At 40.1% G+C, this 72,089-nt stretch overlaps 2 protein-coding genes, 1 long non-coding RNA gene and 1 pseudogene across 3 annotated transcripts in view; all 4 read left to right on the top strand.

The window, feature by feature from the left end:
• LOC121316322 (forkhead box protein N2-like) overlaps nucleotides 1–20,451 on the top strand; it is a 29,484-nt gene extending 9,033 nt beyond the window's left edge. Inside the window, exons 2-6 of the mRNA XM_041251375.1 lie at nucleotides 8,512–9,065; nucleotides 12,108–12,232; nucleotides 13,573–13,628; nucleotides 14,580–14,648; nucleotides 16,229–20,451. Coding sequence (XP_041107309.1) covers nucleotides 8,526–9,065; nucleotides 12,108–12,232; nucleotides 13,573–13,628; nucleotides 14,580–14,648; nucleotides 16,229–16,779 — 1,341 coding nt within the window. The 5' untranslated portion in view covers nucleotides 8,512–8,525 and the 3' untranslated portion in view covers nucleotides 16,780–20,451. The remainder of the gene's footprint in view (nucleotides 1–8,511; nucleotides 9,066–12,107; nucleotides 12,233–13,572; nucleotides 13,629–14,579; nucleotides 14,649–16,228) is intronic.
• A 16,498-nt stretch (nucleotides 20,452–36,949) lies between these two features.
• On the top strand, nucleotides 36,950–43,619 carry LOC121316321. Its single transcript, XR_005950377.1, has 5 exons — nucleotides 36,950–38,128; nucleotides 40,357–40,435; nucleotides 41,651–41,796; nucleotides 42,277–42,378; nucleotides 42,478–43,619. It is a non-coding gene; the product is annotated as an uncharacterized LOC121316321 (long non-coding RNA).
• A 122-nt stretch (nucleotides 43,620–43,741) lies between these two features.
• On the top strand, nucleotides 43,742–54,289 carry LOC121316455 (annotated as a pseudogene).
• Nucleotides 54,290–59,745: 5,456 nt separating this feature from the next.
• LOC121316320 (stonin-1-like) lies at nucleotides 59,746–70,548 on the top strand. Its single transcript, XM_041251374.1, has 4 exons — nucleotides 59,746–59,968; nucleotides 66,234–68,150; nucleotides 68,386–68,588; nucleotides 69,036–70,548. Exons 2-4 carry the CDS (start codon nucleotides 66,296–66,298, stop codon nucleotides 69,108–69,110), a joined length of 2,133 nt encoding a protein of 710 aa, XP_041107308.1. The 5' UTR covers nucleotides 59,746–59,968; nucleotides 66,234–66,295; the 3' UTR covers nucleotides 69,111–70,548.
• The last annotated feature ends 1,541 nt before the right edge of the window (nucleotides 70,549–72,089 follow it).

Here is a 72,089-nt window from a genome sequence, read left to right as displayed (position 1 = left end):
TTCAGGAATGACAAACTTGTGCCTATGCTACCTATATTTATAGTAATCATGGACCCTCACCTGTTAACAATAATTGGTGACAAAAGGTTAATTAGGTAACATGCTAGTTAACTCAGAGAACATCTAACAAAGACACTTTTATACTTAGGCCAGTGTTCTAACACCGTGTTATACACATTTCAGACTTTTAACTGACTTGGGCTTCAGACAGAAATCCTTGGTGACCATTTCATTGAAATTGACAAGATTTACGTTTTCATTTAAAAATTACATTTTTGAATGCAATTCACTTATGATTATCAGCTTATATAAGTACACGTATCATATAATGAAATATTAAGTGTTTATAGACAAGTTTATACAGTTAAAACCATAGATAATCATGAAAAGCCTGGTTTCAAGCATGTCTACTCAAACTTATAGATATCTATCAATAAAAACTTTTTCCCCCTTTGCAGTGTGGAGTATGGTGTGTAGAAGTGGGGGAAAAAAAATCCTCATTTAAATGCATGAAACTCTGAGGCACTGACACAACAAAATGGGGAAAAAAGTTCAAGGGGGTGTAGATGTTCTATATGCACAATATATATAATATAATATATATATATATATATATATATATATATATATATATATATAGGCGTATATATTAATTATATATCCGATTATAATAATTAATAATTAAAGTGTTACAATGTTCACATGTATAATTATTGGTGCCTAAAATAATTATAATGTAATATGTTCTCATCTATATACACACAAACCTTGGTTTTACGTATTTGCACTAGGAAAAACTCACAAATTGTATCCCACTTCCTGCAGTTTCATCGGGCAGTGTGTGATGCCCACTGTCTTGAGGTTTTTTCTGCAACGCGACTTCCTCGAGGGACATACAGCTATTGCATTGTGCAGTGTGTTCGACCCGTTACAAGGCAATTAACCTTATTATAATTGATAGTATATATATATATATATATATATATATATATATATATATATATATATATATATATATATATATATATGGTACCATGATGGTGTTAAGCTGTAACAGCCCAGGGTTACCTGCTGTTTAAATCAGAACGATGTTACATACACTAAGTGGAATATTCAGCATGACCGTTTTATAGTGACAATTTTCCACCTGCAAGAAATAATCCATGTTTATTTGCACTGCACTTGTGGGTGTAAGTGCTTTGCTAACCATCACTGAAGCATAAAACAACACACTTTTTAAATTATTCACGGGCTGTATTTGCTGTAATGTATATTTTATGATCGCACGCCCGCCCCCACCCCAAATGATTTATATACAGTAATAACAAAACTTTCTTTTGCAACATCAGCCGCCCACTTCACCCCCCCAAGCTGTGCGGTGATCAGAATGACCCTGAGGCGTCGGTCTGAGACCGAGCCGTGCCGCCAGCTCCTGTGAGGGAGTGCTGTTTGACTGTACAGTAGCCGTTGCATTGAACTTGTTAGTTTTGTGGTCTCGGAGGTACTGGACCGCAAGAAACAACGCTCATTTCAGAGCAGGGGTACAAGTAGGTGTTGGGAAATTCGTGTGTCTTTTAAAAAAAAATTGTAATGATGCCAAAAATAACAGGGGTCCCCTTGGTTTAACCATTTTTTGTAACATTCAAGCTATCTTGTAATAGAAACATATACTCAAATATATATCTTTTAACATTCATACGTGTATAAATCTATACCCGCAACCCATATGTTCAGTGATAATTATTTACTGTCGGTGAAATCAGAAATCTGACTTTTGCTCAATCCTTCTGACATTGTCAATACAAAAAAAAATCTGGCAGCAAGAACTAGGTGTTATTATATCTGATGCTTTATGGTTAAGGGCTTGGACACATTATAACACTATTGCCCAAAATGAAGTACTAAGGCTAATCCAGTACAAAATAATGAACCACGTTTATTACACTAAGTTAATCATTTCTAAATTCATACCTATCACATCCTCTGAATGTGAAAAATATAACACACTGAGAACATTTTACATTCATTTTGGGGTTGGTTAAAATGAATGCCATACAGCAACACATTCGTGAGTACATTTCTGATATTTACGTTATTGCAAATTTTACTGCACTAACATCCCTTAATGAACGACAAGGCTGCACAGGTGCGTTTAGAATCCTTGGAACATTCTAAAATGATGTAATAATGCTGCTGCCACTGCTGACTTCACTCTGGATTGAAACCCTTGCACGCTTTCTGAGTTTCTGAGTTCTGAGCTTTGCTGACTGCAGCTGGTTAGGATTCTGTTTGTAGATTCCTGAACTCTGACCACTCCAGCAAACCCACATAGTGCCCCGTATTGGTTAGAAATAGAAATTTAATTCCGTCCTAAAATAAAAAGTTAAAGGTACAACACACCAGTCACAGTTCTCTTCTATCTCTTTTATAAATAGAAAGTGACAACTTTTTTTTTTTTTTTAACACTTGTAAATGTGGACCCATTTCAGCAGTGCCCAGTTAAAAGCTACGGCTTTGTTGCAATTTCATAAAACCTGTAACATCTTCGGTAGTTAAAATGCTTCTCTGAGAAAACAGGGTTCCTGCCTTTCCATAAATATTTAAAACAACTGTGTGCTTTGCTGGGGATTAAGGTTCTTCCTTTTGTGTTTGCGCTCATTGTAATTCACCCATGCAATGGGCTCTCCAGCCGTAAAACACTTGCTCGTGAAGTGGCTAGTGCAGGTACGCTTTGTGGCCTATAACAGGTGTTCATTAAGCTCCTTGCCTGAGCCATTCTCAAAGCTGTCTGCAGAGGGGAATGGACTGGTAATGTGAGCCTCACAGCCGAGATGCGCCTTCCTGCTAAGTGGAGAATCTCTGCAAATGGACAGAAATAGGGCTGCTGGCAGCAACTGTACAGTTTAGCTCTGAATACTCAACCTGAAGCCAGATACGGCAGTGAACCTAGGAACTCTAGGATTAATAAAAAAAAAAAAAAAACTGTGGACATAATTTTGATCTTTTATTTAACATCATGTAATAAAAACAAAATGATTTTGCAAGAGTGAACTGGAAGAATAGTAATACAGTATTTCGTGTTAGATATATGGAAAACTACAAAGTGGTACAGTGTATAATTCAGCATGGTGACGTCACATTATCCAAGAGCTGTCATTCGACTTTATGAAGCAAAGTTATTTAATTCTATAGGGTGATGCAAAACATTTGGCCATAGGTGTACAGCAATGCTGTGCCAGGAAACCATGCGGTAAGTGGCGGCCAAACTGACGCGTCTGTTGGGTTTAGTCATGGTGTAGTGGAGAAGTCAGTTCAGTGTAAACCTGGTGTCTCGTTACAGGGTGTGATAAGACTGGCCCTGTAAATAAACCATTTAAGCTAACGCACTTGTTTTTTGGATAGTAAAGAGCCTCACAATCCCCACTTCCGTTGTGGTCCCAGACCAGTTTTCAGGGTGACTACTTCAAGACGTCTATGCATACATTTGTATATACAATTCTACTGTGTGGAAGTGTATGATTCACAATCCATAAAAATAAAACACATTCAAACAATTGTGTCTGCTTTTCAGGACTTTCCTGGTGTGTCGTTAATATGTTGAGAGGGAAGATGGTTTTAGAAGCATTGTTTCACTAGATTACAGTACAACCTTTCTTAAATCATCACTGGTGAGATTATTGTTTTTCTTTTTAGTCCAATTATCACAGGGGGAATTGGGTGGAAATACAGTGTGAAGGTTTCTTTAAGCATTCTTTAAGTCATTTCTTGGAACATTCTGTTCTTTCAGAAAGTTCCAACCTGAGCATTGTAGCAGACAGAGCATTGTCTCCTGGGGGTTATCTGGCCGCTTCTCAGTGGTACATTGAAGGTGGGGTTACATCGATGAACATGCTGCCTGTGGGGTCATCAGGAGATTCTACGACTTGCCATGTGCTTGTGAAAGCAACAGTGATGAATAAATTAAATAAGCGAATAAATGATAGAAAGAAAAATCTGCAGGATAATCCAGCAGGTGTGATGAATGCATTGGATATTTCAGTGAAAAGTACTTCAAAGATTGAAGTGGGTGGGATGGGGGAGCCCATGCACTCAGCATGCAAAGCACTGTTTGTGAATAAACAAGAAAAGCATTGTGTGCGTTTTCAATACAGATGCTATCAGCTTGCATATCATTTCATTAAGATGGCAGGGCTCGGTCAATTAGGACAAAGCAGGGTTAGGATTAGCGAGAGTCTACTATACTATTTATATAACTAAGAAGTTACTTTGTGTATCAAGGACAAGACAAATATCTAACAATGTGCGTGTCTGAGTCTCTTAGCAGAGCACTTCTGTATTAACTGTAAAGCCACCACTATGAAGATCAGCCATTCCTTTCTGGCTCTTCCTATTAAAATATCCATTTTAATAACAGCTATGATAAATGAAACCACCTGTGCAGCTCTGCTTCTACCTTTTAAAAAATATTCTTAAAGTTTTTGGTGGTAATTGAATACAGAGAGGGGTAAATCTCCACACCCGGATATTTGAAATGTTTAACTAGTGGTATTTAGTGAATCCAGAGGTATGGTGATTCTTCCCATCCCAGCATTGAGAGGCATCAGTGCAGATTTTGTCCAATTAATCATGAATCCAGAAAGTTTGGTAAACTAATTAAGTATATTTAACATTCGGGGAAGCAAACAAGGTACATTGTCCATGTATAACAGGACATCATCTGCATAAAGTGAGATGCCCTGATGAGTGGAGTTGACTGTTATAGGTGTAATGAGAGCATCCCGACAAACAGCCTGAGCCAGCGGCTCTAGTGACAGAGCAAACAGCACATTGGAGTGCAGGCAACCCTGATGTGTTCCTTTAGATAATGTAAATTGATGAGAGTGTAATGAGAGTATAGTGCAAGGGCTCTTAATGTTAGCTGCTGTATGAATAACATGTAGCAGGCAGTGTATTATCGGCAGCCAGACGAGTTTTTACAAAGCCAGTTTGATCAGGATGCATTAGTTTGGTCATGAGGGCTTCTAGTCTTGGAGCTAAAACTTTCAGCGTAGAGTTTTGCATCAGAATTTGTTAATGAGAGGGGGCGATAGCTTGAGCAAGCTGTTGGATGCCTTTCTTTAGCAATTATTAAATAACAGCCATGTTAACATCTCTGTGGAAAGAGCCAGACTCAACTGCAGACTGCATCATGTCTAATATGAGTCCAGAAAGTTAACAACAGTGCTGGCAGAACACCATCCATACCAGGTGATTTCCCTTTGTTCATGCACTGTAATGCCCTTTACAGCTCCTCAAGAGTCAAAGAGCCTCCTAGGGAAGTGGCTTCCCTTTCCGTGGTCATCCCCGAAAAAGGTGCAGCATTCTTAGGGTCATGGAGAGCGTCGATGAATCGTTGGGCATCAGATGTGAACCATGGATTATTTGAAGCAATGCAGGATACAAAAGACATGCTTGTAGTCCCTTACTGCGAGCAAATGTAAGAGGACCGGAGAAAGCCTTGCTTTTTTGTGTTGTAAAGTTGCTGTAGTCCGCATAAACCCTGATCTCTCTGCCACCAAGAAGAGGAGCAGGAGGACAGGAGCAGATATTCTTAATCCCTATAGTAGAGTCTAGTGGTCGGAGAAACAGGGAAGGTTGAAAATTAGAGTGCTGGGCTTGTCTGGTCCCGAAGTAAACTTGCCTGAGTAAACTATGTGCCCACATGATTTCAGTGTTTTTGCCTGCCAGGCCATGTATCCAAGAAGGGAGGGATTGGTTCAGGAAGCCGACCGGATCTAAACCCTTGGTATCTTCTTCCAGTCTCACCAGATGAAGATTGCAGCCTCTGTTTCTGTCCTCCAGATCAGCTATTTTAAGCTCCAGCTGGTCGAGCCTGTTGCTAAGCGGTCAATGGATTTTGTGTTTTTTTGGGCAGTACAGTAGATGGCTCGATCTTCAAACTTTTAAAGTGATTTGTGTGTTCGGAGAACTCTTTTTGAAGGTTGCACAACTCAGACTTAGTATCTTGGAACGATTTCCTCAAGTCGCCTGAATTTCTGGTCGATGTATTGCCACAGATTCTGTGTGCAGGCCCTAACCACTTCGTACACACAGTCCTCTGATTTAGTTGCACCCCTGTCGTACTTGCTTGGAGAGGAAACCCTGGTTGAGGATCTTTTCCTTTTCTGAGTATGAGACATCCCAGAGTCAACCAGACTTCAAGTATGAGTGAATGATATGAGTTAAGGAAGGATAGACTAAACAAACTTTGAAAAATAATTAGGGGAATGTGGAGAAAGAAAACTACGTCACCATTGCTCCTGATAGGTCACGTGATCACCTGTTCCTCTGATTACTGAAGCTGCCCAGTCTATTTATTTTTTAAATCTTCCTGGCTGTGCCATTCCTTTCTGGCTCTGTTCCTCTGAACTCTAGTTTATCTGTTCAGCTGTCTCCCTCAGTGTGGTTTGAGTGCTCTGCATGTTCTGCACTGTGCCGAGCAGTATTGCGCAGCCCTGCTGTCTTGGCATGGTGCTGTGCAGGGCGTGTTAATATTGTAGGGCTCTTATCTCTCTGTGTCCAGACTGCAGGGGAGTCGTGGGTGTGCACTGCAGTACAGTTCAACCACAGCCCCCTCCCCCTTTACTCCCCTCGCAGAGCAGCATCCAAGTCAGATAGACAAGCCATTTTCTGATCCTGGGTTCTGAATTTGATTTCCTTTTTTAAAGTGACTCCCAGTTTCCATAGTAATAATAGTAATAATAATAGGCATTAGTGGCAGTGCCCTGTGGGGAATGCACAGCTCTCACAGTGCACTGCTGTCTGAACTTCTTGAGCTGGGTCACATGTCTGAACTTCAGACGGATAAATATCAGGTTGCTAATCCGTGCCACCTGATTACATATTTACACACAGGTGCTGTGGATGTTATTAATAAATCCATTGCCCATCATTTAAAAAATGTAAATTGCCATTGTGTTTTTGCTTGGCTTTATTCTGTTCAGATTTACCGAATCAATATGTGTTAGTAGATGATAGATGTAACTATTTAGCCCTGTCCAGGGATTATTGGTAGTGTTGTCATTAGCTTTGTAAATTAATTGCATTCCTCCCCTAGTTTACGAAGTAAGACATTTTCAGTTTTTTCTGTATTTTGCAGTAAACATTTTTCTGTAAAAGTATGAGTCCCTCTTTGCTGTGACAGAGGGAGGCCGGTTTGTATACCAACTGTCTGTTTTAAACAGAGATCCTCCAGTACAGGGCAGAGGGAGGCTGGTTTGTGTACTGTCTGTTTTAAACAGAGTCCCTCCAGTATAGAGCAGAGGAGGTTCTTCTCTCCTGTGAAAAGTGGGCCTGACTGCAATCTGAGATGTTTCAAGCTCTTAATCTGCAGCACAAATAAAACATGCCTTCAGACACATTCATTGCAGTCGAATCTGTCACTTGGGTTGGCCCTTTTGGATAATTTTACCTCTCTGCTCTGCCAGGTTTATTATTAGCTGCCTGTATTACTGTAGAGGCCTCTGTTAATGGAATGTTACTGTTGGATCTGGGACACTCGCACTATTTCAAGAAGGACCTATGCAGTCGTGTGTGCAAACAGTACAGGTCATTAGAGGTGTGCATTCATACAGTGTCTGTAACTAAAATTGTTTAACACTTCTGTTGGTGCGATGCGGCAGGAAGGATACTGATACAAGATCATAAATAAATAAATACATAAATAAAAACACAATTTGCAAAAGCATGTATTTTGCATAATGTCACCACTAAATTGAAGCTGTTCCTGGACTCTTTGTAATTCTGAGTTTGAGTCATAATTTAGCTTTGACACACAGCTTGCTGTTTAACTCAGACCCTGTTTTCTCCCACTCCCTGGCAACATGCACCTTTAATTCATTATGTTGCCATTTTCAACTATCTGTTCCTAATTCTTTATCCTACTCTTTTTTTTTTTGCAGCGCTAGTGGTTAATGCTGTTCCTGTTTAGAAGCTGAATGTACACAGTGGAATTCTGTAGTTGTTTCATTTTTGGGGGTAAACTTTCAGCGTTTTTCAGTCTTCTGAATGTGCACATTACCAGATTCCATAAGCGTTCCTTTGATTAGCCTCCCTTGAAATCTTGAGAGCTGCTTCCCAAACTGAAACATCTGTCTGATCTTGCAACACAACTGCAGCTCTAAGAGCAGCCTTGAGCGACCGGCACAAATGCTGGCGGATTTACAAAAAGTATAAAGGGACTGGCTGGAAACGATTCTCTCTGTACAGTCTGTGCTGAACCCTGGGCTCTGAACTTTCTTATTGCCTCCTACTGCTAGGGCACTTAATGACTATTAACTTCTCCCAGTGGGGGCCCAGTGTTTTAGTAGTAGTTATTTTGTTTTCTTTTTTTTTTTTAATCCTCTGCCTAGATTTAGGAAATACGTCTTTGTCTCTATTTAATTAATGGGGTCCTTGGGCAACAGAGGATTAACGTTTAAGGTTCCCTGGGTTAAACCTTGTTTATTTTCTTCTTCTTTTTTGATTTAACAGAACACAAGGGTTTAATGGGTCCGGTAATTGGAATGTCGCCAGATAAGAAAGCAGAAACCCCTGGGATACAAGAGCTTGTGGGATCGCCGGCTGCCACGTGCGGAATGGGCACCCTGCCGGAAGCAGAGAGCGCGGCTAGCCCCAAAGCGACCAGTGTGGACAAGGGGCTGGGCGACGACGAGGAGCTCACCAACCTCAACTGGCTGCATGAGAACCTGTTGCAGAACTTCACGCTGGGCACTGAGACCCAGCCCAGCGTCAGCCCCCTGTACGACATCGAGGGGGGTGGCGCCGTGCCAGCCTGCTCCTCCTCTTGCTCTGAAGGCCAGGAGAAGGACTCGCTCAAGTCCAAGCCCCCCTACTCCTTCAGCCTCCTGATCTACATGGCCATCGAGCAGTCCCGCAACAAGTGCCTGCCCGTCAAGGAGATCTACAGCTGGATCCTCGACCACTTCCCTTATTTTGCCAACGCCCCCACGGGCTGGAAGAATTCCGTGAGGCACAACCTGTCCCTGAACAAATGTTTTCGGAAAGTGGAGCGGAATCTGGGCAAGGTCAGCTTTCTTCTTCTTTTTTTTTTTTTTTTTTTACAATTTATAATTTAAACACTTTTTGTATTTTGATTTAAAAAAAAAAAAAAATTATTCATTCAGGCTTTTTATAACCATGTTGTTATGATGTCGCTTCCTGCTGTGACGCAAACAGCCTACGCAGGTGAGGAGAATGGCCCTTTTCTTTTTAGAAGCTCTGGTTCGTTATTTGTTGGTATTTGAGAGAGAAAAGCAGAGAAGGTAAAGAAAGGGTTTCTTCAGGTTGTTTGCTGTTCAGATGTATTGTACTGTTAACTAAATATCTAATGTGCAATGGTACCAAGAACACGCTTACTGGAAATGTTTTTGCAGGGCAGGGGAGGGTGAAAGTAAAGCTTTCTATTCACACCAGCACACCTGGGTCTTTTGTCTTGGTGGTAGTACACATCCTGTTTAGGGAAGGCATTGCAGTTCATTATATTCGGGTTCCTTCGGTCCAAAATGCTGTTTGTGATAACCATGGGACGGGAGCCACTTTTCTGACAGGGCTGTGTTAGTCAGTTGTGTAAAATCTATGTCTGTGTGTTTTCAGTTAGTCAGCTGTACGGCTGATTTGCATCCTGTATAGCGATGTGGAGAGCTGGAACTGGGGATTTCCCCAAGCACAGCCATTCTGGAAACATGCTGCTTTATTGCAGACTCGCCTTTCACACAGACACTAAAGATTTCCAGGCGTATTATTTTGAATACAGTGTTTTTTTTTTTATTTATTTTTTTTTTTATTTTTTTTACACCGCAGGTCTTAATTTTGAATTAATAAGCTCCCAAGCAATCAGTTTGTGTCTGAGAATCGGTCTCGAATGACAGCCTGGTTTTCGTTGCCATGGTAACGTTTCCTCTGTCTTCCTGTTTGAGCTGCTGGTAATATGAGTCAAGGTTATATTCTTGTTGATCTGAAAAGCGGTTTCGGATCGCAAAAAAAAAATAAATAAAGACAATCTTCCTGTCTTTTTTTTTTTTTGGTATGTTTTTTTGTTTTCCTTTCAACTGCACATTTCAGTAGTAATACAGTTTGAGTATACAAATAGAATCTTTAATAGCAGGAGTTGTATTTATGTTTTAGGTAATTTTTCTTTTTTGAAGACCTTGAAAATGTTGGTACACAGAATGGACATCCAGATCAGGCCTCTTAGACAGACATCTTATACTGAAGTTGAGTTTAAATCTGGGGGCCGATGGTATCCCATTGATCTGAATGGCCACAGATGTAAATAAATACCAGAGCAATTCAGGCTATTAAAATAGGACACTTGGTTTACCAATGTTATGAAAACTAGCAGATGTGCTCTGTGTATTTTATTTGCCTGTTAAAGTACAGTAGTGTGCAGATGTATTAAAATACCTCAAGATGTGTCACTGATATCCTGTATGTACCAGCTTGAAAACCTGTGTGAGAATTCCGTCAGTGATATAGAAACAATAGGCACTTGTGTGAAAATGTTAGACTACGTTGTGCTTTAATTGGTTATCTTAAACAACTTCCAAAAAGTATCATGCATTTTAACATGTGTGGCTCTGTGTTCCTTTTCTCTTACTATTTAATTACTTTCATATGTGGCCTATTAAAGTAATCCATTCAATTAAAAAAAGTGACAGTGATCTTGACAGTTCTATAAAAAAACATTATTATAAAAAATGTGCCTGTCTTGACCATTCTTTTCAGTTCCAATGTTTTGATTTCGTAGGCACAACAAATCAAAACTACAGAAGTGGTGGGGTGTCCCAGTCAACGTGCACACTGCTGTAGTGAAACACATTTGTAGTGGAGTTGATTGCAGTGTTTCATACACGCGCCGAGCGAGTGATAAGTCTGCTGGATTAACATTTGGTGGCTTGATTTTTTTTGTATTTATTTTTAGTTTTGTTTATTGTACTGTAATGTGGAAGGGAGGATGGGGTCACCGTTCTTGTTTGTGTTGCACCGTTCGTTGGAGAGGATTTCCAGTCTCGCAGTACCACAGTAATGGTGTTTATTGTACAAGGTCTTTTAAGGTTGGGGTGGAAACTCCTGTGGGTTGTTTTGCTGCGCCTGGCTGGTGACATTTTCGGTTTGTTGTAGACTTAGAGTTTCGTTTCAACTCCACTGGGGAAGGTATTCAACACATGGGTTTGTTTGTTTTTTTTTTTTTTCTTTTACTTTTTTGAGATGCTGCCGTTAATGTAAAGAATTACATTAATGACCCACATGTAGCATATTTAAATGCACTTTGTACCTTTTTTATTACATAACCTGCATAAAAGCATTTAACATTTTTTTAAGTTTTTTAAAAATCTAAAAAAATGTTTTTCAGAACCTGATCTTGCTCAAAAAAAACCCACAAAGTGTAATAAACCAACTGAAAAAGGCACTTCTCTGTTGCAAAATACTTTGTAGCAGCTAGAATGCTGACAAGCACCCCGGTCCATTACAACTGGTGCACAGTAAACTCTGCTGTTTGTGACAATACAGCCTAATGGTTAAAGAGGAAGACTGACAGTGCAAGACACATTGTTTAGAAGTATTCCTATTTCCCCTGGCCAAACATACTAACCACACCATATTGTACATTTAATAAGAAAATACACAGCCTTAAATGCGTTATTCAACCCTTTTTGGACAATGCTGCTTCACAAACTAGCTATGAGGGGGTTGATGTGACCAGCCGTTACCAAGTCAGAATAAGCAACAAATAGATTTTTAGAGCATTTTGCAGCACTCCAACTTCGTTGCATCAAACACCTATCTTTGGTTATCCTGGGATTACCCCTAAAAAGTAAGTGGATTCAGTTGGATTCCCCGGTACTGTAAAATGCTCTAAAACCTCATCTTATCTGGGCTGAGGTATAGCTGGAACAGATCAACCCCCAGGTGCTGTGGAAGGAGAAATGCACCACTCCCAGTTCCTTTTTGTTTGAATGAACTGTTTTCTGTTTCTTAAAGCCATTGTCTATGAATACTGTCCTGCTCATTCCTTGACGTTTGCTTGTTTATCTATCTATTTATTCTCTTCTTGTTAATCTTTGAAGGCGAATGGGAAGGGATCCCTGTGGTGTGTGGACCCGGAGTACAGACCCAACCTGATACAAGCACTGAAGAAGCAGCACTTCCCAGCAGCACATGCATTCTGCACACCGCCTGCCTCTCCTCTAAGGTAAGTGCCATCCATCAGTCTGGAGCAATGAGTCTAACCAGCACTCGTATTCACCAAGCAGGGGGGAAAAAAAACTTGTATATTAAAAATCCAACAATTCTTATGGACAAGTGGATTAGGTCCCATGAAATGGACACAGCTTCTTAGAATTCAGGGATGTAAATAAGACTCCTATTGCATAGCAGTTTCACCTATGACAGATTTTACTGTGAGCTTGATTAGCCACAGTATGTAGATAACAAGCTCAGGCATGTGTTATTAAGCTCCTGCTACAAACAGGAATGGATCAAACTGCTATGCAGTGGGAGTCTTACTCACATCCCTGCAATTTAAGTCTTTTGAACATGGACCAACCAAGGACTCAAATAAAGGCTGGATATACTTAACTTGCTCTAGATTTTGCCGTTGTTTGCAAAGAATTTGCTCTTTTGAGGAAAAAAAAAAAAAAAAAGAGAAAAATATTGTTTTCCCGCATGGTGACCCAGTGATCATTAAAGGGTAGTCTTCCGCAGCAGTGCTTACCATAAATAGTTTTATATTAATCTGTGAAACAATCCACATAGGCTTCCTGCTGCATGAGCTTCCCAGCAATCCCTGGAATAATTAGTGCCGCAGATCCTTGGGGAGAAACTAAAAAAAGGATTGCAGAGAATAGTTCCATTCCAGGTTGGTGTGTACTACACTGAGATGCATCCAGTTGGCTTATTCATTCTGATACAGTGCCACATGCTCTGAAATTAATTACTGCTCTCTTGGTACAGTCTGTAATGAAGCAAGCATTTAAACAACCGGAGACCTGCAGGTAAATGACTAAAGGGAATAGGTTGGATGTAACTTAACAAAAGTAACGAAGGGTTATCAGTAAAAAAAAAAACAAAAAAAAAAAAGTTTTTTTTAAATGGTTCGGTTAAAATTTAACTGCAGATCTGATTCGACACACTTGTGTAGAAAAGCCGGAAAGTTTTCTCTTTGTGTCTTGAATGCAAAGTGGTGTTCTGTAGTGCTGCACAACCACAGTGTGAGGACTGGCTGCAGTCTGTACTGAACGGAGCCCCAGTTCTTCAATCTCTGAACTGTTTTGCAGACTTGTGCTGGGTAAAATCTCCACGTCAGCCATTCTGTTTAATTTATTCATGCACAAATAATACAGGGACATGGGACTGGGACCAATTCACGACTTTTCATACAGACTTGAATTGGTCATGCTGCATGTGAAACCCAATACAAACAACGCCTCTTGATCCTTGCCATTTTTTTTGTTTGCTTGTTTTTTTTAATATCAATGTGATTTTTTTTCCCCAGATCTGAACACCTCTCTTATTGTGTGTTTTTCCTTGCAGTGGTTCCTCACCCCCTCAACATTTGATTCTTCAAGATCAAGGATGTTCTCTAAAAGGTGAGATGTGACCATGGGCCTTCCTCTTCGTAAATCTACAGTACAGACGTGCAGTATGAGACTGATCTCTCTCTGCGATCAGTTAACAAGTCCTGGCAGTGCAGTGTTTAAACAATGTCTACAGGTAGGACGAGGGTCACAATAGTGTTGCAGGTAAACCAGACCTCCTACTGAAGGAGTTGACTGAGTTCAGTTTGCATATCTCTGGGTCTGTGCTTGCTCACTGTGCTTCAGGTGTTTGCTGAGATCATACTGGCCTCCAGGTTGAATCACATGGCTAGGATTGTCACTAAAGCACAGACTAACACGTGAAGGAGCTGATAAAGGCTTATCCGAAAGCCTAACCACCCAAACTCCACCCAAGCTCAAATCACAAGTGACATTAGTTTTCCGACTGTTGCAGCCTTTTCCCCTAGTGGATGTTTGTCCACATTACAAAACCAGCACCTAGTTGAACCCAGTTTTGGTTGAATTGTCAGTCTCTGCTCGAGACAAGCCCAGGACTGAACGTTGAGGAGTGTTCACCATTGTGACTCACGCTTTCAGAAGCACTAACCAACCCCAAATCAACACAGCCTCGTTATTTTATCATTATTACCTTTTTTGTTTTATTTTTTAATCAACTCTCCTGTAATCACTGCAGAGAAATTTGGTGTAGAATTTCTCTCTCTCTCTCTCTCTCTCTCTCTCTCTCTCTCTCTCTCTCTGTAACCTTGGCTACAAAAACCCCATCAGCCAATTGGTTTTGCAGTTTGTGGAAGTAGTCCTGCTTTTTGCACAGGATTAATAATGTATACCTTGGCCTCTGGAGGCTCTGTAGCTCTCAATGCTGATGGGAATTATGGTAGAACAATACATCTCCTGAGCTTGTGTTTTAAAGCAAAAGGGAAATACTGTGCGTGAGTCTTTGAGAATAATAAATAATTTATTTTCTGCTTTCTTTCCTTTCAGAGTCTGATATTGATGCTGCCACTGCCATGATGCTTTTAAATTCTTCCCCAGAGCAACACGGGATGCACTGTAAGATATTTGATATTGCTGGTGCCCCACAGTTTAATCAATTAACTCGGCAATTAACATGCTCTCTTTTCTGACTTGATTCTCTCTGTATAGGTTTGTACAGTATTGAATGTTTAAAAAACGTGTGTGTGTGTGTGTGTCTATCTATCTATCTATCTATAAAAATGTGTGTGTGTGTGTGTGTGTGTCTATCTGTCTATCTATCTATAATGTTGTGTGTGTGTGTGTGTGTGTGTCTATCTGTCTATCTATCTATAAAAATGTGTGTGTGTGTGTATGTATATGGAGAGAGAGAGAGAGAGAGAGAGATCTATCCATCTATCCTGTGCTGGATTTTTCATTTTTACCACCCTGTTGGACATTTTAATAGTGCAACTTAAACCCTTGTGAAAACTCAGCCCTATAATAATAGTTGTGGAGATGATGATGATAATCCTCACAGTGAGAATACGCTTCATTCCACTTATAATAATACAGAAATAATAGGTTATTGTAGTCGCACAGCAGTCAGGAGTCTTGAGCTCCTGTGATCTGATTTTGAGAGCCACTAGAAGTAAATTACAGGGTAATGGCAGTAATGGCTTCCTCCAAGAGCAGCGTTTGTTCAAAAAGAGGGAAAGAGTAAGAGACCAGATTCCACTGGGTAACTCTGCAGTTCCCTCCCACTTGAGTTTTTGATCAGTTAATAATGTTTTAGTCTGTTCTTGCCTTAAGATTTCACTCTATCCTATAATCTCTCTCCCATCCAACAGTACAGTTTTGTATGACTAGTAAATGTTACATCATGGTGGCCAAAATCACAGAGACTGTATTATAGATCGTTAGTTAATCAATTTTTTAATCCAAAGGTTGTGTAGCACAGTGTACTACACATTAAGTTGGATAGTCCGCATGGTGTACTTTGGATCTCTTGGTGTTTTTTCTACTACAGCTGTGGCCAAAAGTTTTGCATCACCCTATAGAATTAACAGATTTTACTTCATAAAGTCGTGACATTTGTGTTTGCTACTTTTTCCAGTGTACTACTACTGTTGTCTCCCAATTTAGAATGTCCAATTATTATTCAACCTGGCTCACCACTGCAACTCCCAAACTAACTTGTCCACTTTTTTTTCACTCTGCAAGCCTGCCGTGCAGCCATATGCAGAACTTGCCGCGTCGGAGGATCACGCAGTTGTGAATTGCGTACAGGCTGGCTGATCTAAGATAAAGGGCACATCCCTGCGATCTGGGCGGAGTGCCTTTACCAGATCCGCCACTTATTTGTAGTTTCTTTGATTTACATGATGTTAAATAAAATATCTTAATTATGTTCATATAGTTTTTATTTTTTTATAATGTCTCAATCCTAAAATTCTAGGTGATGTAAAACTTTTGGCCAGAGCTGTATCCTACTAATATTACAGCTGCTACTATTGCAACAACGACTAAAATATAAAAAGTGTGTGTTTTTTTTATTTTTTATAATTGAACAGAATTTGACATTTATTTATTTGTTTTGGTTTCACAGCTTGCAACAGAAGGTAAAGGGTAATGACCAGCAGTGGAATTGACCGATTTTAATTTCTTTCTTGTTGCAGGTGGCAAGCCTGGGCAGTCCAGAGTGCTGCCTCGAAAGAGGAGCTACAGCCACCACCACCACCATCACAGCAGCAGCAGCAGCAGGGTGCCAGGGGTGCAGGATAACCCTATCGATCTCTCCCGGCCAGAAACTGCCGTCGTCAACAATGACCCCAAGGAGGATCACAACTACAGCGCCACGTTGCAGCACTGCGTGTCTCGCTCCAGCGTGTCTCGCTCCAGCGTGTCGTCCCTGTCCTCTGTCGATGAGGCCTTCGAGTACGCCCCCCAAGCACGGCGGGCGGGCAGTGAGGGTTTCCATAGCGACGAGGACTCGGACCTGGCGGAGGAGCTGGAGCAGGCAAAGGATCGGCTGGGAGACAGCGGCTACGGGTCCCAGCAGCGTGCAGCCAAGGGCCCGGCCGGCAAGAAGCCGCGCAAGGAAGTGAAGCAGGAGATCGATGAGGAGCTGAAGGAGGCAGCTGGGTCCTTACTGCACCTCGCAGGCATTCGCACGTGCTTAGATGCCTCGAGACGCACAGCCAAGAGCAAGAGGCAAAGCAAAAAATAAGGAAGCCAGCGATTTGTTGTTGTGTTTTTTATTTTTTTTAATTTTTATTTTTTTTAAAGAAAATGTTTTAAAAAATTAAAAAAAAAGAATCCCACATGGCAATATTATAGTTCACAAAGGAGATCAAAGCCATATTGAGACTTTTTCTAAGGGAAATGACATAAATAACAAGAACTGCCATGAACACTTTCATCATTTTTTCTTTTTTACCTGTAAACAAACCAAGCAAAAAAAAAAAAAGTTTCCTAACTAGTATAATTGCATGCTTCCTTCCCATCAGTTTCTCAGTATACAATTAAACTATTTAAACAAGGATGAATGCATGGATATAAAAAACAAATCCAAACACCTACCCATCATCTTAGTAGTTGTAGTTTGTTTTCTCCTGCCAAGATGTAAAAAAAAAAAAAAAAGGAAAAAAACATGTTGCCATTCTTTTTTTGTCAGAAGACTTTGTTAGAGAATTAAGATACAAAGCAAAATGCAATAATTATTCCAAAACAAACTTTTCAGTTTATTTTTGTATTATTCTTTTTTTGTTTTGTTTTTCTTTGCAAAGATACTACAGTGTGGGCTGCAGATACAGTTTGATGAAGAGACATGGATGAAGAATTCATAAAAGCAGCGTGATGCAGCAGAGTGTGTTTCGGACTTTGGCTTCCTTAGAAAACAGATTGCAGCAGTTCCATATCTTGCTTTTGACTGAAAAGGAGAGAAATTGAAAGTGGCACTAGAAGATATATCAGGGGATGGGGACAGGGCGACTTCAAATGTTGGACAGTGCAGCAGAAGTATGAATTTCTAACCATAGCCCAAATCTGCTCCTTCTAAATAAGTCCTTTAGAATTGTGTAGGAAAGGAACACAGAGAAACCTGTCTTTAACTGTCAAATATACGACCAGGGAAAACCAATGCAGACATGTTTTATGTTAACATTTGCAGTGAAATGGGGCATCAGTCCCATGTGGAAAGAGAACATTGTACTCTATTACATTTACAAAATGGCATATGCATTCCCAAAGGTGTTCCATATATTTTACAATACAGTTTTCAATAAACCATATATTTAAAATACGTGAAACTTCTACAATATAAAATGAAATGGGAGCTTTTTTTTTTTTTTGAGGAAACGTCTTTACTTTTGAAAGAGTAGACCTGCAATTCTGAAATGGTGGTACCCTGTCCATTGTCAGATTGGGGACTCTTGCGGTCGTCCCTGTGTTGTCTGCATGACAGTCAAAGCAAGTGCTCTCTCAATATTTCTCCTTTTTTTCTTGTTCCGTTTTGGCTTACTGAAAGATGTTCTATTATTAACACTGGTCTTTATTCTTCTTATTATTTGGATGATGTTGTTGTTGGTTTATTGTTTGAGTGGAAGACGTTTACACCTACTGGGTGAGTTCGGGCACTAGTTTATTGCTGTTGCCCAGACCCTACCAAGGTGCCCCCCTCTGAGCCTGTTGCAGAAGGCTTCTCGTTTCTTCCACCACTGTCACTGCCCCGGCAATTGTGCAATGAGACCCTTTTATTACAGAGCCTCATGTAAACGGATCGTTAAACTAGCTTGTTATCTTGGCTTTTATCTGCATTTCTTTTTTTCCTTGAGCTTGTTCAGAGTCCAAGGCAATTCTTTACTGTTTGTTCGACTCCTGTGCTAAATGTTTGAATGCTGGAAGATAACAACAGATTGTAATGTTGAGTAAAAGCTGCCTAACTACCCATTTCAGTACTTTTCTATAGAGATTACTCCCAGGTACAGCTGATTCCCCAAGGTCCAACTGGGCTTTTGCGAGTCATGGTAATCGGCATTAAACATTCAGTGCTGCCTATTTAATACATGTTTTGTCAATTTATTAAATTCTCTGAATTTGAAAATATATAGTTTGTTTTGCCTTTTACGGTCCGTCTGTACACACTTACATATTTACATGTACATAAGTTAATGAAGGTCAGTACTTATTACTGTGATTTACAGCCATTAAAATAGTCGGTTTAGTATTTTAAAATATTACAAGTCGCATTCGAAAAATAATTTGAATAGTCATTTAGTGCCTTGCACTAAGCAAATAATGCCACTGCCCAGAATTGTTCAATTGTGACGTATTGTATATTGTGTGATAGCAGCTCTTCCTTCTAAGAAGCATGACTGTGAAGAGAGATAACATTTGAGTTGCTTTACCCTTCCTAATGTGATCTAATGGACAGTAAAGATGCGGTTTAGACGTGCTGTTCTCTGTATATATTTGAAATTGGGTTAACTGCCAAGAAAGGGGTTGAATTTGTGCACTAAAAGCTAGAAAATTAAGTTAGGTAATGTTGCCTAAAGCTGCTCTGTTCACTGTGCTTGTCTCTGAAAAATCATGGTTTTGTAACAGGACATTCTTAAATCAATGACATCACCTTGTGCTTTCCATTTCCTGCTGGAATCTTGGGAGAATCTCAAATAGAGTCATAGGAGAAGCAGGGATTGGCTGAATTCTCAGGAACTCTATCTCCCACCAGCCCTTGTAAGACAAACTTGCTGTGTCTCCTTTGAGTCACGTGATCAAGGTGAAAACCATTTCCACTTCCGATGCAGTGTTAGAAAAAAAAATCTATCTAATTTACATGAAGTCTGTTTCAATACCAAAAGACAAGCATGGTGAAAAGAACTGCATTTATGGTAAGATTAGACAAAAATATAACCATGGGAGTGGAAAAGTGAGTGACATTTAAATCCCAGCGACTCCCTGAAAGCTCTGTTAAAAAATACCTCTAGAAACCAGGGGAGTGGAGAAAAACAATACGACTTACCAGGTTTTCTTAGTAGGCCAGGTTGTGGTAAATTAGCAGAACTGACGGATTTGGCACTTAAAACTGTAAAACATTTGCCATGTTAGTCCCATGGACTACTAAAAACTAGTTCAATCTGTGCTAGCCAGTTGCATTACTTTGATGTTCTTTGATGTAGTTTGGGGGTTGGGTTTTTATTTTTTATTATTTTTTTGTCTTGATTATGTTTTAGTTAGCTAGTTAAAACCATTCGCAATTATTTTAAAAAAGAAACAACAACAACAACAAAAAAAATTAAACCCAAAGTGAGCTGACTTGTAAAGTGTAAGTGTCGGATGTCTTGGATTTGTTACTGTTCCTAAGGAATGATTCGGCAGCCAGCGTGTGACAGTGCCATTACCAGATCCCGACACATTTCTCAAGGGTGTTGTATTTTTAGATTTTATTTTGTATTTATTATAAAGATCAGTGAAGTCACGAGCTATCACAAACAAGGGGGTGTATAGAACGGCAGTAGATACAGGGGTTCAAGATACAATAGTGTAATTTACAAGTATTTCTTTTCTTAAGCCAACTTGCCAGAATGACCAGGTTGTGTATTGTTATATATTTGCCATATAATATTAGCATTACCTGATTTAAGTGATATAGGGTTGGCGAAATAAATCTTGCAGATAATCAAAGTTTGATTACAGGCCTTTTTCTTTTTTTTTAAAGCTGCCAACACAATATCTGTTTGTGTAACTGTGAGTTAAGCTGTCTGCACTGTCTGTTAGACAGACACACTTTGTGTTTTGTATGCTAACCTCTGTTAATAAAATGTTTTATAAAGTTTATTTTCACCAAAGATATGCAATTGCATTATATATGGTATTGCTGAATAAAATGTTCTTGTTTTAACAATGCTGTGTGGTGTTCTGGATGCATGTGATATTAAAGATCTGTAGTAAATGTTTTAAAGCCGTGTATAAGACCAGTACAGTAGTACTGGCACTAATGTAGTAGACTACGTTTCACTTCCATTGGCGGAAAGCTGATCAGGTGACCAGCGTGGATCTGGTGGTTCACCAGTCATATGGCTGGTTTCCTTACTGTCCGTGCTGTTGGCTTGTTTTACTTCCTCCAGTGCTGAAACACTTGTGTTTATTTCTGACAGGGTTTTGCTGTTCCCACTTCTGTTGCTCAGACTGTACACACTGTACCAATGAGGCCCCCCACAGTATTGTTCTCTTTAGACGTGGCTGTGTCGCTTTACCGAGACTCCCTCTTGTATAAGAAAGGGATTTGGCTGTCCAGAGGATTAGTTTATGTTTGGGTTGCTACCAACCTCTTGTACCTCATTTTGCTCTGCTAGGAAGGATGTGACATCACTTGGAGCCTACACTTCAAGCCTTGAATTTAACTTAACAAGACAGATCACAAGTTATTTAAAAAAAAAAAAAAATTTTAGGGGGGGTGGGGTGGTGATGGTTATAAAAGTTATCGTGTAAGTAAGTGTTTTGAATTAATCGCTATCAAAATATACTTTAGTACAACGCCTTCTCGTTGGGTGCTGCTATTATTTAACTGAATAGTTTTCACTTAACAAGCACTACACAACTATAATGCCAGCTAATGTTTGTCATTGGAAAATGTGCCTCACAGAGCGATCGTTTGCAGGTTAGGGGTTTTATTTGCCGCAGGAGGATGTCCTGGTAAACCACAAACCCTGACGGAAGTGCATTTATGGAAGGACATCCACCTAAGGGTTATATCAGGAGTATATTTTTTTAAATAAATAGAAATAAAATTGGTCTCATTTAAAACAATAAATAAATAAAATTCATATGAAATTAATTAATTCGGGGGTTATTTTATGTGGCGGATCTTTAATTTTTAACAGACTGTGTTTCGACACGGATTCATTTCGAACCCTGTTTATGCTGGCAACCATCTTTAGAAAGAACCTTGAGCTTAGCCTGTCAATATCTGCAGCACCCCGCTGGATTGGAATGCAAGCAAGAAGCATTGAAACATGTCCTGGCAAGCATGTGATTGCACTGGAATAGTGGAATAACAATGTAACCTGAGCTAGATACACCCGTGCTTGTGGTGTAAACAGAATTATGAGAGACCTCTTTAACTGAAACGCCAACTTAGAGGTGCTTGATCAGGAAGCATAGCACAGGTGCATTTGAGAAAGCAACTTATTTGAATTGTATACAAATAAACAGCATTGAAATTTAGCAACAGAAGAGGCATAGAAGCATAATCTTCAGTTTAGGCTGCTCGTTTCTTAAGAGCAGCACACAAAATCAGCACTCAACCACCAGGTAGCCAGCATAGTCATGCTCTGTGTAACAGAATATGTTGACAATCATGACTGCTTATAAAGGTGCCCACTGCTGCTAACATTCGGTGGGGGTGAGGGGTGAGATGCAAGCCCTTTAACGACTTGTTCAAGCTGATCTGACTCATCAATACAGTGGTTAAGAGCCGAGGTTTTCAGAGGCAAGAGAGAACTGCTGACCCCTGCTGGCGTGATGAGGTAATGGGATCTATTACTAGGAATGAACGAGTGGAAGGATGTAGTAAACATACTAGCCTTGAATATAGTGCCTTCTGACAGTCTGGAACACACTGCCTCTGTCTGTTTTAACCCAACTTATCTCGTATGTTGTTTCTATCATAAAATGAAACACTTTTTTGCTGTTTTCTGACAGGTGGAATGGGTGCAATTTACATAAAGGTGGTGGAAAAATAATTTAGTATTTAAATGAGAAACCTATATGTTAATGACGCAAATGACTCAGGATTTCAGGATTGCAATCAATGGACAGGTGGGATTGAAAGGTGGAGAAAAACAAATGGGGTGTGTTTCAGGAGATACGGAGAAAGAAGAGAAGATACATTTAATAGAACACAATAATAGGGCAAGTACATCAGGTCAAAGAGAACAATAGTAAAGTTTAGAGAGCTCCTATTTTAATGTAGCCTAATTTTGTATTATTATTATGTATGTCTTAGCAGACAGATGCCCTTATCCAGGGTGACTAATATCACATTTCAGATAAGAGCAGTTATAAAATATAATAATAAAGGCAGCAGTAAGCAAGAGCAAAATCACATGAGAAAATAAATACAGTAACATATGAGAGCGATTTTGACGAAGAGCAGTTAAACTTATAGTAAAAATATTTGCTCATACGAGCAAATTCCATTAAGAGCATGTGGTAAAAATGTATACTGCATGTAATTATAGTTCCAGTTATGGAGGATATTTTATGCCAAAATGAAAAGGAAAAAAATAAGAAATAAATACATAGACATGTATTTATTTATATATGTATGTATTTATTTATTTTTCATTTTGGATAGCAGCTACATTATCCGTTTCATCATCTCTAAAATTACAGCAATCTTTAGCAGCACATTGGGCTCCATCGGCAAAGTACTCAGAGTCACTACGCCCACGTCAGTCTTTTTTAGACAAAGCCTGTTTTGAATAGGGTCCCATCTCCATTAAGACTTTTTGAAACAATCAGAACCATTTTAGACTTAAAATACTCAATCCGACCACATCAGCCCCTTTGATTTGTGAGGTTACACCCTCAAGGACCCTTGTGCCTAATGTGGTACAACCTGGAGAAAGTATGCGGTGATGCCTAGCTAGCCGCAGTACAGATATCAGACAGCGATGCCCCTCTGAAGATGGCCCATGATGTAGCTAACCCTCTAGTGGAATGTGCGGCTACCCTCCCAGGCTGAGGCAAGCCAGCACCATCATACGCAGTCGGGGCTGTGTCCGCAATCCAGTGCGACAGCCGCTGCTTTGAGAGGGGCTGTCCTAGGGTCCTTATCCCATAACAGACAAAGAGCTGGTCAGAATGACGTAGAGCTCTTGTCCTATCCACGTGGCATCTCAATGCCGGCACTGACCAAAGGAAAGTCAATCTCTTACGCTCCTCTGAAGAAAACAGGGGTGGATGACAGGACTCCAGTTCCACCGACTGCTTCATGTGGGAGGCTGTGATCACTTTGGGGAGGAAGGCAGGGTTTGTACGTAGTGACACCCTGCTGCCATTGTCCCAAATACACATAGAGGAGCTGGGCACTAACAACGCCTATAGCTTCACTGACCCGCTTAGCTGAGGTGATAGCTAAGAAGACGGATGTCTTCAAAGACAGATACTTCAACTCTGTGGAGTGTACTGTCTCAAATGGGGCCTTCGTCAGAGTACAATATCCAATTCTGGAAATACTTCCACTTGTAGGCATACAACGACCTAACGGAAACTGCTCTAGCCTACAATGTACCCACAACTGTGTCTGATGTTAACCATCGGTTCCTTTCAGGGGCCAGACCCATAGCTGGAACCTGCTTGGTTCCGGGTGCCAAAGAGTGCCTCTCGCCCGAATGAGGCGATCCAGACGAAGCGGGATCTCCTAGGGCTGGTCTTGTAAGAGCTGGCACAGGGTCGAGAACCAGATTCTCCTGGGCCATCTGGGGGCCATGAGGAGAACAGATGCCTTCTTTAACTGGACCTTTTCGAGAAAGGGCGGGAGTAATGGTATCGGCGGGAATGCGTAGAGCAGCGTTCTGGGCCACTCTACCTAAGCGGTGGAGGGAGTACCACAGGGGGCAGTGTGCCGTCTCTGCTGAGGCGAAGAGAACCACCTGCGCCTTCCCAAATCGTTTCCAAATGCACTCCACCGTCTGAGGGTGAAGTCACCACTATGACGGATGCAGATTTTTCATCGAGAGAAGGCCCGTTGCCCAATTCGGAAGCATTCGGAAGAATTCGGAAGCATTTAAACTAGAAAGGAAGGGGGGAGAAATCAACAAAAAAACAGAAGGGAGACCGCATCAAAACAAGAACAACAACTCAGGTAAGACAACCATTAAATGTATTTATCTAAATGCTAGAAGTATCAGAAACAAAATTCTAGAACTTGAAGCTACTGCACTAACAGGTAACTATGATGTGATAGGTGTTACAGAAACGTGGTTGTCTGAGAGTGATGGGGACGAATTTAATATTTGTGGGTATACACTGTATAGGAAAGACAGGCAGGACAGAAGAGGAGGAGGGGTAGCGCTATACATAAGAAACAGTCTTGAAGCCCAGGTGTTAAACCTGGACAAAGAAAATAAAACTGAATCAATATGGGTCAGAATAACGGACAAAAATTCAAAAGGCATAATAATAGGAGCATGCTATAGACCGCCAGATTCAGACGGTGAGCACAATAATCTGTTATACAATGACATTAGAAATGTGTGTAGCAAAGGAGAAGCCATACTAATGGGGGATTTCAACTTCCCCCAAATAAAATGGGAAAACCCGGTGGGTAGCGCGAAGGATGAAATAGAAATGGTGGAAATGACAAATGACTGCTTCCTAACACAATTTGTGAAGGCACCCACTAGAGGGGAGGCATGCCTTGATTTAGTCTTTTCAAATAACGAAGATAGAATAACTAAAACAGAGGTCAGAGAACCACTGGCAAACTCAGACCACAACATGGTCTCATTTGAAGTGTTTTTTAAATCCCCAAAAGAAATGACTAAAGCTAAGGTTTACAATTTTAGAAAAGCAAACTATGAAGGTATGAAACAGAGACTAACAGAAGTAGATTGGAGTAAAATAGAGAAAACACCCACAGAAGAAGGATGGTTGTTCTTCAAAAATGTAGTACTAGAGGCACAAAACAATTATATCCCTAAAGTAGACAAATCTAAATGTAAAACTAAATTGCCAAAATGGTTTAATAGATCAATTAAAAAAAAATATTCAGCGAAAAAAGGCACTTTACAGAGCATTAAAAAAGGACCAAAAAGAAAGTACGCAGAAAGAGTACACAGAACTGCAAACGCAAGTCAAAAAGGAAGTTAGAAAGGCCAAGAGAGAAATAGAAATAAACATTGCTAAGGGAGCTAAAACCAATTCCAAAATGTTTTTCCAATATTACAACAGCAAGAGAACATTCAAAGAGGAGATTAAATGTTTAAGAGATACAAATGGCAAAATCGTAGAGGAAGAAAAAAAAATAGCAAATATGTTAAATGATTACTTTTCACAAGTTTTTACAAAGGAAGATACTGACAACATGCCCCACATGTCATCCAGTTCCTGTCCAGTTTTAAATAACTTTAGCATAACTGAGGCAGAAGTGTTAAAGGGACTAGGAGCTCTTAAAATAAACAAATCCCCTGGGCCGGATGAGATCCTCCCAGTAGTACTCAAAGAAATGAAAGAAGTAATTTACAAACCGCTAACCAAGATCATGCAGCAGTCTCTTGACACAGGGGTGGTACCGACAGACTGGAAAATTGCAAACGTAATACCGATCCACAAAAAGGGAAACAAAACTGAACCAGGTAACTACAGACCAGTAAGCCTGACTTCTATTATATGCAAACTTATGGAAACTATAATAAGATCCAAAATGGAAAATTACCTATATGGTAACAGGGTACTGGGAGACAGTCAACATGGTTTTAGGAAAGGGAGATCGTGCCTAACTAACTTGCTTGAGGATGCAACATCCATAATGGATAATTGCAAAGCATATGACATGGTTTATTTAGATTTCCAGAAAGCTTTTGACAAAGTCCCGCACAAAAGATTAATTCTCAAACTGAACGCAGTTGGGATTCAAGGAAACACATGTACATGGATTAGGGAGTGGTTAACATGTAGAAAACAGAAAGTACTGATTAGAGGAAAAACCTCAGAATGGAGTGTGGTAACCAGCGGTGTACCACAGGGATCAGTATTAGGTCCTCTGCTATTCCTAATCTACATTAATGATTTAGATTCTGGTATAGTAAGCAAACTTGTTAAATTTGCAGACGACACAAAAGTAGGAGGAGTGGCAAACACTGTTGCAGCAGCAAAGGTCATTCAAAATGATCTAGACAAGATTCAGAACTGGGCAGACACATGGCAAATGACATTTAATAGAGAAAAGTGTAAGGTACTGCACGCAGGAAATAAAAATGTACATTATAAATATCATATGGGAGATATTGAAATTGGAGAAGGAATCTATGAAAAAGACCTAGGAGTTTTTGTTGACTCAGAAATGTCTTCATCTAGACAATGTGGGGAAGCTATAAAAAAGGCTAACAAGATGCTCGGATACATTGTGAAAAGTGTTGAATTTAAATCAAGGGAAGTAATGTTAAAACTGTACAATGCACTAGTAAGACCTCATCTTGAATATTGTGTTCAGTTCTGGTCACCTCGCTATAAAAAAGATATTGCTGCTATAGAAAGAGTGCAAAGAAGAGCGACCAGAATTATTCCGGGCTTAAAAGGCATGTCATATGCAGACAGGCTAAAAGAATTGAATCTGTTCAGTCTTGAACAAAGAAGACTACGTGGCGACCTAATTCAAGCATTCAAAATTCTAAAAGGTATTGACAGTGTCGACCCAAGGGACTTTTTCAGCCTGAAAAAAGAAACAAGGACCAGGGGTCACAAATGGAGTTTAGAAAAAGGGGCATTCAGAACAGAAAATAGGAGACACTTTTTTACACAGAGAATTGTGAGGGTCTGGAATCAACTCCCCAGTAATGTTGTTGAAGCTGACACCCTGGGATCCTTCAAGAAGCTGCTTGATGAGATTTTGGGATCAATAAGCTACTAACAACCAAACGAGCAAGATGGGCCGAATGGCCTCCTCTCGTTTGTAAACTTTCTTATGTTCTTATGTTCTAATTCGTCACTCCAGGAATGTGTGTCGCCTGTAGGGACACCTTTGAGCCGATGTCAAAAGCCTGAAGGCAATTTGATGTAACCCTGGGAACAACTGTTGTGTTGTCCCTCCGGAGCAGAACATGTGCTCCCTGATGCACCGGGAGGAAGTGGTGGAGAACAAAACCAGCCATCTTTTTTGGGCACCAGAAAATATCTTGAGTAGTACCCCACTCCGTGGGGGTGGGGGTGGGGGATAACACAGCCACCTGCCGAGACACCTCGCATTCTCGGTGGGATTGCTGCAGGATCGCCTCCACGACTGGCCCAAAAGTATGTCCTGGGGATATGGGCGCGTCTAGCAGCACAGTCTTATCCCTGTTGGGAACCCTTGCTTGTGACAGCCTTAGCTGTCTGCGAGCTACAACCAGACTAGCCAGGCTCTGGCCTAGCGCTTGCCCTTGAAGACTGGAGATCTGGAGCAACTTGCCTGAGAGGAGGTGCAATTCAGTGGCCACCGGCCCTTGGCTGGGAGTGGGGTCTCACACAGTACACCGTCCATATATGATGTCAGCTTACCCATCGTGTTTGCCAGGCGGGTTACTTGTGCCTCCACTTCATACGCCCTCCTGAGGTATGTCTCCGTAACCCTACATTGTGGGTTTGGGCACACAGGGTCTTTGGCCAATCCACCCACCAGCGGACCAGGGCTACAATGATGGAGTATACTGGGGTAAAACCTGCAAGGCCCAGTTTCTCTGCGTCTTCCAAGGAGGCAAGCTGCATGGCTTGCTTCAGCATGCTTGGGTCTAAGGCCAGATGATCCCAGGATAAGCGTACCTCCTCCATGAAGTCAGGGAAGGCCGGGAATTTTTGTGAACGAGAAGCCATCACCTGTGTCCGAAACATGGACCAGCATGGTTCTGCCACTGGCATCCAAGGGACTTGCAAAAAAGTTGCAGCATGTTCCATCAGTGCTGACGTCGAGCTTGATAGCGGTGGCACTGGCTATCGAGGCCACATCGGAGCCAGGTTCCGCCTTGGCAGAGGTCGGGCTCTCCTCCTACCTCCATCACAGAGGAGAAGGAGGCCTCGACCCAGGAGGCCGCTATAGAGAGCATGTCCTCCCCTGCCAGCTGTGACGCCTCTTCCCGTTCACCCTGATCTCCCCCAAGAGAGAGAGAGTATGGTACATGAGGCAGCAGCAGAGCTAGAAACTGCGGTTGGGGCTGCAGGTACCTGTCTGGACAGGAGTTCCTGGACTTGGGCCATCTGAGCCTTAAGGTCCATGATGTCCCTTGCCTATTTCGAGCGCTTCACCCATGTCGCTTGTGGAGATGGGGAGCAGCTACGGGGGACCTGCAATTGGGGAATGTCCAGCAAGGGGTCCTGGGACAGTCCATGAAGGAGGGGCTCTGGAGCTCCGAGAGCCGCCGATGGTCCGGCCACAGGGGACACAGAACCCACCCTTTTGGCCCTTTCCAGCCAGTTCTCTAGCACCAAGGGCTGAAAAGCAGCGCAGATGCTACAAGCCACCTCACTCTCAAGGGCCAAGGCGGCATGCTGGACTCCCAAGCATTGAGCACACAGGGTATGCCTGTCTTCCTGAGGGATTTTAGCCCTACAGGACGTGCAAGCATGAAACTCTGCCTTTGCTCGTCATCACGGTGGAGTGTTCAACATCGATTGCACCATGTGTTTTGTGCAGAGTTCACTGAACAATAAGTGCACTGTGTGCACCAAGCACTAGGTTGACTGAGCACCACGTGCACTGGTTATACTGAGCACAGTGCTCCGTCTATATGCAGATGGGGGTCGCACAGAGACTGCCAAACAAACAAGGCCTAATCCAGCTGCCAGACGGCGGCTTGTGGAATCACTCGACAGCGGGGATGCGGCAAGGCCTAGCCCCGTGGAGGAACTGTATTCTCCCAAGTGTGTAGTTTTTAGAGAGAAAAAACACACACTTATTATAATATTGCACAGGCAGTTGCTCACATACGACCTACAGTAACAAAAAAGGCAGCCTGCAACGCAAGTGAGCAGGCTGCTGGAACTGAGGAGACAGAAAAATAAACTTCAGTTAGTGTCACTGATTTGGGGAAAGCGACAAGAAGGCTTTCAGCATGAATGAAGAGGAACTGCAGTCGATTCAGGAAGCTCTTTTCTATCAACAGTTCTCAGTTTAACACAGAGGTCTTACCTACCATCTTGAGAAGCAAAAAGAGCAATGGCGTCCTTAGGATGACGGTTTTAATCCCTCGGTGGGCGGGACTAAGTGCGTCATCCCAGAAAGGGGCCTATCGGCAGCTCTGATATAAAGAGCTCAGTAATACCTACCCAATAGGCAGGCATATCCCATACAGTAAGTAATGTTGGTGGTCGTCTTCGAATTGAAAGGAAACCCTTCTTTACTCATCCAATATCTAGAATGCAATGCCAGATAAATAAATAAAAGGATCCTGGTAGAAAAAGAAAGATTCATTTTTATTAAATCAAACATTTTAAAGTAAAAATAAATGTTTATAAATGCTTTTTCATGCACATTTCAAAATGGCGGATCATACTGTACTGGCATATAAGTTGCCGACGCTGCTGCATAGGAACAGAAAAGTTTAATTGCATGATAATGGACCATTAGTTGTTTATAGTTAAAGCATGTTAACTGAAAAGAGTATGAAAGTGTATTTAAAATGTAGGGACTATATTATGCAAGACTTTTCTCACAGATCTGACTGACATAAGAAATGTACAGAATAAAGTTTTCAGATGTGCTTGCCATTTTAGCAGAAAAATGCAGCTGTCTCTGCAAAACATTTTAAGCAGTAAATGCTTAGGACAAGTAAGTGTACTACGTTAGTCTTATCCTTCACAGTACTAAGTTAATCCACTTGAACAACATCATCATGAATCTGATTTGGTACGCTGCTGAAATCAGGATCTTGTTTATTATGATTTAGCAGATGATCTACCTGTCATGATTAGCTTCTGGTACGCTGAAATTGGACCCACCACATGGACCAAAATGGACCCACCACATTCCAACAACTGATGGGGGAGGTCTTTCAAGGTATGATGTATAATTTATGTTTAGCACATCTTGATGACATAATAATTTTTCGAAGACAATGTTGAGCATCTCGGAAAGGTTTTACAGAGGCTACAAAAGCATGGTTTGACCTGCAAATGGGAAGTGAATTTGCCAAAAGAAAAATGTAGGATCCAGCTACTACTTGATCCATTGTGGAATATCCACGGCCAAGGAAGATAAAACATGTGCAAAGGTTCCTGGGTGATGAAGTCTTACAGAATTTAGCTGAAATTATGGAGCCACTGAACCAATTGAGGAGGAAGGGGAAGCAATGGTACTGGTCTTCTCAAGCATGCCGTGGCTTCAGCTGACACCCTTAACCACTTCGATATGACACGTCCCTTTTGTCTGCAGACTGACGCCAGTGATGTGTGCTTGGGGGCAGTGCTCTACCAGCTCCAGGATGGGACCAAGAGGAATATAGAGTATGTCAGCCATATACTCACAGCTACAGAGAGGTGCTATTACACTGTGGAATGTGAGTGCCTTGCCATTGTGTCGGCAGTAAAAAAGTTCAGAGCTTACCTGGAAGAGAAGGGCTTTTAAACCTCACTGACCACAGTGCTCTCAAATTGCTCCACTCTCTTAAAGACAGTGTAGGTAAGCTAGGTAGGTGGAAACTTGTTTTGCAAGAGTTTGAATTTGAAGTTCATCACAACAGAGGTAAAGATAACCTAGGTTAAAATGCTTTGTCTCGTGCCCCAGTTCCAGAGATGGCACCCCCGGAGGACGAGGACGAGGAGGAGATGGAATGCCTGGTTCCACCAAAATTCATGGATGTTACTGCTGTAGTGGCAACACCTCCCAGCTCGATAGAGGAGGAACTAATTCCCTTCATTAGGGAGGAGAGTTTGAAAGAACAACAAAATTATGTCCAGTCAAGAGAAATCTTTTGAATCTTACGTGGGGGAAATTTGTCCACGAGCAAGAAGGACCAGCAGCTCGCAAGTCAGATAATCAGTTACTTTTTTATTGTTGATTCTCTAGTATTTCAAAAACACACAGAGAGCCAAACAGCTGAAGACAACTGGTGGGTCTATGTACCTGAGCCACTGAGAAATAAAGTCCATGATTCTAGGATGGTGTGACACATGGGCAGCAGGAACACTCATAAAAATGTGATAACAAGCTTACACCAGGTCCAGTGGTGGTAAACAAGGTTGATGAACCATGCCATGAACTTCACTGGTTGTGGATTTAATGGGGCCACTCCCATCTACAAGAAAAAAATAGCAAGTACCTCTTTGTCGTAGCAGACCACTTCACAAAATGGGTTGAGTTATTCCAACTGAGATGGGCATGTTAATGCATGGAGGATAAAAATGCAGCATACCATCCATTTTCATCCACAAACCAACTGGGTGGAAAGGATAAACCTAAACAGGCAGATCATGCCAAATGGGATGAACATTTACCATGTCTTGGGCTGGCAATAAGATTTTCTCCTGCAAGGCTCAATCTAGGTCATGAACTTTGTTGGCCACTTCACAGGAGCCAAAGAGGATGAAGTGGAGCCTTCTAGGTATGAACAGTTTCTGCATACATAACTGGAGGATTTGTATGACTTAGCCATGCAGAACACAAAATATTCTCAACTGAGTCAGGAGAAGAGCTACAAGGGCTACATGTGGGAACAATGGCCCTGCTGAAGGCTCATCCAATATCATCCAAGCTCGGCAGGTTTGCTGCCAAGCTGGCAGTAGAATGGCAAGGCCCTTTCAGAGAAGTGAAACAGACCTCCTCGGTGAATGTTCATGATGATCCACAGACTGGCTGGTGTCGAGGGTCTCCTTATATTGCCAACCTGCACCCTTATTTCAAAAGAGGTGATGACAGATTGGAGTAAGGGTGTGGAAAGCTTCTCTGCCAGCTGTGAGACAACATATATTAACCACAGTGCACATGACAGTGATGGCTGTGAAACAGAATTGTTTGAAACAGTTCCAGAGTAAAACCATACTCTTGAAGCTTTGGTGCCACCAGACAATGTAAGGGTAGCCCCATCACCAGAACGTAGACCAAGAACCCAAAGAATTGACTATGCCAGGTTCCATAGAATAGGCTGTAAGCAGCTATAAGGTTACATACAGTTGCAGACGAGTACTGAAAAAAAGTTTAAAAATGCTTGTTTTTTATGTTACTGTTATATCTCCACAAGTTCTAACTTTTGCCTCCCAAGGTCGGCGCTAAGGGAGGGAGGATGTAGTGGTGATTGTTTACAGACCACTCCTTAAGCACACGGTGCCTTTAACTGTGATAATGGTTTAATCCAATCCGTTCCAGGAGATGACACTGGAACCGTGCGCTCACTCTCTTGCTAAACAGACACTCACCAGAGCAGAGCAGACACAGTATTTCTATAGAAAAAAGTCATAAATAATAGCAGTAGCTTTCAGCCTTTCGTTAAGTGGTTTCCTCATTGTGGATACGGACTGAGTTTCTTCACCTCAGGACCAAACATCACTTTCACTCAGTACTTTCACCACGCGTCAGACTGCATTCATTGCCATGAGGCACTGGGGATTAATTGGGACTGATCGATTAACATAGCGCTTCCCTCTGGCAGCAGCAGTGAAAACTTTGCTTTCAACTCCTGCAATTAATCAGAATTGAACAAAACAATATAATCTTGTGACAAATGTTGAAACTGTGTGTTACTATTAATGACCACGTAGTGTCTTTTAATTAAGTTTATATAAATAAATGTGAGGAACACAGAGCAGCAGCATACTCAAGTATGAAAACTTGGGTAAAATACTAATTTTGATAGTTTCCACCCTACCATAAAAAGATAAACGCAATTTACTTCAGAGTTTTAGTTTTTCCTTGATATTTTGTAGAAGAGCTGTAAATTTTAAAGGGACTATTTTATCTGCAAATTTTGAAATGATTATTCCAAGATATTTAAGCCCAATTTTTGGCCACAAGTGTAGAGCAGTTAATGTGTTAAATAAACAGAGATCTAGTGGAGAAAACAAGCCGTGGTTTCTTATGGCCAGACACAACTGCATTATTCGACAACAGTAGCAACATTAAGAGGTGGAGCTGTCATGGCTGGTAAGTATTATGGTAGGGCTGGTCAGCTGGTCAGTACCTCACGTAGTGTTACAGCCATACTTGAAGGTTTAAATAGAAAGGGATAGCAGATTGTAACATCATGAAACTATGTAGTAAATGACATCTCAAACACTTATTAGAGATATATAGAAATATAAGTGTAGTTACCATGGCATCAAAAGCCTATATAAGTACCTCTACTTTTTTTTTTTAGACACTCTTTCCCTTGACAAATATATCATAAACATACCAAAATATTGGGAAGTTGGTTCTTTGCATTTTGTATGATCTTAACATTTGTATTTTGTTTTTTGTGTAAAAAACATACTGCAGAATGTTGACCCATTTTTTAAATTCTGAAATATAGATTTATGACTGAGGCTCGCGGCTTCCAGCTGAGATGTGAAAGAATTCCTGTGAAAAAAAATAAAATAATAAACAGGTTTTCCAGGAATCTGGAGCAGAAGGTGAACAGAATGTGTTTATTGTACTTAGTAACATTTATTACACATGCATTAATCATACCACCAATCACGTCACAAGCTCTCCTCGGTGGTGTGGTCTTCACTGTGGAACTGGCCAGTGCAGCTGCACAGCATGCCGGCACAGTCTTTTGTCTTTGCTTTACAGATCTTGTGAGGGGGGGGGGGGGGGTTGTTATGGCAACTCAAGGTAAAAAATATCTGGATTGCAAAATATGCAAATGACCTTCAATGTATTAATGATTGCTTTTTATCAATAGCCTTACAGCTGCAATACAAAATATCGCATCACATTTCATAATGCAAACAGATCTTTTTTTTTTCTTTGGCTAAATAAATGCTTCTTGAAAAATATTTACATCATCAATGCAAATGTAGGAGTCATAGCTGGAGGACTAAGTTGAGAATATCAAAGTGTTTTTTTCACAAGCAGGATAACGGATACCTACTGCACCAACTAGCGCTGGAAGAATTTTTACTTCAAGGGGTGTCAGGCTTGAACGCATAACAACACGCACTTTGTATCGGATCTTTGCGTAAAGATAAGCAGCCGTGTAATTATCTATTGAACTGCTGTGGTGAGCAAAAATTTCCAGCACCCACACCAGGGCCCCCGAGTGGCTGCTAGTTCTCAGCCTGCAGTTAAATTAAGATCAATTTTTACAATGCAAAGAATCAAGGAGTCCCTGTCATGAGTAAATCAATACAAACAGCCATTCTAACAAGGTCCAGCTCTTAATTCACAGATGCCCTTCTTTGCGTAATACGTTGTTAACATGGTTGAATATGCACTTTAGAGTGATAAGGTCATACTTTCACTAGCAGGAAGTGCATCAGGTGAAAGTGGGTTATGTATTATTCAGAAGCTTCTTTTCCCACAAATTGCTAACTAGCACAAGCAAAGAAATAATTGAGACTGCATTAATTGACGCAGTATACTGTTCATCAGGGATTGTTTCAATAAGAAGTGTCCCGGCTTGAACAATGGCTGTGAACCAGTTTCCTTGTGATCATTTGTTTAGGCTTGTTGTGATGAATCGCGTATTAGCGGTGTATTGCTAGGATTGGATATGCAGTTGCTAGGGCCTTAGGCTGTATAATAATACCACAAAGTGGTGGAGCCGAGCAGTAGAATCTGACACTATCTATTCACTTTTCAACTGCAGGGAAATGATGTAAATTCTTGCAATTAACAGAACGAACGTGGAACAGTGTTTATGTAAATTCAATTCAACACACTGTTGATGTTAATTGCACCAACTACCCTTGCAATTTCCTGCCTGAAAAAAAAAGAAAGATTATAAACCTAAACTAAACACTAGGGGTCACTCTTAATCAGAAAACAATATGTTTCTAGATAAGTGCGTTAGTCCAAGGGTAGCCAGTTAGCCTTTCCACTCCTACTCTTTGTTCCAGCCGTGTTCTACATTGCTTGATTGAACCAAATAAACCTCTATTCAGACCCTGAAGTAGTTAATTATATCATTGTACCTGTTATTATTATTATTATTATTATTATTATTATTATTATTATTATTATTTCTAGCAAATGGAAATGTGTTTTGAAATGATTTTATGCTTATATTTGCACTAGAATATTTCACTACATATTTTGTATTTTTTCACAATTTAATGAAACAGTAATTAGACAGAAGAACAAATATACCCAGTCACTAAATACTAAATATTAATATGATGATTCTATGAAATGATCAGGGAAGCAAAGACAAATGCCCACACTAACACCTCACTCTCAACTTGACCATGTAAACCAATGTTTTCAAACCAATTTAAAAACTCATAGGCCAATCTTTTCACTGAGATGAGAAGCACTTCCTCTTTTCACAGCACAGAAACACACAGCCCCCATATTTAAAAAAGAGCCTTTTAGAGGGGCCTTGTACTCGTCTAAGTGTCTCTGTTTACACAACAGAAATCATCGTGTTAGTTGTCAGTTGCTCTGTTACATGGTTGAAAGATGTTTACACAACAGAAATTATCGTGTTAGTTGTCAGTTGCTCTGTTACACGGCTGAAAGATGTTTACACAACAGAAATCATCGTGTTAGTTGTCAGTTGCTCTGTTACACGGCTGAAAGATGTTTACACAAAGCAGCATTGAAACACGGAATGGCCAGACGTGCTCCAGATTCAATAATGTAACCTTAATTGTGCTCGTTAGCATACTTGTTGGCAGAAATCCAGAACTGTTACTAAACTGACATGAAGGTTCATGCATATGCATATGAGATCTCCCTCCATCCCCCACCCAAATCAAATGGGCCCCACGCACAGTCACCAGGCAACAAGACTGACAGCCAGCAGCCGGGCTGGGTTTTATGTGGAAGGACAGTGTGACTGCGGGAAGGGAACGCTTTTTATCTGGGTTTCATAACAAAATAAGATGGCCTAGACCCAAAGTATTTTTTATTCTACCGGATATATATATGGATATAATATATATATATATATATATATATATATATATATATATATATGTATAAAAGAAAATAAGATTTTTAAATCTTTTTGTGTACATTTTTTAAAAACCTTTTCTTTCTTATGCCTTCAATTTTGTACACTGCATATATATATATATATATATATATATATATATATATATATATATATACACACACACACACACACACAGGTATATATCAGTATAATCGTAAATCTCGAAAAACTACTCGCTTCTAAATCTTTTGTAGTCATTTTTGTATTACTTTAGTATAAATACATGTTAATTTGGATTCATATGTTCTTTTTTCTGACTTTATGTGAACGAAAAGACACACATTTGCCCGTTTTCCCATTGGAAATAGTGATATTTTGACATATCACTGTCCTGGAGACAAAAGCAAAATTTGTGGGGAATAATAGCCATTTTCTATACTTTTGAGGCATAAGAAATTAGGAAATAACACTTACTACCCAGGAACAAAAAAATTGTTACACGTGTAATCTATACATGTTTCTAAATTGTAATACGCACCTCCTTCCACAAGAGGGAAACAACCTTGCTAGAGCCGCCCCTTCCCCTCTAGTGTGTCGCTTTGCCATCAGACTTCAGTGTGTTGAACCCAATAACCGGAATTCCTCCCCAAGGGTCGCACATGTTTCAGCTGATCTGCGGTGTATAGTGAATGTTGGTGCTAATTTCAATGTCTTTAAATTTGCGCCCATGAGTGAGTTACGATAACACATTGTAACTGTCATTGATACACAGCTCAGATATGCTTGCTGCAGTGCTGAGAATAGACAGACTTTATCGAGAGGGTGGCAGACCATCACCGATTAATCAAAATAAATCGCAGTGCAACCAGTGTAATATTAAACGGTTTTCTTTTTCTTTTTCTTGTGATCATCGGTCATAGTGTGATCGCATTATAAACCTGTATGTAATGGCTTTCTTAAGCAGACATTATTAGCTTTGTTTTGTGATCCAACGTAACGATGTCAGCGCGAACCTGTGAGTGAACGACAGGGTTAATGTAAAACGCTTCCTGTTTGTTCTCGTTTTATATTTCTCCGAGAATACTAGGTGTTGTGTTAAGAAACACGCAGTGGCTGCAGATTTGCAAGGGAAGTATTAGAAACTTGCTCAGGAGTATTCAAAGGTGGGCTTCTCGTTCAGTCTGATTTAAAAAAAAAAAATGTTTGAAAGAGTCATTCAATTAAATGTGTTTGTGTGTGTTGAATTATTTTTATGTAGAATTGTGCAGTTGTCTACAGATGAAAGGGACGTACTTTAATGCAATCGCTACGTGTTAAATATTGGGGTACAGATTTGTTTTCCCACACTTCTGTTGGCGTTTTGTTGCTATTGTTATGATATTGGAATTCTGTATTGGTAAAATTCTGATCCTGATATACACGATCAATACACACATTAAAACAACACTGAGTAAACGTGTTGCTAACGTACGCCACGACTGACTTTGACATGACAGCAGCAAATGCAAGAAGTTCTGGACGACAGGACATTGTATTGGATTTTGCTTTTAAAAATGTGAAAACTAAGCAACATACCCCATAAGCCCCTGTAAACAACGAATTGTTACAGAATGCATGAGATTGTCAGCCTATCCTTTATGAGCAGCAGGCATTTTCAAGTTCATAGTTTGGAGGATACATGAGTTGCCTGAATCCAGATTAATTGCCCAGTGTGCAAAAGAAAAGTATCAGATCAACCCCTGGATGAGCAAATATATAATGATGCACTGATAGGAAGAGTGAAGGCTTAGCAGCCAAGCCTCGTTGTATGTAAGTATAGCCTTTATAATGCATCATTAACTGAGTTTTAGTTTGTTGTGTGTCTTTTTGATACACAGTTCTTGTTAAGCAGTCATATTTTGTCTTGTGCTTGAAACACATGATCTCCATCACTCTCAGACAACCAAGTTTCTGTAACACCTATCACATCATGGTTACTTGTTAGTGCAGTAGCTTCAAGTTCTAAAATTTTTTTTCTGATACTTCAAGCATTTAGATAAATACATTTAATGGTTGTCTTACCTGAGTTGTTGTCCTTGTTTTTATGCGGTCTCCCTTCGGTTTTTTTGTTGATTTCTACCCTCTTCCTAGCTTAAATGCTTCTGAACCTGCTCGAGGATCTTTTCTCCAAGTAGATTGGTTCCCTTTTTATTTAAGTACAGTCCGTCCCATCTATACAGATAGTCCTCGTTGTAGAATGTGGTCCAATGATCAAGATAAGTGAAGCCTTCCCGTGTGCAACACGTCTTCAGCCATGCGTTTAGATTAATTATTTCCAGCTGTCCATATGGTCCTTTGCAAGGTGCCGGCAGTATCTCAGAAAATACCATAGTTTTGCTGTTGTCTTTTAATTTCCTTCCTAGCTCTCTGAATTTGTTTTGCAAGGATTTTGTTCTGTCTCTTCCAATGTTGTCTGTACCGATGTGGACGACCTACCGGGTAATCTCCTGTTCGTTCTAGGAGCCTGTCCACGTTCTCAGTGATGTGCGTGATGGAGGCTCCTGGAAGGCAGCACACTGTAGTAGTAAAGGGGTCCAAACTGCAAACTGAACTTGCTGTGTTTCTCAATATGGAGTCCCCAACAATCATGACCTCCCTTCTTTATGCTGTCTGGTCACCACTGTTAAGAGGGTCCTGGATGTTGTTCCTTTCGTTCTCTTGATGTTGATTGGATATACGTATACTATAGCACAACACTATCAAAAAAAAAAAAATTATTTTAGACTCTTTTTACCACCTATTCTGCATTGTCTGAACCAGATTTAAGCCCTTCATTCTGTGCATTGAGAAGCTGCAGAACGACAAGACCAGACTGGAGGCGAGACACCCCCTATCCATGTATTAGTATTTAGAGAAACTGCGTAACTTGCCGGATCAGAATCTGCAGATCAGAATGTTCATCATCTTAGCAGTAGCTGTTGAAGTTTTACCTGTAGAATGTGTGTTTAGAGTGTTTATGAGATTTGGAACATCCCACTGCCATGGTCTACACGTGCTGGACCCTAACCGTGTCGCGATCTGGTATCATGCGGGTCGGCTATGCGATTTCACACTGCTTTTGAAGAAGCAGTGTCGTCCTGGGTGACAGAAGCAAATACACAACACGCGTAGCAATGCCCCGGAAGCAGCTTGTTATGGACACTTCCATCCAAGCTTCTCTGGATTGAACCATCGGCCCAGATGTTGCTTAGAGCAAATGTGTCTTTATCCATGATGCAGTCTCTCTCATGGTGTGTCTCAATCAACAAAAATATGGCTAAACAGAAATGTTCCTTGCAGAAGTGACACCTTCACGCAGGCTGTTTGTTAATTCGTTGGTTTAAGAACAACCATCGTGAATTTTGTCTCGCTCGACCCGGATCAAAGTGCGTCGACCCACATCCTGTGGTTGTTAGAGGAGGCACTTTACTCTTTGAGATAAGGTGTGCGCATCATGCCATGCAGGATTGCTTTCAGAATATGCTGAATGTTTGTTCCTGTACGTTTAATGGGTATCTTAAACAATGACAGATGTTACATCTGGTTTTGCAGTGGCTCCCTGAGAGCAGGTTCAGGGATTGAAATAAGACTCACACCAGGTTGTAATATGTGTGTGATTAGCCCCAGTGTATAGGTAGCAAGCTCAGGTGTGTCTAATTATTAAACTCATAGTAAAACCAGGAATGGGTCAAACTGCTATGCAATGGGAGTCTTATTTCCATCTCTGAGGTTATCTGTTGACATTCAGCTTGTTAATTATTTGACAGCCATGTTACTCCATCTTTAACAAGGTGCTGTGGTATCTAAAGCGAGCGGTGCTCAGTGGAGGTGAGCTGGCAGAGCTGTGAGGGGAAGCTCTATCATTCCCACTATAAATGCAGGGTGTTGACGTCTCACAAAGCGACCTTGTGTTACCAGTTGCCCCTGACCACCCCCATCCCTATGATTCTAATGACAGCACTGCCTTGTGTGCCTTCTCTGCACTGCAAACTGAAACATGTTGCTGTCTGTCTTCACAGCCAGCAGCAGCTAAAGAAATGTCACGCTGAGCTGGTTGGAGCAGCATCATTCAAGAGAAAGTTCCCTTTAATGACACAAGTAAGTCTTTGAGAGTAAGTCTTTTATACCGTTACAAGTATTTTCTTTCTCACTGACAACTGACGGGAGACCTGGAAAAACTTGTTTACCCACATTTTTCTTTTTTTGTAGATAACCTATTCTTGCTTCATTTTAACAACTAAATACAGTTATTTGAAAACATGTTTATTTTAATTTTTCAAAATACATTTCTTGTAATATTATGCAATATATATCAAGTATATCTTTGCCTTTCACTTTGCATTTGCACTGCATGTTTGAACGCATGGATGCCTATACAAGTAGAATACTGTATTTCCTATAAGAACCTGGTTTGTTTCCCCTGCATATTCCCTTTTTAAGATATGTAACTTCATCCCTTGTTTGTTTTACTTCCCGGTGAAAGCCGACCCAGATTTAATGCACTAACATGTTTTCTGTGCCTTCTGTTTTTGTTTGTGTAAAACACCGTCTGGCTCTTAATATAATGAATGATACTATCACTGTGCTGTTGCTGGGTTGTTGCATTTAAGTGACCTATATAAATAACTAGTCGTAGTCCAAAAGTTACAGAGTTTTGGGAGGGCTGTGTAACTCTGCTATGTTCTTCAGTTGCACTGATGTTGGCTTCCATTATTACTTATTCAAGTTGTATGCAAGGCTACCTTGGTGTTATCAGGTGGATATGGATCCATAGGTTACATATATATGACAACAAAAAATAAATGGAAGAGCAAAAAGCATACTGTAGTTTCCTACAAAAAGACCACCACCACTCCACACCACCTTGGTTGAAAGAAATGCCAAATAAATTGTGTTAATCTGAAATGGCTGAGTTTTCAAGCTATAGTAAAGTGCTTGTATTTTTTATTTTACAATAGCATTGGCACTATAAAACACTGAATGTCCCGCCTCAGGGTAGTAAATTGCTTAGGGTGTTTACTGGTAAGGGGGGTGGTTGTTGTGCTGGGTGAGAGTGCAATCCTTCCTACACTAAAGGCACTATATGTTTGATTGTATTTTAATGAGAAACACAATTCAGCCAGAAGGTGGCACTGTAAAGGGAAGAAAGATTCACTTCACAATCAGTAGCAATGCATTTGACAAGCATTTCGAAGGGGAAGGAGATACTATTGAATAGGTGCTGTAGATAAATATGTTTAAAATGCCCCAGATGAAGTGAATTGTAAAAGTTGTCAGTTTCACAGAAGTGACTATTATTTTATGAACCCGTAGTTGAAAGCAAGGGATATTGTTGGACATGAATGTTCATTCAAGAGCTCATGGCTGCATTGCTGAACTTTCACACCTACACAGAGTAGAGGGTCCAGATCTACCCCATTGACTCAGCCACGGATACAATATCACCTTTAAACCAAAAGGTAGGGCAACAGTCATATTGCCTTAACCTTTTAATGCATGAAATGTTGACAAACATTTGAAAAAAGTAGTTTTGGACACACAATAAATGTTTTCTTCTTTTATATGGGTGGAAAAAAAGGCAAACTCATATGAGGTCATAATGCATTTGCGTCTTCCATATGTCATATGTCCACATATATACAAGAAGAGTTTTATTTTTTTTAATCTGTCCCCATATGTGGTTGCCATGCAGGAAAGGGTTAAAAAGCAGGATTGTTTACACACCCAGTCACAGAATGCTTTTTCCTTGGACGACACTGATTAAAACTCAGAAGACTAGCTGTGTAATATATCTAGCTTTAAGTTTTCATTTTGTTAAATGTATTTATGTTTTTATGAATTATTCTGCATGCGAAAAATCAACCCCTGCATGTGCTGGGGTTCTGCAGACAGATAGCATCTCATTATAGATCCAAAAACATTTGTAATTTCTTCCCTAGTTTTCTCAGTATCTTCATGAAAACGCAGCCTATGTGCGCCCTCTGGAGGAAGGAATGCTGTACTTGTTTGCCAGTATTATGAGGGACTCTGTTTCTACATTGGTAAGCAGCCGATCATAGCACCGATGCACAGCAGTAGACTGTCAGCCTGTTGTTTCACCAGTCGGATAACTGATGGCGTGTTCTCTCAATTATTTCAAGGAAACAACTGTGAAACTAAAAGAATTTTCAAATCATTTCACATCGTATACCTTCTTCTTACAGATGATCATTCCCTATCAGTTTAAAAGGTATTTCTGTTTATGCATCTCCCACACACTCTTCCAGCAACATGTGAAATGAATCAGTAATCCTCTAGCATGTAAGCAGTATATATGGCTAACTATTTGCATTGCAGTGCTGGATGTCAAATACATGTTAGAAAAAAATATTGGTATGAAAACCGAAGGAGAAAGAAATAGGTTGAAGAGATGTCACCTACTTAAATATTACATTTCTTCTTGTGTAATGTGTTTTGTATGATTATCTGTTGCTGCTTCTGCTTGGATAATTATTTGCCATGCTTACCAACTATTCAAAAAATAAAATGCTTCCGAAAAGGCTCTTGAAGACAGATTTTGTATATCAGCGTTGTCCTGTGCACAGAAACCCATAGATGAAGCATTGTACACTGACTCTTGTGCTATACAGGTAAGCTCAGGAGACCTTTCAGAAACATTGTTTTAGTGGAATAGTTAGTAAGCATGAGATTTCACTGATGAGGTTGTGCAGTTCTCCATCTGTATTGTCCTGAGTCCCTCAGCGTTCATCTCTTTTCTTTGTTGCTGTTGGGACGAGGAGTGCAAGTTCTCTCTTTGCACATCCTCCTTAAAAACCAAAACGCGGAACTGCACAGCGACGTGAGAAAGGTGACCTCTGTGTTTGAAAACCTGCAGAATTGTGTCAGCCTCCTTGCTTTACCGAGTGAGTAGATGGCACTGTTTTTGGAGGCTGGGTTACACTTCTTAGAAATTTTTGTTTTTGATTGTATTACAATCATCTCAGTTAACAAAATGAGTGGCGTCCGCCTCTCGTCAGATCTGTAAATACACATGTAGCGTTTTTGGATTTCTATGTCTCCTGCCAGATTCTGATACTGTCACGACTTTGTGCTAGAGAATGCCCTTTGAGAGTTTCATCACAATAGGATAGGTGGTTCTCTAGATATGTGTACAATTCTAAAGCATGACATATGTCAATGTGGCTGGCTCTTCTATAGCCCATAATATTGGCTGTTTCTTATGTCCAGCTTCTTCCCCTGACTGTGAACAGAAACGTCAGATGCCTTTTTTTCTGTCATTGTGTTTTAGGTACCAAACCTGAGGCACTCCTTCAGGCCAACTCCAATGCTGTGTTCATACAGCTGGCAGCTTGTCTCCACATTCTCCAGGATGTCATGAAAGGTAACTTTTGAATGCCTATGACCATGGGGGTACTGTAGTCCTTGAATTTGGTTATCCATGGTTTGATGTCTTTTTCTTTCAGAATGTATCCCACTGACTTTATAATCACTCTCGCTGTGCTGTATATCCCTACAAACAATAAGTGGTGTATCTAGACCAGTGGTTCTTAAGACAAAGGAACACTTAACTAGTGGTCACAATGTGTACATAAATGTAGTTAACGTAAGAGGAGTCATGAAACAATAGGAGGAATCTGAATACAACCCCAGATCATGACAGCAGTCTTCTGTGTGTGGCTGCACAGAATCACCCTAATGGCTGCATTTGAGGAACTGTGTTGGTCCAAATGCTGTGTGACAATGGGAGGCGTAGAAAAGCCTACCCCATTCACTTCATGTTTCAATTTAGCTGATTAAATATCAAGAGGGGTTTTGCAAAGAAAAAAAAAAAAAAGAGGATTGTTTACTGTAATTGCTTCGAATTAAAAATACAAAAATAAAAAGCTGGCCCAAGCAGGCCTGACAGTGCGATTCAAACTGCTTTAAATTCAAATCCAATCTGTGTGGGAAAGAACAGCAATTGAAATCGGCACTACCTTAAGCCTAGCTCTGCCTTGGGAGCTGGCTATTGTTAGCAGTGTGTTCAAATGAAAGCACTTCTGGGCAGCAAGTTGCCAAGGTGCAGTATTGGTAGCGTTCTTTTCGAAGGCAGCTTTGTAACAGCTCTGTAATTGAAAGCTGCCAGGTGCCACAACCCCCTGTGGGCTGCTGATTGGAAACAGATGCGTCAGGCTTTGTATTGTAATACAGAAAGATATAGCCAGCCGAGACTCTGGCAAGGTTGTCAAGAACTCTGGGAGTCTTGCTTTGTGCTCAGTTTTCAAAGCTTTATTGTTTGTGTCGATGTTGCAACACTTAAGATAATGGTATTCTGACTGGAGGAACACATTGATCAGGAAGGGTACTATAAGCACTGCAGATAAATTGATATTTAATGGACTTTAAGGTGCAGAAAAAAGCAAACTGACCAAGAACACAAGGCGGTGGTGTGCGTTTTGAGATATGAACAGCCTATACGTGTGCTTGTTGAGATATGAACAGGCTACATGTGTGTGTGTTGAGATATGAACAGGCTACACGTGTGCGTGTGGAGATATGAACAGCCTATACATTGCAAAAATGTGCGTGCTATTCATTTTAACTAATTTTATCATGTCCATGTGTACACATTTAAATGGATGTTCATTGTTTAATCCTGAAGTAAGCATACAGCAGGCTTAATGTTTTGGTTTTTTTGGGTAGAATATGTGTTTATTGATTATGATAACTGACTCTAGACTAGCTCTTTTTGATAAACTCCACTTGACCGTCTGCAACATTCGGCCATTTGTGCTTGCTGTACCTCACGAATCTGAGGTCTATAATTTGGCAATAATTGCTTTTGAGGCTGTTTTCACTTTCATTTCTGCAAGAATGTGGTCAACATGTGCGTCCAACTGCTCCAGCAAGTCGAGAGGAAGACCCCTCCAACTTGAGTTTCTTGGTCAGCCAGAGCGTGTTGTACTCTATCAGTGCCTTCAAGTCCACTCCTTGCTTCTTTGTCCTCTAGAGTAGTTGAAGGAACCTGTAAGGGTTCTCTCGCCCCACGTCCAATCACAAGGTCTCCATCCCTTTCTTCTATACCTCTTCCAGGGTTGATAGTGCCGGTTTAGGGTTATAGGAAGCACTTTGACTGTTTGCAGAATAAGTAGCTTTATTTTACAGATGTGTTGGCCACTCCTGTTACAAGCTGAAATATATGAAAACAAAGTACAAGATTTGATTTTTAAAAAAAATGTGTTTCATAATTTATTACAGGCCTGTGTCATGCTTAGTTTTTCAACTACAAAACACTTTAAGACTAAGGTGCAACAAAAGTTCCTGTCTGTAGTGATCTGCGGCTACCATAGAACTCATTCTTAAATGGATTCGTAGAATCAGAAGGATAATGACCTGTAATAAACCTCAGAATCAAGTCTGCATCTGAGATGTTTTCTTACCTGTGACTGATCTAATGACTAATCCACAAATTGGAGCTTCATTTTATTTGTATATCATTTTAACCATGCTTTATTTCCTTCTTTTAGATTTCTACATATTTCAGCAACAACCTGGATTTCTTGACTGCGTCGACGGGCTACGGTCCAAGAGCAGGGACTGGGACAATGAACCCCCTTCATGCAGAGTCAATGTTACAGTGCAAGAAGAGAGCAGTTGGCTATATCCAAGACCTGGAGAAGGTTGGTAGAATTGATTGCTCCCCTCTCTCTGGCTCACCCCAACAATGTTAAGCAAGCATACTGTTCAGTGGTTACACAATGGTGATGGATGAGGGTTTGTTGGTTGTAATCTGTTTAGTCTAAAGCTATACACGGGGAAAGAAAGTATTCCAAATGGAAAATCTTCATGTTAACAGAGTCCTGCTTCATCCCAATTTAAAAGCAGTGTCACTGCAGAGGGCCTTGCACAGTGTCAGGGCTCATACTCATTGTCTGCTGACAACAAAACCGCCTGGGTTGCAGAGCTTTAACCCATGCGTGGAACGGATCTGAAACTGTGATGATAGAAAGGGTTCCTTGATTATGTGAAGATAACAATGTAGCAATTCTTTAGTCCGTTCACCCCTTTTTGTTGTTTTTTTTAAATATTTTTTTTATTTTTTTTATTTTAGCTATGGCCAGAATCTGTGCCTTACATTGAAGCTTTGGTACACCGTATAATTCTTCTGAGGTCCACAGAGAGCAGAGAAGGTCTAACACAGCAGGAAATGGGTTTTTTTGAATTTGCGGTTACTGCATGTACCAGTCTAATTGGCAACACTGGGGGCACGTGTGTCCAACGCTGTAAAGCAGGGGCAGCTAAAACACCTAACTTAAGACTTGGAGTTCCAAACTAGCCAAAAAACATTACGTTTACTATATAACATCACATCACTTACCACCACTGACATATTCCTGTAATATATTTTCTAAATACCATGTAAGTCTGTTCTCTGAACATCCTGTGAACACTTTCTGTCACCATCACAGCATCTGCCGCTTGCATCCAAATTAAGGCATCACATAAATAGGGTAAGCTTTCTGAAAGTTTCTTAAACAGTAAAAGGAGGGTTCGGTTTTCTTAGACAGGTCCATCAGAGCAAGGAGAAGATTGCAAAGCTGGAGCAGGAGAAGGAGCACTGGATACTCGAGGCACAGCTGGCCAGGATCAGGCTGGAGAAGAGAACCAGCGGATCGGTGAGCTGGAGGCACAGCTTGAAGGTAAAAAAAGGTATGCTGTTTAAAGCATACACATTCATGAAAGCACACCTTGTCCTAGTTAAAAAGCAGAACTACATAAGGTAGTGAGAATGTATTACACAAAAATAAATGTTTTTCAAGATTGTATTTCGTTCACTATTATGCTATCCTACTCGTTTCATATCGCAGGGAACTGCCATTTGAACCGTGTCATAGCTGCTTGCTCAGTTACTTTATTTTTTTTCGGTGCAAGAATTTGAGCAAAATTAATAATTATCTACCTATTTTGTGTTCAGTTTTAGCGTTGGTGTTTTGGGGGGAATAACACTGAATTACAAAACCGCAACGGTCATTGTAATATTGTACACTGAAGACATGAAAGAAGTTAGAATGTGTATTGCACTGTTGCATTTTAAAGTATTGCAATTTTAGCCCGTTCTGAAACAATTCAGTTTCATTCTGTCTAATCTTGTCCTTTCTGCAGTACTGTACTTGACAACTGTAACTTCACATTATTATTACTGTATTATTATTATTATTATTGTCAGGGATGAATTGTTGTGCACCCATTTCTTATCTGAACATTAGGTAAATCTTAGAACACTTTGCTGCTGCTTTAGACAGCTCTTCCTTTTTTTTTTTTAATGTTTTTGAGTTGGCAGGGAACTCACAGACAGATCACACTGACACTGCCAGTGAACACGTGCGATTGAAAAGCGTGGTCATATTGAGCTCAGTCTGACAGCGTCTCTCCCTCTGTTTGCCCTTCACTGGTGCAATTGCCGCTGGTTATTTTGCGCCATGTTCTATTAACGCTAATTAATGGAAGTGTTCATGGACCCACAAAGATTATGCTAAACACTAAAAAAGCCATGAGCACCATGTATTTATTAATGTGTGTCAATTTAGTGCTCATGAGAGGCAAGGGTCAATGGGACTGGCTGCACGGTGCCTTCAGTCTTTACAAACACTTCTCAGTCCTGACCTGAAAACCTGCTGACATTCAGTCCTGAGCACCTCTCAATCAGACTGTCAATTGTGCTGAATTGTGGGGTGGTTTTTGTGATCTGGAATCATTTCTACAGGGAAGTTGAGGCCTTGTGATCTGTGATGTATCTCTCCTCTCTCTCTGTACAGGTCCCAGACAAGGAGTGTCGGGATCAGCTGATTGAGTCACTACATGAGCAGAGTGGTGGAGCTGAGGTCCAAGCTGCAGGTGGCAGACAGCAAAGCTGTGCATTTCAGTGCAGAGGTGAGTCACAACGCCATCTGTGTGCTCGGAACCAGAGTGTACATCCACAGACATTTAGTGCTCTGGTAAAGCACTGGGTGAACTGCCCTGGAGATGTGGCCTGTCCTATAAATCAGAAAACTTTTATCTTCATGCCAGAAAACTTTTACTAATAGTTTAACATCTGCTTTGTTAAGGAGAGCGGTCAGTGGATGAACCTACCCAGTCTGGGTCTAGCAAATTAACAGTCTTTTTAAGGCTGGACTTGGTGGCAGGTCACTGCTGGAAAATTGATTGCAATCTCAATGGGTGTTAGTAATGTATTAGATACAGGCTTCCTGTTGATATAGAGAACATACAGCTACAGTGCAGTGACAGTTTCCCAGTGCCTACCCAGCCGCATGGCATTGACTTGGAAATGGAATGGAAAGACAGGAACAAGCCTCACGCCTGTTTATATTTTGGGCATGTGATTTTATGATTTTTTTGGTTTTGTCTTTGCCATTTTTTTGCTTTTATAAAATTATTGTGCAGTTGTAATACAGTATGCTTTATATTAAAGCAAGTTGTTAAAATCATTCTAAGTAGGCTGTTGTGTTTAAAATACGTGTTTTATACCAATGCTGCCTCCTTTGTTGTACTTATTCTTGCAATATCTTTTTCCATATAGTCTCAATTGTTTAGAGGGTCATAAGTAAGAATAGGGGGTGAACAGATGAGAGTAGTATCAAAGCTATCTGGACAGGAAGTGAGTAGGTGAGATGGCAGGAGCACCATGAACAGGAGGTTGCCTGCTGCTGGACTCCTGGAAGGGCTGGATTGGATTTTCACAGCCTGCCTAATGGTTTTTCCACTTGGCATGTTTCAAGTCAGGTTTGGCAGCGGTTTCTCTTCCCATATGGTTCAAGTTATCAAAAATATGTTGAATATATAAACATAAAACTGCTTTGAGATAGGCAGATTTGTGATACTGGCAGCAGTGCATGAAATCTTTAGTTTGTTTTAATCTTTATTTACCTTAACATTTAAAACATTTTTGGGCAAAAAAAATCTGAAACTAGGATGGTAAATGTGGACATAAGAAAATAAAATTTATGAACGAGAGGAGGACATTCGGCCGTCTATGCTTGTCCGGTTCTTTGTAGCTGATTGAGCTAAAAACTTTGTCAAGTTGGGTCTTAAACGATCCAATTGCTGCAGCTTCAAAAACATGACTAGGTAACCCATTCTATACCCTAACCACTCTGTGGAAGAAGTGTCTCCTTCCCTCTGTTCTTAATCTCCAACTGTGTCCTTGGGTTCTGATTTCTGTGCTGGGCTTAAAGTGTTGGTTAGGTTTAACTATGTCCACTCCTTGAGATGTTACTAGCTGTATATTACTTTACACCATATGTAATAAGTCCACCTTGGCTGCAGAAGGAAAGGTCTGCTGTATTGAGTTCATTTTGACCCGTTTGCCGTTTGCACTGAATGTTCTTGTGTTTTTGGTTCACAGTGCCGGGCTCTTGCTAAACGATTAACTGTTGCTGAGAAATCGAGAGACATACTGACACAGGAGGTGAAGCTGGCCACTTAGAATGCCAGTCGCTTGCAGGTGAGCATGTATACTGACTTACAATTACTTTATATTTCAATTCACTATAGAATTTCTTATAGTGCAGCATCCATTTCAGATGAATGCCGTTTTTAATTCCAGTGTAATGTCGGAGTTGGTTATTGATAGCTGGCCAGTGTTTTCTTTCATTGCTTGTGCCCAATATATCAAATAAGGAATATTTTAACACCATAATAGTAAAGACACCACATGTTGTTAGTATAGCAAGTTCCTAAGCTATAACAGTGTTTAAATATATAATGTAGAAACATGTATAAGCTTATGTATGGTTTGGAGTGAGGTAGTGACAAGCTAGTTTAAAACCGGGGCTTCTTGTGTCCCTACATCTGAAAGTGTCTTTGAGGAATGGAAACAGACTGGACTGTCAATAGTGTCTGGTTTCTGGTAATCGTATGGACAAACATATACTGCTCCAAACAATGAGAGTATATAGTGGTATGTAGTGTTGGATATTTGCATATTACCTTCACCTGATCCCCATTTTGCATTATCACTTCTTTTTAGAGGGCTTATGGGCATTTATTTCAATACAGGGATGCAGCATGCACATCTTTGACTATCCTCTTTTTTTTTTGAAGCAGTGTAGTAAAGACACAGAGAGAAGTGGGGGACACTAGAGCTTTAAACGGTAGCTGTTCAAACTCATTTATATTTCTAGGCTATTCTGGAAGGTAGCTTCACAGCTAAAAGAATGAACTATTTCCAGTGTGGAACAAACCTAACCATTTTGCTTACAGTGCCCCGCCCCTCTGTGTCCCTAAGCTACTGTTATCCCATTGTTCACTGCGAAAAGAGGTAGCATTTCACATGTTTCTTTTATAGACAGATTGAAATTCTAGCTCTTCATGTTCTAAAAGTGATTTGTAACTGAAGCAGTTACAATGCCTTGTGCAGTACACTGTTGTACGTGTCTTTTAAAGATATACTGAGAGTAATGCCAGAAAATGCTGGGTTGTGGGGAGATTAATAGGTCAAAAATGTGCAAACTTTATTTGCATTACCACAGTAGACCTTCCTACTGAAAACAAGAAATCGGGACATACTGTAGAACTAAGACCGGAGTCTTATACAGGGGTGCAGAGTGAGGGCCATTCTAGTGGAGGCATTTGTTACATCCATCTCATGAACTGATTCATTGAACTCTTAAGCAGTTCATCATTTAAAAGAGTAAGTAGCTTTAGTGTCATGCAGAGTGCAATTTCTCACATATTATGTGTTTTTGTTCTGTTAAGCTGCTTTAATCTGAGTACTGAGGCTGCTCTTCAGCAGTTCCGGTTGCCTGTCTTAGACTTATGTAACCCAGATCAGCTAATGTGTCTTTATGGAAGAAACAGCCAGCGCCACCTGATGGATCAAGTTTCCTTTTGTATACCTGTAAATACAGGCACGGTGTTCACTAGATGGTGCTAGCTCTTGTTAACCCTCCTATTATGTTCAGAATTTAGGTACAGCTGTTATGTTTTGGGTCATATTGACCCGATGCAATTTCAGACTAATTTAAACAGCCTTAAATTGCTTAAATGTTTTTATTTGCAAAAGTGTTACTCTTGTATGCTCTTTTAGTCCAGGAGCTGTGATAAAACTTGTTTGACTGCCAACATGGGAGCTCCTCATTTTAGAATGTCTTTACCAGTGAGATGCTGTTGCAATACTGACAGAGAACATTAGGCTCTGCCTTGTAGATATATATATATATATATATATATATATATATATATATATATATATATATATATATATATATATATATATATATATTATATTTTTTTTTGTTTATTGTATTATAAATATTTCCAGACAAGTGCTGCCATTTCCAGAGATAATAATACAGATATAATAATAATAAAATAACAAATTAAAGAAGTTTGTTTTATTCCTGCACACAAATCTACATAAATAAATGCCACGGGTCACAGTGACCCGAAACATCTTATTTGTATACATGACCTGTTCTAAAAAAAATAAACATCTCAGAGGTTCTGTTTTCTGTGTATGAGTTCATGAACCCAACTTAGGAAAAGTCATAAAGTATTATACAGAAAATGAAAAGAAAAATAGCGTTTAAGCTAATTGGAAACTAGAGTCAGGTCAAATAGACCCGAAACTTAATAGGAGGGTTAACATAGACACATTACTTGCAGCAGTGTACTTTAACAGGTCTGAGATGTAGCTGGGAGTCAGACCGTTAAGGGCCTTGTAAGTTAACAATAATATTTTTAAGTTGATCCTGCTCTTAACAGGCAACCTGTGCAAAGAAGCCAGAGCTGGTACCTTTAACATCTGCAGTGAAAAGGCCCTCGAGAGGCACCCCTAGCTTAATAATATTAACCTGCTGCCTTGACATATTCCAGGATGAACTGACTACAACCAAAAGGAGTTACGAGGACCAGCTGAGTATGATGAGCAATCACCTGTGCAGTATGAATGAAACGCTGACAAAACAAAGGGAAGAAATTGACACTGTGAAAATGGGCAGCAAGGTGAACTTGATCACAAGTTAAGTTTTCTATTAAAATAGAGATTTGAAATGGGGCTCCTTACTTTCAGGAACAGTCATGATCTTATACTTGGATGTACAAACAATATATATATTTTCTTGATAACAGTAATTTCAAAATGATCTAAAAGAACACATACTAACTAGGGGAAGCAAAACATGTCATCCCAAGCTCAATATTAAAATGATATGAACACAGATGTTGGTGCTATATTTTGGATGAGATAAGGTTTGAACCTCAGGAACCAGATTTGAATGCACTGTGCCACATAGCTCTTTATTGTTATTGTTCCAGGGTGTGTGTTTTTTCATTCAACACTGTTGTCTTTCCCAAAATGTCAAAAATCTCAAAAAGTAGCCATGTTCACTACAAAGAGTTCTGCTATACTGGCCTTAGTAAACACGTAGAGTTTTTGCTGTCTGAGTGCTGAGTGTTACAGATTGTTGTGCTACTGAATTGGAAGTTTTTTTTTTCTTGTAACACAAGTTTGAGAAGGAAATCAATGTGCTCTATAACTCTCAGGCATGTAAAAATGAAGGACGAGGAAATGGGCTGATGTGAAAAGCACCTGTCTGAGCCTTGGGAAAGCAGTTAACCTTGTGAGTTTAGACGAGGTCACCAGTGATCGAATGACGTATGGAGGAAACTTAACAGACACAAAGCAGTTCATTGAGTTCATGGAGTCAGGAGGGTGCACACACATCACTGGTTCAAAAGGTCATAGGTCATAAAGCTGACAGAGTAGCGGCAGTCCTGCAGCTTGTCAATGAAGGCATTGAAGAAGACATACATTGTTGTTGAAAGTTTGTCTACTGGTAAAGTTTAAGCTCTTTTTAAACTTATACTGGTTTTAAAGTAATGCCTGAATAACACAGAATACAATATAGGTGCACTGTTCCATCTTATCGATGAGATGTACAAGTACGTTCTTGTCTAACTCAAGGACCAAACCATTCCCCCGGGTTAGTGGAAGAAATGCATTATGGTCCTGGGATCTTGGCCAGATTTACTAAGGGCAGTAACACAAATATTACAGATCCCTGTGCATTGATCATGGCTCATTTGATGTTCATGATAAGACAGCAATGTTTTTTAATTAAAAAAATATACATAGATAGACAGCTCCTGGACCATTATTAATGCATTCAATTGACTTAATAAAGAAAGGATCAGGGATTTAAATCTAGCTTCACTTTTAGCTGGCATGGTTGAACATCACAAAAATGGCACCTTTCCTGTGACACTGAAAACCAAAAGCCAAATATTGGGTGAATGTAAGCAATATCATATACAGTATACAGCGACTTGAGATGTTCTGTTCAATCCAGAGGCTACACCCCGTTGACTGTCTGCACCACACAGCTGTGATTATTCCTATGATGACTGGTGTAGATATCGATAGATATATTGCATGGGAGCTGTGTAAACTATTTTTTACTGTTGCAGGGAAATTCCAAGAAGAATAAGAGTCGATAGGCAGCAAACAGCTGCTTCTTGAGTCTGGATTAGATAGCTGAGGATGTGACCAAACCTCAACATGGGGAAACTGAAAATGCTGAACGGCCTTTTTCCTCGCCTCTATCAGGACATTACAGATAGTGGTTGGAGCAGTAGAGGTTTTATCTGAGAGCCAGGGATCAAAATAACCAACAAAAACTTGACCAGCAGGGTGTCTTAATTGAATTGCCAGCAACTGGCTTTGTGAAGTACAGTACACACTCACTATAACGAACCTATTGGGGTCCAAGCCTTTTGTTTGTTATATCGAGGGGTTTCTTCTAGCGAAAGGAAACGACAAACTGTTGGAATAAGTTAATGAGATGAGATTGTGAATAAAAGTATAATTACACATACCTGTTAATCTGATGTATGCAGTGTTCTGCCTTTGCTTTACCCTATTTGTTAAACAATTAAAATGCAGTACAAAAACTAAAAAATCCTGAATTGAAGCTGAACTTTAATTCAAAATCAATGTGACATGAATCGTTTCAAAGTGCACCAAATCTTAATCCAACATGCAAGAATCCCAAACTGAGTTTTTATCCCAAACTAACCCGACATGAAAAGTTTTTCATGAAGTTAATCAGATCCTCAAGTTTTTTTTTCTTTTTTTTCTTTAATCAATTTTGCTTTGCTGCATGGTTGCTGAACAAGCTAAAAAACAGAGTGACACCCTGTATTCACGACAGAGATGCCTGCGTTACTATTTTGTTTCAAATGATCAATATAGTTTCCAGGTTTGTTGCAACAGAAAATTATTTTTGTTTCAGAGGCACAGTTATACAGCGCATGCTTTTTATTAATAAATTGACTTCACTGCGGAGGTGGCATTCAGTACGTACAGACACAGGATATTGACAGTGTGTGTTTATATTATCTTTTTTATTATTATTATTTGGGGTCCAGGGGCCAGGTTTATTATAATGAATGGCGTTATAGCGATGGTGTACTGTATTAACATATGAAGTGTTTCTTCAGAGATGTGTTCACTTTCATTGAGGAAGCCAGGTTTACAAAATAACGGGAGAGGGAAGATAAGGCTTTGAAAAGTCATTTTCTCAAAAAATAATTCTCAAATTGGTTCATATTAGTGCTTATTCCCGAGCCAAAGGGAGCTAATTTTGTCAGTACACAAGACTAACAATGCTAGTCACTTGCATTGATAATTCTTTTTTTTTTCTTCTTCAAATACAGTGGGAGGAATCATTGTTACATTTTGAAGTCTGGTACCTACTGCGGCTCATTGACGACATGGAAAAAAAATCCATCTGTCTAGCTATCTTTAATGAACCACCATAGGAAACCAAAACCTTTCTTGGGAAAGTGTTTTAAACACAAAAACAGTTACATTTACTTACTCAGTTTATGTTCCAGAAATTCAGCATACACAGTAGTGAACTGCAGTTCTGTAATGGCAGCAGAAGCTCATTCTGCATTCTAATCTTGAGACTGGTGCATGGCAATACACAATCCCTCATGTATGGTATGTTGCATCTGCAAAGAACAAATATATGCAAATGAAGATAATGTTGTCAGCATTGTATAAAACATGGTGAATTCTATTTATATTTGTATACAGCGTTGGGGTTAATTCCTGTTTTTACATTTCCAATTCCCTCTTAAAATCAATTCCAATCCCCATGCCCTTTTAGTCAATTCCAACACGTTATTAATCACAATTGCACTTAGCAGTATTCTGTGTAAACAAGCTTCTCGCAGTGGCAACACATTACTCCAGTTGAAGTCAGACAGTTAAATTGGCTTCAAATGAAAGCAGTTGAAGTATCAACAATTATGTCTCTAAAATCTTTTGAAAGAATTGGAATTAGAACTAGGAATTGATTTTAAAAAGAATTTGGAAATGGAATTGGAATTGACAAGCAGGAATTGACCTCAACCCTGTTTGTATATTAATACATATATTACAATTTGAATATTCCAGCCCAATTAAAAAGGCTGAGTTTAAGGCGAGAGAGTTGGCAGTCAGTGATGTGCTGATTCATACACCAGCTTTGATTTAGTCCAGCTTTCAGCTCCCATTACTAATGACCCTCCATTTGATTTAGTCCAGCTTTCAGCTCACATTACTAGTGATCCTCCATTCCCCACAGTTACGAGACTCTGAGCATTAAGTAACAAGCTGCTTCATTCATCAGCACAAAACAAGAGCTGGGATTCTTGCAAAATCTATATGCTGCTCTGCTAAACATGTAACAGAGTCATTACGGGCTTGTTTTTGTTTGTTTTAAACCAAATTTGATGAATAAAATACAATTCTTCATGCATTTTTCCAAACTGTTGTTTGTTAAAGCAACCAATAGCAAACTAAACAGTTTAGTGAATGTCAAAATCCTTAGTAGAAAAAAAAAAACACCCTGACAATGGACAAGTGAAATGCTGTGCATCAGGTCAGTAGTTTAGTTAGAATGTATGTTCCGTCGGCACAATGGTTTTACAGCGGTTAGTGCAGCATATTGATCTTTCAATAAATTCAGTTTCTATAGCAACAGCACTGAAAGGGGCTAGCATCCAATCCAGGATGATGCTGCGTCCTGGTCTTTTATTACGTCATTGAGCACAATTGTTAAGTCAAGGAATTTCTGTTGTGCTAAATAATACTCCGTTCAAATGTCCATGCAAGGTTTGATCAAATTCAGACAAGCTTCATTAGTGTGCCCAATCACAAGCCAGAAACTATGCAGGACTAAGTAGGTAACCTTGAACTAGATTATAAAAACCTCATACAGTTTGTATTGGACAAGCAATTCTTGTAACACATTTTAGGGCTACACAAGGCTATAAAAAGTACTGTACCTTGCCTTCCCTTGTTAATGTACAGAGCGGCAGTGATAGCTGCATCTACTTTTTAACCCTAGAAGTTAGAATAATGTACTTATGCAAATGCGTGTGGGACTGAAACATTGTTTCCAGCACCTGTATAGTGTAACATCATTGGGTTGTTTCACTGGGCCACACTGGTCAGGATTTTGATGCATAGTAACGACATACCACTGTCCAAAAGCCAGGCTCCCTTGCAGGAGCAGATATCTGACTTATGTCTTCATGCTTGATTGCCTCATATACCAGCCCTGATCCCTACCCTCTACCCCCGTGCACGCTACACCCTCCCCTGCCAGCCTCAAGTACGCCCTCAGACTTGCTCGCCAGGCTACATACTTCTAAGTGCATGCAGGGGTTCCTGCGTCCACTTCTGAAACAAATGTAGCGAGTCTCGGTTCCCCCAAGCAGGGATTTCTTTCTCACAGGTGGAGGTCGGATGCGAACCCGAGACGTCCCGCTATGAAGCATAGCGCCGAGCAAGACTCCCTTGCAGGCACAGACATCGGGCTTGTGTCTTCCTGTTTTCGTGTTTGGGGTGGAGTTATCTTGCGAATGACCCCATCGCGATACAGAAAATTCACTTATCCGGAGCCCGGTCTGAAGAAGATCGTCTCAAAACACAAGCAGTGAGCGGCAACGTCAAAGTGCGCGTTGGTCTTCTAATTAAAGCTACAGTACCACATTAGCTGCGCAATACACAACACAACAGAATACAGTAACACCTCAAATATTCAACATTTGTTTAATTCTAACAATCATATTAATACAATAATCTGAGTAGTGCAACTGGTTCAGAATGATGCTGAATGCTGCTGCTGCAAGAATATTGACAAGCACATCATAAAGGCAGACCGAAGCTAAGCCTGCGGGTTTGATGTGTGCGTGACACATCACACTCACCTTTGCACATTGTCTCAGAAATCCTGACAGCGTTGTTTATTTAATGGTGGTATGCAGTGCTGGGAGCAACTTGCAGGACTGAAAGCACATTCCCTGGTGAAGCTGCAGAATGCAGCACCACAGTGTGCACAGCACACTTACACTTTCAAGGGTTTTATTGGCCACCTAGCCATTCTCTGAATAACGGATGTAGAATCTGTGAATTTTTGTGCGCCTTGCATTGCTCATTCAATGTGTTTCCTACAAATCGTGTGGAATTTCCCATATACTTAATGAATTCTTTAGTTTGTCCAAGGTTAGTTTTATATATATATATATATATATATATATATATATATATATATATATATATATATATATATTATAATATAACAGAAAAAGGTAATGTTGCTACGCAGATTATGTGAATAAAAGATGATGTTCTGGGATCAATCAGAACCCTATAAGAACCGGCCAGATGAAAACTGAGAAGAAGCTGGCTATCCAGGTCCGATGTTTTGAAGATGGACACGGCACCAAGACAAGACTCCCGGACATGCCTGTTTGCAGTGATGGGACAGCAGCAGCTGTCTTCAATGTGGTTGAGGTGAAGTAAGACACTGAAGTAAGAAGAAAAAAGTATAATTCATTAATAACATATGTAGTATCTGCATTTGCGTTTAAATATTCTTAACAATAAATACCCTGCACAGATGTTAGAAAGCTCTGTTACTTTTTGCATATGTTTTGTAACTTAATATACTGTGTTTATGAAAGTTACCAGGTTTCCTATCTTATCCAAAGTGCTGGTTGCCCTTTGCCCCACAGCAATGCAGACTGTGAGAGGGCCTTTTCTATGGTTAGGGTTTCAGACAAAGCCTTAATCCAGACGCAGTGACTGTATTTTTGCAGTGCAAAATGAATGTGGACACCGCTGCAATGAGTTTGTGGTTACTCAGCAGATTATCAGACTTGCAAAAAGTGCTGCAACAGTTTACAATGCAGAACATTCGTAAAAGGGTTCTGTTGTGCAAGATATGTGAACTTTCTGCATCTGAAATATGATTCCCCAAGTTCAAAACATGGAAGTGTACATGTGTTAGGCATGCCTTAATTAAGAAAGTTTGCTGAACTTGTGCTGCATTTTTAAAAATGTTTTATGTCTGTTTGTCTTAGCTTCTTTCGGTTATGAAAAAAATCTTAAGGGTTTTCAATGGAAAGAAAAAAAAAAAAAAAACCTAGAAGGAATTATTTTCCTGTAACTCACTGAAGTCCATCTATTAATATATATAATATATATATGACTACAAAAATGATATGTATTTGTATATATGTATATGTATATAACACAAAACCAAGTGGGTGATATTTTTGTTTTATTATCTTGCAAGATTACTTACTGCCCTGTACGGTACAAATAATAATATAATTTACAAGAGCTTAAAATTAGTCGACAGTGGCGGATAGTACTCAGGAAAGAATAATACACAGAACTGTCACGGTTGAGATTAGTAGTTAGCGTACAATTCTACTGTACTTTTAAACAAAAATGAGAAAGGAAAGCCCAAATAATTGGCTACTGGCAGCAAGGGAATGCGTGGGGGCTGCCATCAGTCAGTCAGTCAGCGACGCTCCAGCGGCAGTAACTTTGTCTACAGACTCTGAAAAGGGTCTGTTGCTCCCTTTTTCGTCTGTGATGGAAATAAAACAACGCTTACCAGAAGCAATTGCTTTCTAAGTTCCAGCAAAGATCCTAAATATATATATAATATATATATATATATATATATATATATATATATATATATATATATATATATATATATATGTGTGTGTACACACCACCAAGTCTGCAATCTCACTGGACAGAAATGATATATGTGTAAGGCTCCCCCGGGGGCGACTGTTTGACTGAGGTTTTAGAAATTTATAAAATCTTTCGGAAGCAACGTTGTACATGGCCATTATTATATATAGATATATATATATATATATATATTATATATATATATATATATATATATAGATATATATATATATATATATAGTCTCGGTGCCGCTAGTCTAAGCAAAGTACGTTTTAATATCATTCATGTGTTTTTTGTTTGTAGTTTAAACTGTTTAGATGTCATTATTGTAGGTTTTTAAATTAAACTATATTGCTTGGGAATATTATTTTAGGAGTATATACAGCGACGTAAAACTACACCGGCATTTTCCTTGTTAGGGACAAGTTGAAAAAAAAAAAGTTTTCAACTACAAATGTTGTTTTAGTTGTAAAATAAAACAAAATGAAAGGCATTGCCCTACTCCACTTCGTGAACTTTTCAGTGGGAATTTGAGAAGGCCTAAATAAATAAAAACAACACCCTAAATTAAACAAGATCACACGGAAGGAGCAGAAGCGAGGTTTGTGTATATTGCACTGATTTCATTGCAAAACTGTAGCCTGCAGCCGCCGCTGGATGACCTTCCCATTAGGATAACATGTCTGGGAGTTAGTTACAGATGGTGCTGCTGTTTTCATCTGCCATTTTGTGCAGGAGCTAAACACGCCAAGCGGTAGAACTTGCCTGGGACGGGTTGCTACTAACTGGATACCAGTGTCACCAGAATGCTTTATGCGCTAAACCAGCGGTACTGCAATTAGACACGACGCATTTCTGTACATTCTTACATGCTCGCTGGTTATACAACGAGTGTTTTCTTATTATTAGTTTACAACGTCACTTTGTGTCCGATTAGAAAAATAACGTGTGTATGTTGTGTTTTTTTCTCTAACCGGTCACTTTACAGATGTGGGTACTGGCATGTAAATACAGCTACACCTTGCATGCAAGGGCGCTGGAACTAGGGGTGCTGGGGTGCGGCACCCCTGGCTTTGTATGGCTGCCATCGTTTACAGTGGTTACAGTTTTGTTCAGTGGCTTTCATTTTAAAAATGGTTCCAGTGCCACTGCTTGCATGCTTGTCTCAAGTCTTTTCTCCTACGTGATTTACTGGAATGCAGAAGATAATTTGTTCTTCGTTGGAATTCTAATCATATTAAAAGTATTTGTTGTAACTATATAACGTTCCGGTATGTTTACATATATTTGCCTAGAGAAAGTGCGTTTGAAAACAAACATTGGAGATACTTATAGGCTTTGGATGTCATGGCAACTACACACACACACACACAACACACACACACACAACACACACACACATTAGTGTTGCAAAGTAAGGGGATGAAAGAAAAAGCGCATAGACCAGGGGTTAGTTAGTACAGGAGTACATTCTCCAGAGTGATTTAACAAACAACTTTTGATTTATCTTTTCAACAACTTATCTTTTAACTTGAACGATAAGAGGAAACCACTAGAGACTTGATAAGAAACAGAAAAACAGTCATACCACCATTAATGTCACGTGGAGTCGGTTTGTGGTCTAGATTCAGGTCACTTAATTAAGGTAATCAGGTTGTAGAAATAGTTTTTTATTTTTTATTTTTACATGCCAAAGAACTAGTTTACTTAGTTAATACAACTCCATAGCCTGTCTGCCAGAGCATTCCAAAGAGATGCTGTTCATCTATCAGTTAGATTGTATTTTTGGCATTTCCAGCCTTATTTCTGCTGTATGATTGTGATTAAATAATACCATTTGCTAAACATATGTGCTAATAGTCAACATTGTGTCAGAATCAGCGAAGTTTCATTATAGAGCACTAACCCACGATTTAACCATTGCATTAAATGTATATGTTTCATTGTATTTATTTGAATGGAGGTACAGTGCCGAGAAAAAGTTTGTGAACCCCTTAGAATTTTCAATTATTTCACATATTTCATATTTCAAACCTGAAATGTTATTAGCTCTTAATCTAAGTTCTAATAATAGATAAAGATAACCTGATTAAACAAATGACACAAAAACATGATACTTTTTCAACATTTATTTAGTATGTGAACCTTTAGATTCAGTAACTGGTGGCACCCCCTTGAGCAGCAATGACTTCAGCTAAGTGTTTCCTGTTGGTCAGTCTCTCACGTTGGTTTTGAGGACTTTTGGCCCATTCCTCCTTACAGAACTGCTTCAGCTCGATGACATTTGAGGGCTTCCTTGCATGAACAGCTCGCTTTAGGTCCTGCCAAAACATTTCAATGGGGTTTAGGTCCGGACTTTGACTAGGCCATTCTAAAACATGGAATTTCTTCTTCTGCAGCCATTCTTTTGTAGATCTGCTTGTATGTTTAGGATCATTGTCTTGCTGCATAGCCCATAGTTCAGCTTCAGCTCACGGATGGATGGCCTGACATTCTCCTCTAGAATCTTCTGATACAATGCAGAATTCACGGTTGTGTCAGTGATGGCAAGCCATCCAGGTCTAAGGCAGTAAAGCAGCCCCAAACCATCACACTCCCACCACCATGCTTGACGGTTTGGATGAGGTTCTTCTGTTCGAACGCAGTGTTTGGTTTTCGCCAAACATAACGTTTCTCATTGAGGCCAAAAAGTTCTAGCTTTGACTCGTCTGTCCAGAGAACATTGTTCCAGAAGTCTTGTGGATCATCTGTGTGCTCTTTGGCGAACTTCAGACGGGCAGCAATGTTCTTTTTAGAGAGCAGTGGTTCCCTCCTGGATATCCTTCCATGAACACCATTCTTCAGTCTTTTTCTGATAGTTGAGTCATTGACACTCACATTAGCCAAGATGAGAGTGCCCTGCAGATCCTTGGATGTTACTCTGGGGTTCTTTGTGACTTCCTTGATGATTTTCTGGTTTGTTCTTGGAGAGATTTTAGTAGGACGACCGCTCCTGGGTAGAGTGACTGTGGTCTTGAACTTTCTCTATTTGTAGACTGTCTGACAGTGGATTGATGGAGCCCCAAATCCTGTTTTTCTGAGGCCCTCAGAGATTTCTTTTGATCGTGGCATGACATGTTTCCACACACCTGTATGGTGAAGACAAAATTCACAAAGTTTCTGATCTTTATATAGGGTGGGGCCTCCTAAACTCACCCTTGAAGATCTACCTAATTATTTAAATATCTGATTCTAATTATCCCTTTAACTGAGCTGATAAAACCAGGGGGTCGCTTACATTTTCACATACCCTGAATCTGAATTACTCATTGTTTTTCTAATTCATACATCATTTTGTTTCAAAAGACATGGAATTGGTTAATATAAACCCTATTGGATAGTTAAGAAAAGGTTTTGATTCAAGAAGGCTGTCATGGTAAAACTATGAAATTTCCATAATTATCCTTGTGTTTCACAAACTTTCTGGGTACTGTATGTACTGAAGATTTCAATTTAAAGGGCCCTGTCAAGTTGGCAGCAGGGAGGTACAAGATTAAAAAGCGATGCACAAATTCACGGTGTTGCAGCTCTTGTACAGCAGCTGCAGGTTAGATATCACACTTGTGCTGTTGCCTCAGTTATGTTTTTTTTTTAAAACAGGTGACATTCAATATATTGAAACACAATATGGTAAGGTTGATGTCATGAATGCAGTTTCTTTGTGATGTGTTAGTGTGGTCAGGTGCAGTGAATGAAGCAAGTTCACACAATCTTTCTCCCAAAACAGTCTGCGTGTTTTAATAATAACAAAAATAATAACAACAACACAAATCAGTCCACCCCTTTACCAGCAATGGTATTGGGGGGTACATGGCAGCTCTTCTTAATTGAAATGAAAAGTAAACAAAAACGGGTTGATTGTGAGGGACTAAGGCTGTTTGTGAGGGATTAAGGCTGATTGTGACTAAAAGCAATCAGCAACATGCTGGTGTTGTGGTCCTGTGTCGTGTCTCCAGGTGGGTGTACTGGCTCCAGTAGCTTCAGTTCCTGGTGTTCAGTAGCAGCCTGCAGAAGTGAACTGTAGCAGTGAAGTGCAGTGCGTTTGTGAACAGGCTGTTGTGCTGGTGCAGTTGTGAACAGGCTATCAGTCATGTACTTAACACCTGTTAAAATGGCAGAAGACAGTGACAACGACCATGGATAGGTAAACAGTGGCTACTGAAGAATGAAACTAAATAAGATTTTTTTTATTTTTTTTACAAAAGGATTTCATAGTTTAGTTCAAAGCGAAGTGTTGTTCTGTTATTCTTATGTGAAAGGTCAGAGAAAAACAATGAGGACCTTGCTTGTACTCCCCGTATTGCAGGTCCTGAAAGATGTCATTCTAATTATATATGGAAATACACGTTTTTGGTATCATAACAAAAAGAAGGGGGCGGTGAACTATATTAAATATTACCCGATTACTTGCAATGATTTAATATTTTTGTGAGCTTGTTTTTTAATGTTTAGGCCATAACTGTATTTATTTTTTAAGAATTGTTATGTTTTATGTATATTTTTTAAAAAGGCATCCAGTAGTCAGTGCTATAACAGTTTTTAAAAAAGTGAACTCTCTTTATGTTTTTTTTTCTTTGATTTCCATAAAATATGGCAAACGTTCTGGATTTTTTTTCAGATTTTACTAATATGGTGTACTAAAAAATGAATTTAACTAACTGTGACTTACTCTTTCTTCTTGATTACTACTCGTTAACACTGTTTTTCATAAAAAACTGAATCTGACTGAGTTTTTTGCAGAAAACACACTTTTCTCTTTGTAGATATTAGGAAAGTTGACTGCAGATTTCCTTGGGGACTGATCAGTAGATGATATGCAGCAGACCGGTACTCCTGGAATGCATCCCATAAGTATTAGAACATGCTTTTGTTGTTGTAAAAAGGCAGACTCACAGGGACCCTGAGTAGCTCACCTGGTAAAAGCACGGCTACGTGGGGTGCAGGGGGAGCCCTACATTTGGGAGTGTAGGGGTGCGTCCTGGCTGTGCCAAGTTGCTGGTCTTTACTGGGGATTCTGGAGGGAGCTCCTCATTGGCTCTGGTGCTCCGGCAGGTTAGAGAGGCAAAACCAGAAGAGACTGTTTCTACTCTTCGGGTAGACCAACTGGCCAGGAGCCTTTGTCTTCCAGAGGCTGGTAACTCATTAACATCCGCTATCGAGTTCCTGGGTGCAGAAGAGGAAGCTGGCTTGATCGTGGGATCGGAGGATGCACTCTGAGTCTGAACTGTGTGGGAAATTGCTATGGTGCAAAGAAAAAAAATAACTGGACATCGGGGAAAATCGAGGTTAAAATAACTGGGCACACTAAATTGAATTCCTGGTTTCTAGGTTATTGAATTCCTGGTAAAGTGGTCAGTGTAGGTACTCAGCAAGCACTGCCGTGGTAGATCTGCCAGGGAGAGTCAGACACCAAGAAATGGGAAAAACTGGTTTTGGTTCAGGTGAAGAAATGAATCTGTGGTATTAAAGAAACAGGAGAACATTATTGAACTAACAGTTTTATATTAGAAAAGGGTTTAGATATTGTAGGGCATTCTGTAACCTTTTAGACATTTTTTTTTATTTGCATGATATTCTAAATTGTTGGTTATTGCACTAAAAACTTTGAGTAGAGTAGTAAACACTTGTTATTAGTATATATTAGGGATGCACCGAATCCAAGTTTCTGGGATATGCGGGATCCATCTCAAAAGATTTGGGCGAATACTGAATCTACAAAAATTGTCAAGAAAACTGAAGGAAACTGTTGAATGAAAAACTGACTGGCAGCTACTAACAAGGGATGCGCTTAATGTAATTTGAGCCTTTTAGTTAAAAGTATTTTTATTAACCAATGAAAATATATCCTTGAATAACATTTTAGTTTGAAACGTACGCAATTTAGCGCTAGCCCCCTCCCCCCACAACAGAAACGTCAAAATACAGAACCGTTTACTTTACCTTTACAAGAAAGGAGAGCTGCATCTTTACCATAATAACCCTCTATTTTCTTTAAAGACGTTTCAACCCGTGTCAACAGATCTGAGAGCTATGAAGAAATATTTACCGCCAGTGACCTGAATTGCCCTATGAATTAAAATCCATGTTGATTTAATTGCACTGTGTGTGTAACACATATCAAATAGGCTGCGAAATAGTTTAAATTATTTTACTAAATCACAGCAGTTCCCAAATGGTTCAACTTGTACTGGCACATTACAATAACTTAAAATGTAATTTACTAAAAGCATATTGTTCAACAACGTCTTGCACATCTGACACTTGTAAAGTTACAAATAATATATATTTCTGTGCACCAAATTTTTATTTTTTATTTATTTTTTTATCTTAGTGTGATCTCTAGAACACGTTTCACAGACAAAGCAATAAAGCACGTCATTCTACAACAGTTTGCTGTTACTCTATATTACAGGTTTACTGCATAACTTTAAGACTCCATGAAAAGTGTGATGTGACTGTTGTGTTGCATACTGGACGGTATGTTTGCATTCAGCAGCTGCTTGGCGTGTTTAGTGCTTGCACCACCAGTAATTTAGGGAGTTGAGAGCCATGACAGAGTTCATCAAACGTGTTCTTGTTCTTGAATACCTGTTATTACATACAACAGCTACGTTCAGTACCGGATTCGTGTCTTATTTAAGACCCACACTGGAGGGATGTATTAAAATGGATGTTGGTCTGAGCGGAATCGAATCTGAACCCTGCTCAATAAGTAGGTATTCAGGCCGAATCCGAAACTGAATCCTGGATTCGGTGCATCCCTTGTATATATTAATTAATGAATCCTTTATTTATTAAATAACAAGGTTTTTTATTTTTCTTCACAGAAGCAGTCGCAGCAGGAGAAATACCAAACTGAACTTGATTCAGAACTAGACAACTAAGGATCATGTGTTCTCCCAGCCACCCAAACTGGGTCACTTTTGATGATGACAATGCTACCTTCCAGTCACCGCAAAAGCCTTTACGTTCTCTGAGCACCAGCGTTGGGATCCCCAGGCCCAATGGCTTAAAACTGAATCTGCCTCCTCGATATGAACCTGCCAAAACATCCCCATCCACAAGCAACAGCCCTGTTGCATCTCCTCTGAGGGACTTCAACGGGAGCCCCTGTGTGCCTAGCAATACACCGCTGTGCACTCCTGTGAGAGAGGCTCCAGAGAGCCCTTGCAGTCCCTTAATAGGTATTTTTAGGTCCCTTTCATCCCCCAACAGTAACCCGCTGGCTGTCAATCCATGCCACTGGCCAGATCTCCACACAGTGGATCTAGGGACTCTCTCTGCAGCTCGGAGTTTGTTTACTGCAGAGGAGGGGCTGAGTGAATTCCGCCCGCTCCATGATGATAGCGGCCACTCCAACCCATTCTGGACAGCCAGGAATCAGTCGGGCAGCTCCTCGTCAGATTCCGAACCCAACTCTGCAGAAACCAGCTACGACCATCCTCATTTTTTTATTAGAAAGGACAGGTATGACCCCCCTGGAAGTCATATTCACCAGTCCTTCAGTTATATTTGTCAAAAGCTGGAAAGTTTCCAATCCTGCGACGTAGAGGAGAGAGATGGGTCAGCACCTGAGAAGCCCATTCATAGGCAGACCGGCGTACCCTCCTTCATACCGCGCTGTCTTTTCCGAAGTCAGAACCGAGACGGCTGGCCCCTCATGCTGAGGATCCCTGAAAAGAAGAACCGCATGTCATCTCGCCAGTGGGGACCCATCTACCTTAAACTCTTACCTGGTGGTGTTTTACAGATGTACTATGAGAAAGGCATGGAAAAACCCTTTAAGGAATTCCAGCTGCATCCATACTGCAGGCTCTCTGAACCCAAGCTGGAAAACTGCAACGAGCCTGGGAAAATCCACACAGTGAAGATCCAGCACGTTTCCTACACAGAGAAAAGGAAGTGCCACCCCAAGGGCCACGAGGCAGAAACGGAGCAGATGCTGAAGCTGGGAACCACGGACTACAGTGACTTCACAGATTTACTCTCGTCCATCGAAGAGGAGCTCATGAGACTCCCGCCTCACTCGCACCAGAAGAAGCACTACGAGGAGCAGTCACTGGGGCTGGAGATTGTGGACAACTTTTGGGGAAGACTTGGCAAAGATGGAAAGGTGGTTGAAAACGCAGTGGTAACCCACATATACTGTCTGTCCTTTGTCAATGGTGGAGCAGATTGCTTTTTAGCTCTAAATGACCTCCAACTGCACAGAGGGAACCCGAGCTATGCCGAGGAGATGGACAAGGGCTGGATAGAGATCTCGGAGCACTATTTTCACAAATGTGTCAAAGAAAACGAGTTTCAGAAGTCGAGGCTCATCAAATTCAGCCCTCCCGATGCCTGCCGGGTGGAGCTGATGCGCTTCAAGACACTTTCAATCGACACAGAGCTGCCTTTCTCCGTCAAGGCGGTGCTTACTGTGCAGGGAGCCTATGTGGAATTACAGGCTTTCTTAAACATGTCCCCTGCCTTCACACACTCACCATGTCAGGACTCTGCGCAGGTGTGTGAGAATGTTCTTGTTCAGTTCCCGCTTCCCGGCGAATGGATCAAAGTCTGTCGCACTGTGAGTCTCCTCAGGCAGAAGTCGCTGAAGGCTAAAATGAACAGAAACGCCTGCCTTGGATCTGTCGCCACAGTCGATTCAGAGCCTGTGATGCAGGTCACTGTTGGGACAGTGAAGTACGAGAATGCGTACGGAGCAATAGTATGGAGAATCAGCCGACTTCCTGCCAAGAACACAGGTAAGCTTTCTGCTATATAGCAAATGCATAGTGAAAGTAAGCACAGACACATGTATCGCAATGATTAAAGTTATTTTCTAGACACTTCCCATCAATGCAGAATTGGCTACTTAGCTTCTCATCTGACAGTGACGTCACTAAATGGATTGCTTGCTATAGTATGTTTTTTTTTTTTTTTTTAACCGTGAAACTTGTCCCCCCCCATTGCTCCTCTGACTCTTGTTTTCCACTGCAGCTCCAGATCATCCTCTCTGCTTCTCTTGCAAACTCGAACTGGGGTCAGACCAAGAGATTCCTTCTGACTGGCTGCCTTTTGTGACGATGGAGTTCATCGTGGCTGACACGGCCGCTTCCGGGACCCAAGTGAAGTCCCTGGGCACCGAGAGTGATATTCAGCCCCAGAAACACATCGTCACCAAGGCACACTACCGCTGTCAGGTAAGGCTGAAAGAGACAGGCAGCCCAGAGCAACCAGTTTATCAGAGACAAAAGCAGACAAGGGCCACCTGGGTTCACAAACCAGCTAAGAAACTGGTACAAAAGCAAAGCATGACACACACTGTAGATTTTTTTCTCCCTGAATAAATGACACCTAATTGGCACTTGTATGTGTCTGTATATAAAGTACGGTACCTATATTATTGTTACATTGGTGTTTTAGGGTTTGTACATATTGGGGGTTATTTCTAATGGACAGTCAGACAATACTTCAAAGAAAGGAAGAGAAAAAGCTATTTGTTTAAATTACAAACCAAATATAGAATATAGGCACTTTTAAATCTGGTGGTGGGGGGGGTTACATTATTCATCAGAGTATATTTAACACTTTGGATACTTTTAAGATTACTTGATGTGAAAATAAGGTTCCTGTGTATCTCCCTGTAGATGGAAATCGAGAGAAAGGTGATAAGAAGTGATGATGAAGATACAAGGAAGCACAGTGACTGTGTGACACAATGATTTACCAAGTGGGAAGAAAGCACAGACCTCTGTGGTATGCAAGAAGCAGACATCAGTGTTTCAGCATTTGAGGATTTCTGTTTGTGGCACAGTTTTACAAAGCTTTTACTGCAGTGCTAAATTACTCCCAATGCACCCTAGAGATTTAGTGTAATGATTATTAGGTCTAGACACATTATCACCTGCCTCTGTTTACCTGTGTTGATCAATTTATCTCTTTGCTTGTTTAGTTGAGGATGTACTCCTATATCAGTTAAAGTAGCTGTAGCTTCCTGAAATCAAATAACTTCCTTTGATTTCTTTCCAGTTCTGTCCAGTGGACTAGTTGCATACAGACAATGTTACTACAGCACTATAGTCCTGATGGATTTCCTCGGGTAACTTGCTGTACACAACTGTTTGTTTGTGACTAGCTACCAGGAAGTAAAGCTGTGGTGCTTTTTTTTTTATCTGAAGTGTAGTGAACTTCTGTACTGCACATGCAAATTAAAATAACTGTATGCAAACGAGTACATAATTAAAAGGTGTTCATCATAATGAAAAGAGGCCCAGTGATAAAGTTATTGAAGCTAGAATTAAGAAAATTGTTTTTAAAGTCTTGGCTATATATCACTTCCTAAAGCACCAGTGGCCCACAGACCTCTTCTATTCAAAACTATTAATCTGTGTATTCTTTTCCATAATTACTTGTTTTTCTCAGCTTTATTATTTTTTTATGAGTTTTATGATTTGAAAACCAGTCTCTTGGTATGCTAAATCAATTCTGCATAGTACATGCATAGTCTTCCGTAGTTCCCTACACGTAGTTTTAGCTGTAGGAACACAAGCTTCCCTCCCGATAGCGTCTTGTAATATAACATGTAACTCTGTGCTTTGTAATAAAGAAGGTCTCGCTTGAGTACTCGATGCAGTAGAGGTTTATAAAGGGCATATTCAACCACTGCCCTACGTCAGGATTTTACAGACTTAAAAAGCAATAACACATTTAGTAGTAGTTTTATTTTCCTCTATATCAGAAAAAAAGTTGATTCAGACAGTATGTGCAAGGACAAAAATAATGTAACCATAATATGTGCAATACGTGTAGTTGTAGTTTTTCACCTCTGCAGTTTCTCAGAATTTCCACTGTGAGGCACTCTATACACCATTGAGTGGGACAGTACATGGTGTACCAGGCAGCCGCCCTCTTCTAACAGTGAGCAGTGAGTTTCTCACAGCTGTTAATGGCAGGTCTTTTGAAGAAGGACAGCTTTAAACCAGACCCTTAAACTTGAGTCTGGTGATTTCTGGGGGAAATGTATGATGTCTTTGTAAGGTAAAGAACATATTAATCCAACAGTTACATCTTAATAGTGCTGAGATGAGTCTACATTCTGTTGGGCGATGATCCAAAATAAAATGACTTATGTGGCAAATAACTGCCATGATGTTTGTATTGTTGTTTCGCTAATTATTGCCTGCTGTGCTGTCTACAGTCTGTACAGTACATTAATTCATACAGTGTTTAAACAAGGGCTGGATACAATAAAAGAAACACATTAAGCACTCACTTTTGTGAGGACAAGAGATCAGTCTGTCTGGTCTCCGTCTGGCCTGTCAGGTGCCAGTCCAATAGGGATTGCAGTGGGGCAGTAAGATCAAGTAACTTCAGGTGGTTATTATATTAGTGTTTCCTCCCAATCCTATGGAAGAGCATAACTTTTGATTACAAGTAAGTTATGTGGAGATCCAATAGAATACAATTCACATTTCTATAGCGCCTTTCATTACAAGGATCTCAAAGTGCTTCACACATACACAAAATTAAATAAATAAATAAATTAGTGATGCAAATTGAGACAAAATGTGGTTTTAATTTTAAAATAAAAAAAAAAGATAAAAACTTAGTTTTGAAAAAAAAACAGAACAATTAAAAAGTAATAAAACAAAAAAAAACTAATACAATTGGAATTAAACAAGGATTAAAAAAAATAAAAAAATTGATTTTAAAATATATCCTGATGTACAAAAGAAACGGAACACTCCGGTCTAATGGATTTAATAAAATATTTTAAACATAGATATCAAACAAAATCACAGAAAATGAACTAAAATGTTTTCAGCCTTGACACATAGACCTGATGAGCCTTGGATAGATTGGAATGATTGCTGTTCCTCCACTCTTCCTGTGCAGCTTCAGCCAGCTGGTGAGGGTTGGCTGGTCACAGTTGTCTCCTGTGGATGGCGCTGCCGATTTGATGATCGATCAGTTTCAGTCATGATGGGCAAGACAGCAGGACTTAGAATGAACTGTGTCATTTTAAACACTGCACAATAGCATCTTTCTCTGCTGATTTCCAGGGCCAGCTTCTCCGAAGGAATTAGGTGGTAGTCACGAATCACTTATCCCTAGCAAACTGTCACATATTCTCAGCACTTTATTACTTATTGACAGTGTTGTGACAGGTTTTACATCCCAACCCATTTCTATGCAAATAAAGTCCCCCATATGCACACTTAAACATGTCCTGGATTGTCCCATTGCACACTTAAACATGTCCTGGATTGTCCCATTGCACATTTAAACATGTCCTGGATTGTCCCATTGCACACTTAATAAAAAGAAAGGAAGATGGTCCAGCCTTAAGATACTGTCTGTAAAGCAGGGTGGCCAAGTGGCTGCTGCAGGTGGCAGAAAACAAGTTGAGATTAAAATGCCAAAAGTGAGCTTTTGTTATTGAGGCCACAGGTAAAAATGTGCAGTACAAAACACTAATAATTTAACCAAAACAAATCCACAAACCTATATTTAACACATATATATATATATTCTACACCGAGTAGTAATCAAATCTAGTGCCCTAAAATAAGTTCTACACAGGTACTTATACTGTCCCTTATCACTAGCCCCTCCCCAGAACTAATCAACTACACCTTCAAGTAGAGTGTTATACATGTTACAGTATTTGCATTAACTGATTCACACTTATTAAAATGTTA

Source organism: Polyodon spathula, chromosome 5 (assembly GCF_017654505.1).
Source record: "Polyodon spathula isolate WHYD16114869_AA chromosome 5, ASM1765450v1, whole genome shotgun sequence".
NCBI lineage: Eukaryota > Metazoa > Chordata > Actinopteri > Acipenseriformes > Polyodontidae > Polyodon > Polyodon spathula.
Note: the sequence above shows the minus strand (reverse complement) of the source record. Positions and strands in the feature narration are given on the sequence as shown.

Coding starts and splice junctions, on each gene's coding strand:
- LOC121316320 (XM_041251374.1), top strand. CDS start 66,296: ATGTGTTCTCCCAGCCACCCAAACTGGGTCACTTTTGATGATGACAAT. Junction 68,151..68,385: donor ACTTCCTGCCAAGAACACAG/GTAAGCTTTCTG, acceptor TTTCCACTGCAG/CTCCAGATCATCCTCTCTGC. Junction 68,589..69,035: donor AGGCACACTACCGCTGTCAG/GTAAGGCTGAAA, acceptor ATCTCCCTGTAG/ATGGAAATCGAGAGAAAGGT.